We start from the raw sequence: 72,089 nt of genomic DNA on the forward strand, positions 1-72,089 counted from the left end.
ATACCCACTTTATAAGTAGGGATAGACCCAGAATTTTTACTTTATAGGGGCTTATTTATTATTAAAAAATATTTATACATATCTTATAATCACTCTTATTAAATTTATTTTATTTTATGGGGGCTTTTCTATTATTTTGGTCTATAATTATCAAATTAAAAAAAATTACATTTAATTTTTTAAAAGACAATATTTTTGTTAGTGGGGACTACAATCCCCACATTGTTACTTGTGGGTCCGTCCCTGTTTGTAAGGAGATTGTCCAATATCTCCCCACATTAGCATTAAAGATTAAAAATTAAGTCTTAATGTTTTGGGTTGAAGAAAGGAAACTATAAGACATTACTTATAAAAGTGGATAGAAAAGATAAAATATTAAAAAGAGTGTAAAATATAAAATAGCTAACTTAAATGGGTGTCCCACCTAATTTGTTTATGTTTTTATAGCATTGGATTGGACTTTTACTATTGGCTTTTTTATAATTTTTGTTGAGTCAGATTGTTTAACGGTTGTTAAAGCTTTTCTAAGCGTTCTTTTTGTCTTAATGAATTTGGTTCTTTGTTGGAGGATTGACAAATTTTGATATCTTTTTTTTGAAGCGTTCCTAATTTATGTACGTCGGTCGGCCAATAAGGTTGCTTGTGCATTAGTTCAGCATTTGTATGATTAGATAAAAATTCTTTTATAGGAACCCAAAACGTAAATTTGAAAAAAAGTTAAAAAAAAGTATATATGGGGTAATTTCCCAAAAAAGAACAGTAATAATTAAACGGTAGGGAAAAATAATGATAAATGCTAAAAAGTACTAGTTGTGTTTAGTACTCTCTTATATGTCACTATTGCTATTAGTGCAATTAAATATCGGGTCTTATATAGTTTAATGTAATAGCTTTAAGAGAGTATCGCTAGTTAATCGCAAAGTGACACATCAAGAAAGTGCTAGATCTACTAGTGCCTAATAGTAAGAGCATTGCTATTAAGCACCTGTAGTGCCTAGCACATTCTCGACATGTTGCATTATAATTGGCTAATAATATTCTTTAAAAACTATTATATTAAACTATATAGGACTCAATACTTAATTTGGCCAATAATAATACTAACACATAAAAAAAGTACTAGATACCATTGGTCCCTATAACAATTCTCTAAGGGGGCGTTTGGTATGAGGTGTTCAAAATAATTTGATTATAGGGAATATTATGAAGGAGAATATGATTATAGGGAAATGTGTAAACTGTGTTTGGCTGTGTAGGGTAATATGTAATTATATTACTGTTAATTAAATTATACTGTTTGGTTGAGTACAGGAATCTTATATATATTATTTTGAAAAATTAAAATAAAAATATTTTTTTATTATATCTATTTAATGTTAATTACATATAAAAATAAAATAATTATTTATTAAAGAAATATATTTATTAATTAATAAACATTAAATTTTATTATATTTTTTATTAATTAAAATGAACATTTCTATATATTTTATCACTATGTTATTTTTTGTTTGTTCGATATGTTATTTATGTACACCATCCGCATAAAATCTTTGTATAATAAATATATATATGTTATTGTTAATAATATAAAATAACTCAGTTAAAAAAAACTGATCTCACAGACTAAATTTATATATCATAATATTTTATTTATAATAACTGATAATATTATTGGTATTTAAATTTATTTATTAATTCAAAAATATTATTCAAATTAATATGATGGAAGGTAATAATTCAATCCTACCTTTTTTTAAGGTATGAACATTACCCTCCTCAAGGGTAGTTATATTACTAGGGGAATAACATCCCAAGGCTAAACCCTCCAAACAAACAAGGTAATGTTTCACATTACCTATTCCAAACAGCCCATAACAGTAATGCTCAAAAAAAACAAATAGTGGCAAAACAAAAATTTCGGCACACACATCAAAGTGCGCACAAAACTTTACAAATATATAAAGTATCATTTATTTAAAAACAATAAATAAATAAATCCAAAGTGTCATCTTATCACAAACACCGTTTTGAGGGAAAAAATGTTATCTACACCACGATCTGGACTTTGGTTATACATTAACCAATCATAAATGGCCAACTCATGTTCAGAGGCTTTCTCTTAAAAAATTTCCGTTGACTGACCAATAAAAATGAAAATAATCATATCCACGTGGTTATTATGGTCATTGCAGTTGGTAATCCCAATGTAACTAACTAATATTATCCTTGAATGAAAAGGGCTAAGCCTTCCTACAATCACTTGCAACGCGAGTGCGTGTGTGAGACATTGCTTCAATGCTATTTATTTTTTTTAAATGGGAAATTTGATTTTATATACTTAAAAAATTAAAAAAAATTATTATTAAACTAAAAATCTAAAAAAACTACGCTTTTTTTTTTTCAAAATTCCAACAATACCCCCCTCACAATTCACCCACTCTCTTTGCATTATATCTCTCTCTCTTTATCTCACATCCCAACCGCCCACCCTCACCACCACCTCCGGCCTCCATCCTCCGACCTCCGACCCTCACCACCACCTCTGACCACCCGCACCAACACCCTCGACCCAGCCCCACTCTCTCGGACCACCCAAAAGTCGCACTCCCTCAGCCCACTCTCTCTTCTTCTCTCTGAAATCGCAGAAAAAAAAAAAAAATTCCCCAAGTCCGATGGGTCCGATTGGTCGGACCCCATGGTCCGACCATCGGACCTGGGTCTCTCTTCCTCTCTCTGAAAACACACAAAAATAAATAAATAAAACACATAGGTTCGATGGTCGGACCATGGGGTCTGATGGGTCCGATTGGTCGGACCCCATGGTCCGACCATCGGACCTGGGGGGAATTTTTTTTTTTTCCTGCGATTTCAGAGAGAAGAAGAGAGAGTGGGCTGAGGGGGTGCGACTTTTGGGTGGTCCGAGAGAGTGGGGCTGGGTCGGGGTGTTGGTGCGGGTGGTCGTAGGTGGTGGTGAGGGTCGGAGGTCGGAGGTGGTGGTGAGGGTGGGCGGTTGGGATGTGAGATAGAGAGAGAGATGATGCAGAGAGAGAATGGGTGATTGTGAGGGGGGTATTTTTGGGGTTTTGAAAAAAAATGTCATAGTTTTTTTAGGGTTTAGAGTTTTAGTTTAATAATAAATTTTTTTAATTTTTTAAGTATATAAAATTAAAATTCCCTTTTAAATTAATGTATTATAGATCATATCAATATTATTTGGTGATTCTAAGAAGTACCTCTTAAAAAGAGTGCTTTAATGTACTTTTACTTATTTTGGCATCTAGATAAATATTTTAGTATGATTTTTTTATATTTATTTACGTTACAGTTATTTAAAATATTTTACAAAACTTTAAGAAATTCAGAATAATTTACAATATAAAAAGCAGTATTTAAACAATCTATTTCACACGCTTATAAAATAAAATAGTCACGCGTGCAATACACTTTTTGAACCTTATTTATGGCGTGTTAAATTTTTCTAAATTTCTTAAAATTTTGCAGGATGTCTTAAATAGCTATAAAGTACATGACTATGAGAAAAAAATTAGCTAAAAGATTATTCCAGATGCTAAAACAAATAAATGTGCATCAGTACATTCATTTTAAGAAAGGTACATTATAAAATTTTCCAATATCATTATACTTATTTTTCCTTTGAAAAAGAAAAAAAAATTATATTACTCATGTCACTTACATAATAAATGGTATGTGCAAATATATATATTTTACACTTTAAAATGTTAATTTATTTGCTGAGTAAAATGAAACAATAAGTTGTATTAAAAGTTTTCATTTTTATGGTAATTAATTAGGAGAGTAAAGTAAGGGTTTTTCATTCTTAAATTTATAGCTACATGAGGTTGTCTTTTTTTTAGACATAAATGCAGCTTGGTTGAGGTTATGTTTTGCTATTGTGATTTGATATTTTTTTATTACGATTAGTCTTGTCTATGTAGCACAGTTTTGAGTGTTTTAGTCTTATCTCTTCTGTGACATGATTTTATTTTATTTTGTTATTGGTTATTCTTTGTTTTTTAATGACTCGTCATCAAATGGTTATTAATGGTTGAGAATAACAAATTCTCTGCAATTGAAAAGGTAGTTAGTAGTATATATAGTTACGTACCTTGCTTAATAGTTGAGTGCTCAAGCTATGAAGTTGAATGAACCTGCTGGAACAATTTTTACTGTTGTGTCTTCTGAGCAGTAAATAAAATTGAATAAGTAAAATAATAATTAAGAGAGTTTAGCGGCCAAATTAATAATAATCAACATCCTAAAACGATATACTAATAATAATCAACATTCTAATGAAGTCATTGAAGCCATGAGGATTAAAGAGGCTCTCAGTTGGTTAAAGACCAATAATTGGCAACATGTTCAAATCGAGACGGACAGTCTTGTTTCAGTACAAGCTATTCGAAGCAACCAAGCAATAAAGTCCACTTTCGGCCTTTTAATTAAAAGACTGCCTATTTTTGTCATCTACCTTCCCAAATGTTAATTTATTTTTCATTAGACGATCAGCAAACCGAGTAGCACATTATACTGCTAGACATTCTCGGTATCAATCTAATTGTAGTATTTCTGATATTTCTATTTCTAGTGAACTCTTACATCTTTTGTATTCAGAATGCTGCTAATTTATTTCATGAAGTTGATATTTTATCTCAAAAAATTATTATTTGACTTAAGTTAGTATATTCCATTTCAATACGACACCTCTATATATATAATTCTTATGGATAGATGTATGACTTGGAATGGAAACAAGATCAAGGTTTGAGAATCAGACGGCAGAAAAGGCGAGTGGTGGAGGAGCATGGGCATTCATAAAGCATGAACATGTATACATACATACATACATTACATACATATGTGATGATCAAACTCTCCCAATACAAATCCCAACAAAGCTGACATTTTTAGTTCCAAAAACGTTGCATTTAGTACGTCACACTACCAAAGTCGGGTCGGGCACGACACCGATTCCCACGGCCGCTACAATAATAAAATCATATTCATACCTATTCCAACTACCTTATTCATTCCTTCCTTCCTTCACTCCTTTCCATTTTCCTTCCTTTCAATTTAAGCTGCAAAATACCTTCTTTTTCTTCACTTCAACAACCAGAGTTTAGAGAGAGAGAGATAGAGAATCATGGGTACCAATGCAAAGGGTCGGACTGTCATGGAAGTCGGTGATGATGGAGTGGCTTTGATCACCATCATCAATCCTCCTGTCAATTCACTATCCTTTGATGGTAATTTCTTATTCGAGATCTTATTCTAGTTTTTCTAGTTGATTTTTCACGTGCCCTTTTCGTTTTTAGCATTAATTTTGTGTATTTTGCTTGATTTTCGGAGAGAATATTGAAATTTGTTCATGGTGTTGCCGAATCTTTTTTGGGTTTCTCTACTTGAGTTGAATTCCGTGCAATCTTCAATCAATAAAAGAAAAAGAAATTTTTTTTGAGTGTTTAAATTTTTGATATGATTTTCCCAATGTGGTTTTATGTGGGAGGTACTAGAATTTTTTAAAGCAAATGAAAAATATGTTTGAGAAGAAGAAGAAGAAAGGGACAAAATATTGCAGCGTTAGATAAACTTCTTGATTGGACAACATTTTCCTTGTTTTGACTTCCTCTGTGTTCCACTTCCACAGTCAAAACTAGAATTGAACTAACCTTAGTTTAACTATGTGCTGTAGCTGATTTAATAATTTCTGACTAATAAGCTTTTATGGTATTAGGTTTTGAAATGTTTTGATATGGATCAATCGATTCCATTTCAATTACTTTCACTTGTAATTGATATAATTAAGCAAATGGCTTACAAGGAAAATTGGATTATTAAGTTAGTTGTTGGGATATTGCTTCCACGTCTCTTGTTTTAGAGTTGAGTGAAAGGTAAGGTGTTCAATGAGTCTCAAATTCAAACATGGACAAAACAAATACTGTATAAAAATCAGTGCTTTGCAATCTCTTTGGTTCAAAATTGTGGAAGAAAGATTAGTTAGCTATACAGTTGTCTCAGAAAGTGTTAAGTAGTTCTGGCAGATAAAATAAAGCTCTTTCTTTCTCTTTCAGTGCTGTTCAGCTTAAAAGAAAATTACGAGCAGGCTTTACAAAGAAATGATGTGAAAGCAATCGTAATCACTGGTTAGTTTGCTGAGCTCAATTTATTTTGGCCCCGTTTAAGTTTACATTGTTTTAGATATAATGTTAATTACACATATTACTGGTGCAGGTGCCAGGGGAAAATTTTCTGGTGGCTTTGACATCAGTGCTTTTGGTGGTCTGCAAGGGGGACAAAAGGGTCTGCTCATTTTTCATATGTTTTTATAAATTCATTTTCATGGTCTATTTGACTTAAGTTTTCTATATTTTGCAGGTCCGTTTTCGAAGCCTGGTTTTGTAGCAGTGGATATTCTGACTGATACCGTAGAAGGTACTTTATGTTATTCTATTTTCTTCTTTTTTACAATCACCTGGAAGAATTGTTATTGACGTTTCTCTTTATGTTTCAGCTGCAAGGAAACCGTCGGTTGCTGCTATTGATGGTCTTGCATTAGGTGGGGGGCTTGAGATTGCAATGGTAAGTCTGTTTTTTTTTTAATACCAAAATATTCCTTGTTTGAATGCTGGAATTGTTAATATTTCTGCATGGTTTGCCATTTCAGACATGTCATGCACGAATTTCAACTCCCACTGCACAATTAGGCTTGCCTGAACTTCAGCTTGGACTAATTCCTGGATTTGGAGGTACAGATACTGTTTTTGATTGAGGCTAACAAGTTTATTGCTATTAATAAAGTTATAAAACATAAACATTTGAACTCTACTACTAAAATGGTCTAGAAATGTCTTTGGTTCGAATACGACATGTTTAATACTGATGGTTACCGATTGGTGATAATGTTTCTGATGAAACCTGAATTAATATGCTTTCTGTTGATCAACGATTTTATTGCATGAATTAGATAGAAAGTGTTGGTATGCTGTTCTTCCTTTCTTTTTTTTTTTTTTTTTTTACTTTTTCAAATTAATGCTTGTAAAATGGCTCAGGCACACAGCGACTACCTCGACTTGTTGGTCTCACAAAGTCACTTGAAATGATGCTGGTATGCTTTTGGCCAGCGTTTTTGTTTTTGCTTGATCTAACAACTTTTCCAAGAGTCAAACTTTTCTTGTTGAGTAAATACAAATCTAATTAACACCTCCCTAATGTGTCCATTTAGACATCAAAGCCTGTTAAAGGGGAAGAAGCTTTTGATTTGGGTCTTGTTGATGCACTTGTTTCACCTGATGAGTTAGTAAGTACTGCACGTCGATGGGCCCTAGAGATTCTTGAGCGTAGAAGACCTTGGGTTGCTAGTCTTCACAAGACTAGCAAGTTGGAATCACTGGGGGAGGCAAGAGAAATACTTAAGTTTGCAAGAGCGCAGGTCCGCAAGCAGGCTCCAAATGTCAAGCACCCATTGGTTTGCATTGATGTCATAGAAGAGGGAATAGCTTCAGGTCCTAGGGCAGGACTTTGGAAGGTTGTTATCCATCTAAAAGTTATCCTACTTCTCTTCAAAATTATGGAAAATGTAATTGTGAGACATGTTTTCTAACTCTGAAATTGACAGGAAGCTGAAGCTTTTCAAGAGCTATTGCATTCTGAGACTTGTAAGAGCTTGGTTCACATCTTCTTTTCTCAACGTGGAACATCAAAGGTTTGATATCTGATTTTGAGCATTGTATTTTTTTTTAAAAGTTCATTATCTAGTCCTCTTCTGTAACAGCATTTGAACTTCACAGACAGATCTCTTGTTTTTGAATTGACTTAGATTTGTGTTCATTTAGCATTGTTTCTTCTCTGAGGAAATTTCTTTTGTGGATGGTCACTGGAGTAAGATTCTTCATAATATTGATCTGATTTTAAATTGTGGTTCTCCATGATCCTAATAAATATTGGAGGACACTGATGAAGTTTTTGTATTAGGGGAACCGGATTAGTGACTTTATTTTTGGTTCATTCTTTTTTCTGTGGAATCCTGTTTGGCTACATTGCTATAATAATATTATGTACTTAAGAAGTAGAGGATGGTGTTTAAGCTTCGTGGGTTTAAGTTTCTTAAATATTAGCTCAAACTTCTAAGCTTTGTCAAGTTACCGAATCATTATGAATCGGCACTATGTTAGTTTGAATATTCATTTCATTATTTCTTAAGTAATGATAATTACATCTCAGTGGCTTCACCTGGTCTCAAGGATATGGAAAAATGATTATTACACTTCTCTTCCGCGAACTGATAACTTCTTCACTCTTGAAGTTGCTTTTTGATCCAGTCTGATCAATTTTTTGTCATTTACAACCTTTAATAATTTGTCTGATTCTTGTAACTTTGTGACTTTGATCAGGTACCTGGGGTTACTGATCTTGGTTTGGTTCCAAGAAATGTGAAGAAGGTCGCTATAATTGGAGGAGGATTGATGGGCTCTGGGATAGCAACTGCATTGATTCTTAGCAACTATCCCGTGATCTTGAAAGAAGTAAATGAGAAGTTTTTGCAAGCTGGGATTAATAGAGTCAAAGGTAAGGCTATAATGGATTACAAATACACACATATTCATAAAGCTTCGGTGAGAATGCATTTTTGAATATGGAGAAATAGTATTAACAGAAGGCAAAATGGAAAAGAGAAATCAGCATTGTCTTTTGTGCATAGTGTTATAACTGCTAAATCACTTATACCTCTCCTATCACATGATTCAGTTAAAATAATGTATGGACTGATATTTTTGTGATGCTGGATAAAGTCATGTTTTGGTAATAATTATCTTGTAAAGCTGTAGTTAGTTTTCATCTTGTATCACTTATACCTTCTATATTATTTCCCTATTATCCAGCTAATCTTCAAAGCCGCGTCAAGAAAGGGAAAATGACACAAGAAAAGTTTGACAAAACCATATCTCTCATTAAGGGTACCCTGGGTTACGAGAGCTTTAAAGACGTGGACATGGTCATAGAGGTAAAAATATTTGGTGAATTTCTTTTCTTTCCTGTTTTATTTCCCTTTCTCTTTAAACTTTGTAATTGCACCTCATTTCAAAGCTGGACAATGAAATGTTTACATGTGTTTCTTTCATTGGTTGAAACAGGCTGTTATTGAGAATATCTCATTGAAGCAACAAATTTTTTCAGAGCTTGAAAAATATTGCCCACCACATTGCATTCTTGCTACTAACACTTCCACAATCGACTTGAACCTTATTGGAGAGAAGACGAAGTCCCAGGATCGTATTGTTGGAGCTCATTTCTTCAGGTAATGTTTACTTTTACCTTTCTTTTGCTTTAATTCGTTTTTTTTTTTCACTTAAAAAATAAGAAAAAAGAGAAAAAACTCAATCTTTGAGTTATTTACGATGCAGTCCTGCTCACATCATGCCACTTCTGGAAATTGTTCGTACGAATAAGACATCTCCTCAAGTTATAATTGACTTGTTTGATGTCGGAAAAAAGATAAAGAAAACCCCAGTAGTGGTTGGAAACTGCACAGGCTTTGCTGTCAACCGAATGTTCTTCCCTTATCCACAAGCTGCTCTCTTGCTTATTGAGCGTGGTGCAGATGCCTACCAAATTGATAAAGTAATGACCAAATTTGGAATGCCGATGGGCCCATTCAGGTTACTATTTAGTTTGGTCATCTTAAGTTTTGAGATATTTGTGATTTGTTACAATATTGTGAACATCATCATTTCTTTTGTGATGCAGGTTGCTTGATCTGGTCGGGTTTGGTGTGGCAATCGCATCTGGCACACAATACATTGAGAACTTTCCCGAGAGAACATACACGTCCTTGCTTATACCACTCATGCAGGGTGATGGAAGGCAAGGTACTAAATTTACAGAGACACCTAGTTAGCAACATATTATTATGTGGACTAACATCCTAGTTAACTTGATAGATTCTTAAGTATTTTTTTTTACTTGCTTCAGGTGAAAGTACTCAGAAAGGATTCTATACTTATGGTGACAAACGCAGAGCCAACCCAGATCCTGAATTGAAAAAGTACATTGAGAAGTTGAGGAGCATGTCTGGTGTTGATATTGACCCTAAGGTCTCTCTCTCTCAGTTTTTTTTATATTTCATCCTTCTATGCATTCAAGTTATGTTCTGCTCAATTCTCTGCCTCACTCTCTCATATTGTCGGTATTGAATCTGGCAACAGCTAGCAAAGTTATCTGAAAAGGATATCGTGGAGATGATGTTCTTTCCAGTAGTGAACGAGGCATGCCGTGTCCTTGCTGAAGGAATTGCAGTCAAGGCAGCAGACCTTGATATCGCTTCTGTCATGGGCATGGGTTTCCCTCCATACAGGTTAGTAGTACAAAGTACCTGATCAACCACACTTTGATAAAACTTCCCACACAAAAGTTAATGGTATTTCTGTTCTCTTATCAGGGGTGGTGTCATATTCTGGGCTGATTCAATTGGTTCCAAATACATATACTCAAAACTGGAGGAATGGTCAAAGATCTATGGAGGATTCTTCAAGCCTTGTGCATATTTAGCTGAAAGAGCAGCAAAGGGAGCTTCTCTGGTAAAACAACTAATACCATACTTGTTCATTATAATATACTTACAACTGTTATGTAACTCTAATTACTAGTCATTCATCAATATTTTCCATGCTTCCAAACAGTTTTGTTGACTGATCTTTACAAAGAATCTGAAATGTAACTCTTAACTACTGCCTTTCTACTTGCAGAGTGCTCCATTGGATGAAGCAAAGTCTCGGCTATAAGAGAATGTGGTCAACAATTTCATAAAGCTGATTTTGGGCTTCTTTTTATGTTAAACCAAAGCCTTATCTTTTCCTTCCTATAAGGTGAGAATAGTGGAATAAGTAGTCATGTTTAAGCTAAGTCTCTTTCTCTCTATACGAATTCTTAAAGGGATACTTGTGTTAGTATTAATGGTCTGGGGTAGTGACTTTGTAATGACTTTTATGGCTGGTCCCTTTAATGGGTTAATAAGTGTTTTTTTTTTTTTTTTAAAAAAAAGCCTTTTATTATATGTCCTATGCTATGTTAATTAATGTATGTTATAATAATAATAATTGATACATGTATATATTAGTTTTTGTTTTTGAACAGATGCATGTATATTAGTTGATATCTGTTAAAATAGATTTCAAAGAAAATTATTTTTGTAATATATTAAAATTGACCATATAATTTCTTTCAAGAAAGAAAATGGACCATGTAAATAATTATATAAAAGCCCTTCTCTTGAGACATGATAATGTGCTTATTTGACTACTTTTATGTTTTCAATTTTATTTTTAAAAATTAAAATCAATGCACTTTGTTGGGGAAAAAATGAAATGAATGATAAACGTGTGCCCTAGGGTTGCTCATAAATAATTAGGCCTGGAACCCGGTTGACCCGACTGAACCCGTACCTAAAGAACCCAGATGGCTGAAATTCACATTACAAAAAGTCTAGTTCGGGTGTCACCCAATAGTTTTTGGGTCCGGGTTCGGCTACATATTTTGATGCAATTTCGAATTCATGAATACATGTACCTAGGGCTTGTTTGGCATAACTTATACTTTTACTTTTAGACACTAGAAGAAGAGAAGTAAAAGTTTAAGCTTTTCATTTAGTGTTTGGATTTCAATTTCAAAAGAACTTATTTTCTATTTGAAGAGCTTTTATAAGTGTTTGGTAGTAGAATATAAAAGCTCTTACAAATAATATATTTATATATATCAAATTTAATAATAATAATAATAATAATATAATTTCTTTTACTTGTTTTTTAAAAAATAATCTTAAAAAATAAAATAAAAATATATAAACAAAACCAATCTTTAATTTATTACATAATTATCATTTAAAACAATTATTACATAATTTCAAAAATAACACTAATACTCATGTTTATCTCAGCATGAGTTCCGCTGCAATTTTATCACGGACAACTCCCATTTCACTCTCATCTCTTGCTAAGTTGATATTTTGTACATCATCGTCTACAAAATCATTATTTGCTTCATCATAAGACGGAAAGTCCATCTCATTAATAGTCTCCCTCCTAATAAAATTATGTAAAGCCATTGAAGCAGTAACGATAGCTACTTGTTTATCATATCCATAACTTGGCATTCGATGCAAAATTTGCCAACGTGCTTTCCATACACCAAAACAACGCTCAATAACACTACGTAATGATGAATGAGCATGGTTAAATACTTCTTTATAGCCACTAGGTTGACTACCTTGTTGAAATTGAGGAAGATGATATCTTTGCCCTTTATATGGAGCTAAATAACCTTTCATATTTGGATACCCTGCATCAACTAAATAATACTTACTTGCAATAAAATAAAATAAAAAATTATTAAATTAAGTTTCAGATCATATTCACATAATTGATAATGATTACAGCATACCATTGGGTGGTTTAGGAAAATTTAGATTTGTATTTCTTAATGCTTCAAGAAATATACGAGTATCATGTGCTGTTCCTTCCCATCCTGCCCACACAAATGTGAACAACATATCAAATCCACATACAGCCATAATATTTTGCGTAGGAAAACCCTTTCTTCCAATGTATGGAATTTGTTTATCAACGGGAAGTGAAACTCGAACATGTGTTCCATCTATAGCTCCAATACAATCCTATTATAACAATTTCAAAAAAAAAATAATAAATTTAAAGATTCATAGGTAGTAACATATATATATATATATATAAATAAATTGTGTATTCATATTTGTGACAGTCAGTAGTCCCGTGATCCGTAAGGGGAAACACCGGGTAAGCTGTGCAATCCCACACCGCCTGGGGAAGGTCAAGTGAGATGATTCTGAGACTGTGTAGGTATGAGACTACACAGTTGAAGAGGGCTTAAATGGATTGATTGGTACTACCTATATCAACAAGGTGCATCTTGTTTTTCGGTAGCCCATCTCGAAAGAACTCCACAGTTAAGCGTGCTTGGCCTGGAGCAATTTCAAGGATGGGTGACCTCCTGGGAAGTTTTCCCAAGATGCGTGTGAGTGAGGACAAAGCACGCTGGAAACACTTGTGTTGGTCTGTAGGGTCAGTCATCAATCCAGGAAGCAGCCAGAGTGGCGTACTCGTGTATAAGAGCCATTAATCTGTGGGTGTAAGGGTCCAATGGAGGCTTGAAGCGGGGACGTTACAAATGGTATCAGAGCCTTGACCCAGCCGGAAGTGTGGTCGACGAGGACGTCGGACCCCGTAAGGGGGGGTGATTGTGACAGTCAGTAGTCCCGTGATCCGTAAGGGGAAATACCGGGTAAGCTGTGCAATCCCACACCGCCTGGGGAAGGTCAAGTGGGATGATTCTGAGACTGTGTAGGTATGAGACTACACAGTTGAAGAGGGCTTAAATGGATTGATTGGTACTACCTATATCAACAAGGTGCATCTTGTTTTTCGGTAGCCCATCTCGAAAGAACTCCACAGTTAAGCGTGCTTGGCCTGGAGCAATTTCAAGGATGGGTGACCTCCTGGGAAGTTTTCCCAAGATGCGTGTGAGTGAGGACAAAGCACGCTGGAAACACTTGTGTTGGTCTGTAGGGTCAGTCATCAATCCAGGAAGCAGCCAGAGTGGCGTACTCGTGTATAAGAGCCATTAATCCGTGGGTGTAAGGATCCAATGGAGGCTTGAAGCGGGGACGTTACAATATTACCTTAAAGTAGGGCCAATATCTTGAATTATTTCGTATATAATACGAGACTTCGTCAAAATTTTCAGGTGGTTTGATTTCATCCAAAGCAAGCATACTCATTTTTTTCCAATACATTTGTAAATTGTCTACTAACAGTTTCACCTGAATGTTGAAAATGCTCTTGAATCATTCTATTACCTGCTCCATGTCCTAAAATCATCATAAACATACCAACCGACTCTTCTAGTCTCAACCCTTTACTGGACTTTAACCCATAACTTCTCAATCTATCACATAGTTTACAAAAAACATGTTTTCCATTCGAAACATCTCATGACAACGTCGATCATTTCCATTAAGTATTTCCATCATAAATTTCCAACCAGTGTGAGGTGAATTTCTACATGGCTCCTTAACCAAAAAGTTATTATGGTAATATAGTGATGTTCTTGTAACGATAATGACCAGCTCATCAATTTCCATTTCTTCAGTTATAGCTTGTTGTATACATTCTTCATTTATCTCCTCTGTATCTGAATCACTATCCATTCTGCTATAGAATAAATATGTAAATATATAATTCAAATATTTTTGAAATAAAACAAATAATATTATTCAAAGAAATCAAATAAACCAAGTTGTTTAAGAAATAAAATAAAATAAACTAAACAAACCACAATATTCAAACAAGTAAAAAGAAATAACATCTAATTTAGAAGTTCAAATCCTGTTCTTTCAGCCATTCAATTTGATATTTAGGCTCCTTCAAAGCAACAAAAATTTCCCTATTTGCTTTCTTCATGAATAAATTAGTACCAACTTTGAATAGAGGGCTCATTAGTTCACAACCTGGAAGTGTAGCTAATTTATCCATCACTTCTTGAACACTACATCCAGGAGGATCGGTACGTATGTATGAGCTCCTATTTTTTATTGCCTCACAAATTTCATCAAGTTGTTTGGACAACTTTGCTGTTGTAAAATTATTTCTTTTTCCCTTCTTAAATTGCTTCTTATTTGGGTCAAGTAAATTCTTCTCTTTTCTTATTTGTTGACACACTCTCTCATGGTCACTTTCCTCTGAATTCTCATCGATCTCTATATCATTATGATCCTCTGTGTATAAAGGAGGAAGTGAACCAGAAGTTGGTGCCCAAGCTCTAGCCCCTGTATCGGTAACATCTCTAAACAACTCATCCAGCTTGAAAGAATGTTCTAAACCTCTCACTCGAAATTTAGCAGCATCAGGATACTTCTGTTGATTGATTTATTAATCAGAAAACAAAATAATATGATTGTTATATATATATAAAAAAAATTATAATTATAAGAGGTATGTATAAAAACCTACTTGTAACTTTTCCTCCCACCATTCATTAGGAGCATCAACTGTTTGCCTTTGCATGTCCCAACCAAGTCCAGTCTCTCCTCTAAGTAATGAATCCCACAACTGCCACTCCTTTTTAACATTATCCCAATGATTTTTCATTTGTTTTCGATCATAATTTCTACCCGTCTTTAAATTAAATTTTTCAATGAAAATTTTCCAACCTAATTTGCTTAAATGTGATCCATTTCTATTGCCAGCTCTCACTTGTTCTACAACTAAATCAATCCATTTCTCATGTGTTGTTGAATCCCAAACTGCTTTTGATTTTCCTTGTGTTACCTCAGTTTCCATTCTATTTAAAATAATATGAGAAGTATAAACAAACACACAAAATAATACTATATATTATTCTATTCAAAATGGCAGCAATGACACAATAATGATTATTAATGATCAATCATTTAGAAGAAAAAAAAATTTACAATACAATGAATGTAAAATATTAAACAATCAGGGTAACAATTTTAAAAAAAAAATGTAAATATAAAATACGGCAATAATAGAGAGATTTTCATCATCATTGTTGAATAACATGTATATAAAACTTTTATCTCAATCACATTATTTTATGTACATAGCTCAATCAAATTTTATGTATAATTATCATTATGAAAGAAATGTAAGAAATTTTATCATTATGAAAGAAATATTTGAGAATTGGATTCTATGTATATAAGCTTGTTAAATTATAGTGTATATGTATTAATTTGATTACATAGTTAATTAATATAAAAAATGTATTTTATTATCTTTATTTTTTAATTGTTTTTTTTAAATTAACGTTTATAATGTTGGATTTGCAAGAGAGTGTTGGTTTGTTACATTAATTAACAAACCATGAGATTATATTGTTTTTGTTTAAAAAAAAAAAAAAATCTAACGTAACAAGAAAGAAAAAAAGAATAAAAAAATTAAAAAATCAATTATTTTCTTACTCACTCTTTAGAAAATTTTCCAAAAAATATCTTCTCTTTTTTTTGAAAAAAAAAATCTAATAATTAATAAAAAATATAAGAAAAATAACTATTAAAGAAAAGAAAAAAAATTTGATCGTTTGTTGTAATCAAGCGTAAAAGAATTTTTTGTTTTTTATTATGAATATACACAAGTTGTAAAAAGCATATATAATTTTCTGCATATATAATTTTTAGGGTAATTTTTTGTATATTTACAACTTTAAAATTTTCTGCATATATAATTTTCTTGGGATAATTTTCTACATATATAATACTAGCAACATTCTGTTTGCCAATTAAAAAGTAAGGGAAAGAATGATAGATAGAATTGGAATGCATTAACTCTTATTTTTTTTTGAAAGAAAAAAAACAACAGACTCAATATCATTCACGCATCATTCAAAATGCAGAAAAAAAATGTCAAATTGCAAAAAGTAAATTAATATATTCATGTCATATGTCTAATCGATTAACAAGAATAGAAAAATGAAAGAATACTTACCTTTAATTGTGTTGATAAAGCAATAACTTTATTTTTTTCTTTCTTCAATAAAAATGGCTGCTGTGATTTTTTTGACTGAAGACTATTAGGTTTTCATTATGAGAAGAATATGCAATAATTTTTCCGTAATATAACAATCAAGATGATTTAATTATTTTTTTTAGAAAAAAAAGGGTAAATTAGGTATTTTAAAAGATTCATTAAACTAAAAAAAATAGCTTCCCGTGTTTTTTTTAAAAGTCCTTCCTAAAAAAGTTGGTGAGTCATTGCTTCTCTAAAAAGCTCTTTTAAATCAAAAAAGCTCTTCTCATATTTTATCCAAACATATTTAAAAGTAGCTTTGAGACTTCAAAAGCTCTTCTAAAGGCATGCCAAACATGCCCAATAAGTTAGTGCTAGGACATTAATTATTACTAAGTGCTCAACTTGAAAAAAATATATATATAAAAATTTATATATTCTTACTTCCAAATCCATTATTAATAAATTAACAACATGTTGAAGTTGCTCAACTCATTAAATAATTTCAATATACATATATAAATATAAATATTTAATAATAATAATAAATGTTTTCACGAAGATCGTCATTTATTTGGTCAAAATATTGAAGATGAGCTCACCAATTTTTATTTAAGAAAGACTAGTACATAATAAATACAAAGTACTTTTCTTGCACTAATTAAAATTTTTATCTTTTAAATTATATTTTTCAAATTTTTTAACATTAAAAATTTTGAGATTGTTGAATTAAAAAATTAAAAAATATAATTTATCACATGTCGAAATTTCGAAAAATAAAAATTCTTATGAAGTTTTTCTATATTAGATATTATTTCTACAATATGTTTTTTCTATTTTATTTTTTAAGAATATTGTGTCTCTAATTAATTAGTGCTAAACGTCATTGCCTAGTTAATGGAGGCCGTTTTAGTCAAATGCCACAAAGTCTTTGGAATTATAATTTTGTCTTTACTTATAAACTTAATTATTTTCTTCAAAAAAAAAAAAAAAAAAAAAACTTAATTATCATATGGAAAGACAGCCACCCTTTCTTTTCTTTTTTACTCAATAATTTATAAATATATTTATAGAAATAAATAAAATATTTCTATATATTAATATTTCATATGGAATTATATTTATTTGTCTATAAATGGTAATAAATATTAAATATATAAGAGTAACCAGTGTTATTATGTATTGGAAGGTACCCTGAAAATAACTCATATCTGCAACACATTGATAAAGAATAAATGCACATTGAAAAAAATATAAATTATAATATGAGCACAAATATCTAATTGAATATTGATCATTAATTTATAATCTTTTTTAATAATATTACACTACAAAAAATAATTACTTTTAGTGACAACTTTTTAGTCACAACATAAATTTTTTGTAACTAAATGTGACTTTTGGTGACAACAAAAAACTACTTGTAACTAAAACTGTAACGCCCCAATATTTTGCCTTATTTTACAAAATACTATTTTTGATGCATTAATTAAAAAGATTCAAAGATGTTTGGAAATACACAGTGAGTTTTACAATAAATATGCAAAAAGGTGAATGATCATTCATATTAAAAACAAAATAAGTAGTTGAGTACAAAAAAAAAATTAAATTTGTAACATCCCACTAAGCTCAGATTACTTTACTATATAAAAAAAAAAAACAACAAAACCAAGGCTCCACTGGCATTCTAGACCGTTTGCTCGTCCATAGCCCCTCCCAGTATACATACCAGAACTGACCCAACTCATCAAACTTACATTCAATGTTTCCTGTCTATTGCCTGTAGGGGGAAAGTAAGGGGGTGAGCTAACAGCCCAGTAAGGAAATGCTTAACATACAATAGCATTCAATACACTAAACATATCTTAAAATTCACAATAATACGATTCTTTATAACATTAACTTATCCAGTCTTAACAAAATTATATGCCTTAGCTCATAATTGTAATTTAAATAACTCCAGATATGGAAAGCTATATCATATACCATATATTTGTACTAAACGAAATCATTACATATATATAGGGATCACAACCCTGACATCATACTCATAGCACAATCATAGCAATAACATATAAAAATTATTTCAATCATATCATGTCTTTACCATAACATTGGCATATCATAGCCATTACTTACATAACCTGGGCCTAGCCTGGCCCTACAATATCCTGGGCCTAATCTGCCCATATAATAACCCGGGCCTATGTAGCCCTACCATTGTTATAGGATAGGGTATCTCTATGTTAGGTTATTTTTAGTATTAATTTTAGATTAAGTTTAGTGTATTTTTAATTAATTTTTAATCGTGTTTGGAGCATTTTTACGCTTGTTATCTTTTATTTTTGCAGATTTAAAATAGAAGAAGATTAGAAAAATATCAGAGAAAAAGATGGGAATAAGATAAAAATATCATGATATTTAAAATAGAGAAAATTGTGGAAGCCGAAACTTCAAGCCTGAATTCGACGGTGTTCTGATTGGATTTTGGAAAATATCAAAACATAAAAGTTCTAGATCTCTCTTTTATCTTTCCGGAACATCTTGAATCGTCCGATTCCGAGCAATATTGAGAGAGATATGGCCAAAATACTATCAGTCAACGCAGCAGAAAAAAATATCTCGTTTGAGGTTTCCCAAAAATTTAAATCCGAATGGGAATTTAAATATTGCGGTTTTTTCCATATTTTTAGGCCTTCAATGCCTATATAAAGGGAAGAATGGAGTTGATTTCATCAAGCAATTTTAGAGAGAAAAACAGAGAGAATACAGATGCAAAGTGGAGAGATCAACTGCAATATTGGAGGCATTCTTAGAGGGTTTTCAACATTCTTCTCTTCTCTATTTTCATGTCTTTTCTTAAAGTTAATATGTGTGATTGTGCTCTCATAAACATGTGTAGCTAAACACTTTAATTAGGGTTAGATGGATATTGTTTAACATTATTTATGGTTTTAATATGATTAATTTTCCTCCTAATTTCTATGTATTTTATTTTATTTGTGCTTAATTACTTTTAATTGCCTGATCACCAATTAACTGTCTATGATTTTGATGCGAGATCTGAGAAGTGAGTGTCAAATATGCTATAGTAGAATAGAACTGAATTTCGATATAGGACGAGAGTACCTATATGGTTTAGATAGATTATAGGGTTTCTGTGTTTAATGCCTGTTGCATGTTAAATTTATCACGAGAGTAGAAAGTTTGCATGTAATTGAGGTTTATATATCTGAGAAGACTATAAATTACCTTAGTAAACCTGCTATTGCATTGGAATTAATATTAGGGAAATAATCATATTAGACCATATTCAATAGAAACAATTGAAATCGACACCCTAGTTTTTATTAACTTTAAATTTTCTTGTATAATTGTTTCTTACTAGTTTCTTATTCTTAATTCTTTCTTTATTTTTTATTTAACCAAATAGAAGTAAAAGTTTAATTTTAACGTACTTAACTACACTCCCTGTGGGATCGACCTCACTCCTAGTGAGTCTACTACTTTAAACGATACGTACACTTGCGTGTGCAAAAATATCGCAACAAGTTTTTGGCGCCGTTGCCGGGGAGTGATAGTTAATATTATTAAAAATTAAATTTTTTTCTAATTTGGTTTTTCTTTTTAGTTTTAGTATTAATTTTGTTGTTTCAAATTTTTATCTTTTTAGTACTAATTTAGTTTTATTTTATTTTACTAATGTTTTATTGATGAGCTTGACTTGCAAGGTAAATCCAGATGCTATATCTTGAGGATTTTGCCCAACAACATAATGAGTCATTCTATTCTGCTTGGAGGAGATTTAAAGAGTATGGAGAGAGATGTTATCCCACTTTCTCAAGTGGATGTTTTACGTGGCTCTTTTATAATGGACTTAATAATGAAACAAGAAGCTGGGTTGATTATGGAGCAGAGACAACCGGAGCACCTCTATTAATGAGAGGCTATGATGTAATAAATCTATTGAATAACATGGCAGATTTTGATTACGACTGGCATTGGGATCCATCACTTCAGGGTTGGAGTCACCAATACCCACCTTATTGCCCAAATTCATCCCAACAAACTGAAAAAGAGGAGCAACTACTAGCACTTTTACAATCACTTCCAGGAGAGATTAATCGCTTAACAGACATGGTGAGGTCCTTATGTGATAATTTAGTGGCTCATGATTCAGAATGTAATAACTCCAATACTGAAAGTTATGAGAGTTATTGCTACAATGAAGAAGGGTCATTAGTTGAGTACAAGGAAGATAATGAGCCTACAATTGAAGATCAAGATCCTTGTGAAGAGAAACTCATTGAATATGAAATCACAAGTGAGGGTATGAATAGCCACGTGGAGAGTGAGCAACAAGAAGAAGGTTTGTTAGATGAAAGTGTTGATACTGTGACATTGGGGGATGAGGAAGAACATGGCATCACTGATTCGACTTCATCAATGATATTGACTAATAAACCACCAATAAATCTATATATTTCATCAACACCATATTACATCCTCTGCGAGCTACGAAAGGCTTCTCCCCAAGCTCATCATCCAAAGTCTTGTGTTGTTGGTACTGACTTTGATTCAAACTCATCACTTGCCAAGCTTGAAGGCAAGTACAACAACAATTTTCAAGTTGTCTTGCATGAAGCTTATTATGGGCGTCAACCGCTTATTGATGTGGCACCCAGGTAAGTTTCCTTTCCTTTTTCTTTAATGTCACATTGGGGACAATGTGTCACTTTAGTTTGGGGGGAGCAGTGACTTAATTTTTATTTTGAGTTAATGTCACATTGGGGACAATGTGTCACTTTAGTTTGGGGGGCGTCAACCGCTTATTGATGTGGCACTCAGGTAAGTTTCCTTTCCTTTTTCTTTAATGTCACATTGGGGACAATGTGCATCTTTAGTTTGGGGGGAGAGATTTAATTCTTTTTTTTTCAGTTTTTCAGTTTATGTTTTCGTTTTTTTAGTTTAGTTTTTGTTTTTGTTAGTGTCATGTGTTGATAACTGAGCTGGAATATTGATTGACTTACTGTTATTCACTTGTGCAATGGATTGAAATCTTAACTGTGTGCTTGACTCATAACTTTTTGAATTGAATTAGATGTGTATTAGAAGGTTGTTCATTTAGATGTAAAACATTTGTTTTTGACGCATATCACTTGTGTTCTATTTGGATTGTGGAATGTTGGCTTGACATGGAATAGAATTTGTTTGACATACTCTCTTGAAGCGAAATTCTTGTTGATTTTTGTTTGGAAAGTGATTTAGGCAAGTTTTCTTTGGATCGATTGAGCCTTTCAAGCCTACCTAAAAAGTTTTATCCTACTATACCCAAAGTTGAGCCTTAGCCTATTTCCAAAAATTTTCACCACTTACCTAAGCTAACCTCATTATCCTTAACTCTTTTCACTCTAAACATACCTTATTATGCCATGAGCCTTTAAGCAAGTTTGGGGGGATAAATTGTTGTAAGTGGGGAAATAAAATGTATTAGTAAGAGATTGAAAAAAAAAATATATGATAAAGTATTGTGTGTTGTGCCTCTATTGAAAAAAAAAAAATAGAAGAAGAAGAAAAAAAGAAAATATGTGATAATGTCTTCTTGAAAATAAATATAAAAATATGAGGTAGGCACATAGAGAAAAATATGCAATCTCTTACTGTTGTCTTTGGGATATATGAAAAAGAAAAAAATAAGTGTGGGTGCTTGCTTGGTTAATTGTGCTTATGGTATAACGTAGCTTAAATGACTTGTCACCTACCCATGTACCTAAGCCACGTTGTGATAACCGAAAAAGACCTATTGATTCCAAAGAAAAAATTGTCAACATTAGTGGAGAGAGGTATGTCATCCAAACTTATTGATCATGTGTTAGTGGAATGTAGGGAAGTGTAGAATGGTTGTGATATGAATGTCAAATACTTCTAAATTGTACATCCAAGTTAGTTCTTAGAGTTATCGAGTTGAAATTCTAGTTATTGATTGCTTGAAGTTGTGCAGGTGGTAGTGGTAGTTCAATCATTGGAAGGTTTAGTTATCTATTACATTGTTTTTTTAGTTTAGTTGAGTTTTAGCTTTACTCGGGGGCGAGTAAAGATTCAGTTTGGGGGAATTTGTTAGGCTATTTTTAGCCTAAGTTTTGGGTCACATTTTATAGTTATTTTTTTTCTTTATTATTGTTTTTGGAATAGAATTACGCTTGTTTTTTTTGGTTTCAGGTTTCTACACTTGGGATGTATAAATTGGATAAATTTCGGAAAACAGTGATCTATAAAATAGAGAAAATTTTGAAAGAGAATAAAGCTGAAAGTTTAAGCCTAAATTCGACTATGTTCTGGTCATATTTTGGAAGAAGTCAAAACATAAAAGTTTTAGATCTCTTTCTTATCTTTCCAACGCATCTTGAATCAGCCCATTTGGAGTTCGTATGAGAAAGTTATGCCCATTTTACTAAAAGATGTCGAAGCTGAAAATTCCATCTCGCCGCGGCGAGAATTCCATGGCCGCGGCTAGAAAGTCTGGGCAGAAACGTAGTTTTTTGATGCACTTTTGGCCGCGGCGAGACCACTTTTGGCCGCGGCGAGCGTCCGTACGGTCAGGGGTATTTTTGTCCGACGAACCCTAAAAATTAGATATAAATAGAAAACTGCGATTGGAAGTCAAGGAGAGCGATTTGGAACCCTAAAACACAGCAGAAAGAGGCAAGAAGAGCAGAGAAAATCAAAGTGAAGATCCAGAATTCATCCACCAACAGTTCTTTTCTTTATTCCTCTTTAATTTATTTATGTTGAATATTGCTATAGGAATGGTTATGGATTTATTTCTGAACTAAATTTCCCATTTAGGGAGGATGATGATTGTTGTTTAATGTTTTGCCTAGTTAATGTTTAATTACCATTCCTTAATTCTTGTGTGTGAAATTATCTTAATTTGTTCTTAATTTCATGTTTAAGATTGATCACCTTGTGCATGCTTTATGATCTCAATTCAAAATCTGAAAAGTGAGAATTGAGAATGCTAAAATTAAGATAATCAATGTTCTATGTGAAACGAAAGTATTTGCATGACTTATGTGACGAGTAGATTATTGCTTAATGCTGATTTCATGTTAGTTTAATTAAGGAATTAATTAGATAACATGTGATTTAGAATCTAGAAGATCTGAAAGGAGCTAGGTTATTTCATAATCTGTCATTCACTGCAAGAATAGGATAGTAATTAATCATTAACGATTTGGGTAAACAACAACAGGATTCTCCTCCCTATTGTCTCATCTTGCTCAACTTTAAATTGTGTTATTAAGTTTTCTGAATTTCTTTCAAATTTTACTGTTTTTAAATCATAATTGCTTTTGATTTACCGAATAGAATCATAAGTATAATTTAGTGGTACTTAATCCAATTCCCTGTGGGATCGACCTCACCTGTGTGAGATTTACTACTTGATTGCGTATACTTGCGTAGTGTTTAAAATTATAGCACCAAGTTTTTAAAAACTTGTTGCGATATTTTTGCACACGCAAGTGTACGTATCGTTTAAAGTAGTAGACTCACTAGGAGTGAGGTCGATCCCACAGGGAGTGTAGTTAAGTACGTTAAAATTAAACTTTTACTTCTATTTGGTTAAATAAAAAATAAAGAAAGAATTAAGAATAAGAAACTAGTAAGAAACAATTATACAAGAAAATTTAAAGTTAATAAAAACTAGGGTGTCGATTTCAATTGTTTCTATTGAATATGGTCTAATATGATTATTTCCCTAATATTAATTCCAATGCAATAGCAGGTTTACTAAGGTAATTTATAGTCTTCTCAGATATATAAACCTCAATTACATGCAAACTTTCTACTCTCGTGATAAATTTAACATGCAACAGGCATTAAACACAGAAACCCTATAAGCTATCTAAACCATATAGGTACTCTCGTCCTATATCGAAATTCAGTTCTATTCTACTATAGCATATTTGACACTCACTTCTCAGATCTCGCATCAAAATCATAGACAGTTAATTGGTGATCAGGCAATTAAAAGTAATTAAGCACAAATAAAATAAAATACATAGAAATTATGAGGAAAATTAATCATATTAAAACCATAAATAATGTTAAACAATATCCATCTAACCCTAATTAAAGTGTTTAGCTACACATGTTTATGAGAGCACAATCACACATATTAACTTTAAGAAAAGACATGAAAATAGAGAAGAGAAGAATGTTGAAAACCCTCTAAGAATGCCTCCAATATTGCAGTTGATCTCTCCACTTTGCATCTGTATTCTCTCTGTTTTTCTCTCTAAAATTGCTTGATGAAATCAACTCCATTCTTCCCTTTATATAGGCATTGAAGGCCTAAAAATATGGAAAAAAACGCAATATTTAAATTCCCATTCGGATTTAAATTTTTGGGAAACCTCAAACGAGATATTTTTTTCTGCTGCGTTGACTGATAGTATTTTGGCCATATCTCTCTCAATATTGCTCGGAATCTGACGATTCAAGATGTTCCGGAAAGATAAAAGAGAGATCTAGAACTTTTATGTTTTGATATTTTCCAAAATCCAATCAGAACACCGTCGAATTCAGGCTTGAAGTTTCGGCTTCCACAATTTTCTCTATTTTAAATATCATGATATGTTTATCTTATTCCCATCTTTTTCTCTGATATTTTTCTAATCTTCTTCTATTTTAAATCTGCAAAAATAAAAGATAACAAGCGTAAAAATGCTCCAAACACGATTAAAAATTAATTAAAAATACACTAAACTTAATCTAAAATTAATACTAAAAATAACCTAACAAATTCCCCAAACTAAGCTTTTACTCGTCCTCGAGTAAAACACTAAATAAACATTAAACAAGTCAATCTCCAAAACACGAGTAATTTTCAAGTAGGTTCAATAATATGATTATGAAAAAATTCACTTATGCATATAATCCAGAATTTTAGTTCAATTACACCCTTGACAGATTTCAATTTATTTTCATTTAGCTCATGAAACCATAGAATGCAATTAACTAACAATTAAACCACTTTATGCATGCCAATTAAAATCAACAATCCACTAACCCAAAATTTCATATGCTTGTAATACTTACTATTCTCCACCAATATAGATTAATGCACAACCAAGAATCAGAAGGTCTTTCTAGGCTTGTATTGTTAGGCTTAAGTAAGGTAGTTGAAATGGTCATTTAGGCTTTCCTATACCATAAGCTTCTCAAATTATGTCACCCACAATATTTTTCACACAATCCCAATACCCTTTTTTCTAATTACATGAGAGATATATTCTTCAACAAGGGTGCAACAACTTTATATTTATCTTTTTTTTTTTTTTTCTAGATTTGACACTAGTTGTCAGATTTTTCTTTCTTTTCTCCTTTTTTTCAAGTTGTTGTCGTCAATCAATTTTTTTTTTTTTTTATATTCTCTCAATTTTCACACTTTTTCCACACACATACAACAAACTTCCCATCCAAATTCCCCCAAACTAAAGATCTACTTATGGTATGATTAGGGTCAAATTGTGGATATTCATGGGTTTATCTTCTTATGCTCAATATGTGTAAAACAAAGAATAGGTTAAGGCTCAAAAAAAGGTAACTATGATAAAAATTACAAGGATGGCTTGAAAGGTACAATCGATGCAAAAAATTGCCTAAATCACTTCCCTAATCATGCATAATTTATTATTTCGCCTCAAATAGCAAGCAAGCAAGTTCTAGAATTTTCCAAACAACTTTCCACATTCCACAATCAACATGCATAAAACAATTCAATTACTAGCAAATTACCTAATATGATTCCATGCTCAAAATTGAAATTAGTCAAGAATGTAATATCACCAAGCACACGGATTTTTCGAAAATAAGTGAACTTTTCAAATCATGCTATCTACCTACTTTTAAATTGGCTCACATTAAGAAAATTGACTCAAAACAATAAAAACTAAAAACTAAAAATTAAAAGACATAAAATTTAAAAAAAAAACTCAAAATAAAAATTAAGTCACTGCTCCCCCCAAACTAAAGTGACACATTGTCCCCAATGTGACATTAAAGAAAAAGGAAAGGAAACTTACCTGGGTGCCACATCAATAAGCGGTTGACGCCCATAATAAGCTTCATGCAAGACAACTTGAAAATTGTTGTTGTACTTGCCTTCAAGCTTGGCAAGTGATGAGTTTGAATCAAAGTCAGTACCAACAACACAAGACTTTGGATGATGAGCTTGGGGAGAAGCCTTTCGTAGCTCGCAGAGGATGTAATATGGTGTTGATGAAATATATAGATTTATTGGTGGTTTATTAGTCAATATCATTGATGAAGTCGAATCAGTGATGCCATGTTCTTCCTCATCCCCCAATGTCACAGTATCTACACTTTCATCTAACAAACCTTCTTCTTGTTGCTCACTCTCCACGTGGCTATTCATACCCTCACTTGTGATTTCATATTCAATGAGTTTCTCTTCACAAGGATCTTGATCTTCAATTGTAGGCTCATTATCTTCCTTGTACTCAACTAATGACCCTTCTTCATTGTAGCAATAACTCTCATAACTTTCAGTATTGGAGTTATTACATTCTGAATCATGAGCCACTAAATTATCACATAAGGACCTCACCATGTCTGTTAAGCGATTAATCTCTCCTGGAAGTGATTGTAAAAGTGCTAGTAGTTGCTCCTCTTTTTCAGTTTGTTGGGATGAATTTGGGCAATAAGGTGGGTATTGGTGACTCCAACCCTGAAGTGATGGATCCCAATGCCAGTCGTAATCAAAATCTGCCATGTTATTCAATAGATTTATTACATCATAGCCTCTCATTAATAGAGGTGCTCCGGTTGTCTCTGCTCCATAATCAACCCAGCTTCTTGTTTCATTATTAAGTCCATTATAAAAGAGCCACGTAAAACATCCACTTGAGAAAGTGGGATAACATCTCTCTCCATACTCTTTAAATCTCCTCCAAGCAGAATAGAATGGCTCATTATGTTGTTGGGCAAAATCCTCAAGATATAGCATCTGGATTTACCTTGCAAGTCAAGCTCATCAATAAAACATTAGTAAAATAAAATAAAACTAAATTAGTACTAAAAAGATAAAAATTTGAAACAACAAAATTAATACTAAAACTAAAAAGAAAAACCAAATTAGAAAAAAATTTAATTTTTAATAATATTAACTATCACTCCCCGGCAACGGCGCCAAAAACTTGTTGCGATATTTCATAATCTGGACAATTTAAACTTGTCACTTTAATTTCACACACAAGAATTAAGGAATGGTAATTAAACATTAACTAGGCAAAACATTAAACAACAATCATCATCCTCCCTAAATGGGAAATTTAGTTCAGAAATAAATCCATAACCATTCCTATAGCAATATTCAACATAAATAAATTAAAGAGGAATAAAGAAAAGAACTGTTGGTGGATGAATTCTGGATCTTCACTTTGATTTTCTCTGCTCTTCTTGCCTCTTTCTGCTGTGTTTTAGGGTTCCAAATCGCTCTCCTTGACTTCCAATCGCAGTTTTCTATTTATATCTAATTTTTAGGGTTCGTCGGACAAAAATACCCATGACCGTACGGACGCTCGCCGCGGCCAAAAGTGGTCTCGCCGCGGCCAAAAGTGCATCAAAAAACTACGTTTCTGCCCAGACTTTCTAGCCGCGGCCATGGAATTCTCGCCGCGGCGAGATGGAATTTTCAGCTTCGACATCTTTTAGTAAAATGGGCATAACTTTCTCATACAAACTCCAAATGGGCTGATTCAAGATGCGTTGGAAAGATAAGAAAGAGATCTAAAACTTTTATGTTTTGACTTCTTCCAAAATATGACCAGAACATAGTCGAATTTAGGCTTAAACTTTCAGCTTTATTCTCTTTCAAAATTTTCTCTATTTTATAGATCACTGTTTTCCGAAATTTATCCAATTTATACATCCCAAGTGTAGAAACCTGAAACCAAAGAAAACAAGCGTAATTCTATTCCAAAAACAATAATAAAGAAGAAAAATAACTATAAAATGTGACCCAAAACTTAGGCTAAAAATAGCCTAACACTCTATATTCAACAGTACATCACTGTATCATACCCCACCATAACAATGTCATACACGAATCAGACAAAATGCAGGATAGGGTATCTCTACATTCAACGGCCTTATCCCGTATCATACCCCACCATGGTCCCCCACTTTACCTGAGACGTTAGCATACAACATACAACATACAACATGCAACATACAAATACATCATACACCATACAACCTGAAACATACAAATACAACATACAACATATACAAGTCATACAACCATAATCTATGTATCAATTCACAAACTCATATTGTGTCCATACCACACATTCTCAGTACCATATACATATTCATAATAACAAATCATAAATCATATTTCAATACATAAAGAATTTAAATTTATGCAGATAAACACATACAAAACTATCTAATTTCCTTACCTCAAATCCCGCTGCTTAAGACTTGTTATCTCGTCACTACTACCTATAATAAGACATGGGTCAAGGCCCTAATAATAAAATTCGTACTCTTACAGTACAGCAGAAAGATCACTATTTTTGACCAACAACTACACTAATTCAGTAAAAGTTGTCTTCATAAAAATTATAGAAAATTCCATTATCTTTCCAATGATATAAAGATCATTAAAAATGAATTAAAACTGAGGGAGTTATGATTGTTTTACTGAAACTATTTCTGAGAAGGAATATAGAGTAACGAATTATACGACTTAGCAAAAATACAAACTTTTTGTATTGAAAGGTTCAGAACTAGAAGATAACATCCTCATGAAAGTTTTAGGAAATTAAATTCCCTTTCCAATGATACCAAAATCTTTGAAATTGGAATTATATTGAAAGAGATATTGCAATTTTACCAAAACAGTTTTGGAAGAACAAGATTCAAGAAACGAAGCAAATAATACAGAAGGAAAATAACTTTTCGACATAGTATAACTCCGAATTAACAAAATGTTCCTTCATGAAACTTATGGGAAATCGAATAAGCTTTGAAACCATATATAGATCATTAAAAATGGATGAGAATTGAGAGAGTTATGGTATTTTAAGTGAAAGTACTTTTTCTCGGAATATGAAAAAAAATTATTTACAACAATATCAGAAAGATGATAATTTTCGACATAGAATATCACCGAAACGGTGAATAATTTCTTCATAAGAATTTTAGATCATCGAATAAGCTTTCTAACGATACAAAAATCGCTGGAAACAGATCAATATTGAGAGATATGACTATTTTACTAAGACAATAATTTTCAGAAAAAAAATAAAAGAAAAACGAGATTTCATAGTTTAACCTAAAAGTTCACAACAATAAGTGGAAGAACTCTCTTACCTCTTGATGACTCTTCTTAATCAGTGCTAGATCTTGAAATCTCAAATTATTAGAATGGTGATGATTTATCTCAATCTTATGTTGATGAAAATCATGAGTGTTGTTTGGCGAAGAGAACGAAACAAGAAGGAAAATTATAAATATTTGATAGATAGCGAGATGAATAACTTGTAGGGTATAGGATTTTATGAGTGTCTTCTCTAAGAATTGTGTTCAGGCTAGAATTGTGTTCAGGCTGAAAGAAAGAGATTGAGATTGAGTTTTATTTTTCTCAGGGTTAGAGGCTCTGCATATTACGTATCATGTGATAGATTTAGGTTTTATAATCTAATTAAACCTATAAAAGAAAATAATAAAATAACCCCATATAATCTGATGCTAATTTAACTCTAAATAGAATAATTAAATAAAAATCTTATTTGTTAGATATAAGTTTTAAATTTGAATTTTAAAACTTAGGGTTTCTATACTAAACTTAACAGGTCGTCACTTTGTAGCTTAATTTTGACCCCAATAAAGTTAAAATTACGATAAATCTATTTCTACATAATTGATAGATCTCTGAATTATCTTTCTAACGCCACTGAAATCACCTCAATCCGAGCTCTAGAACTCCAGATATGATCATTTTAGTAAAACAGTTTTTAATCCTGCGAATTTATCCAAACCTACGAATTTTTAACATTAATTCTATAATAATGTTATTTGATATCACTTATACCATTAATTAAAATCCACTAAATAATTTATAAAACCCTAATAAACTTTCATATTGGGCTTTAATTAAATGATTACCTACCTTGTAAAAATACCATAGTATTTTACTTTCGTAGTTAATATAACTTTAACTCTCTCTAGAAAATTGGTACAATAATCTAAGTAATAATTTCAACTCACTAACAACACAAATATATAAGATAATTATCCTCACACAATTAATATCCCAAGGAGAGAAAAAAAAAATACTATTTAATTCTTGATATTACATTCTACCCTCCTTAAAAGAAATTTCGTCCTCGAAATTTAACTTACCAACACTCGGGGTGTTGAGTCTTCATGTCTTTCACCACTTACTGCATTACCTCATTATTAACCATATATATGGACCCAATAAACATGCATTTAACCTATGTCTTATCGGTCAATCCATAACACATAAAATATACACAACTTAATTAAGTATTATTATTTCTCTATACATTACTTAAATACCAAAATGTACTCCATTACAATAACGTACATATACATGCTTTAAATACATAAATTTTGCAATAACATGCTCGTAATTTTATAGAAATTTCTTCTCTTATGAACATCCTTACATGTCATTAAGAGTTAAACTATTTATTCTCTAATGAACATCCTTACATGCCATCAAGAGTAAAACTATTCATTATCTCATGAACATCCTTACATGTCACTTGAGAACACATTATATAATACAAAGATAACAAACACAAAGAGTAGGGTAAAAGATCTTATGCAAACTTCTCTTTAATTATTCCCATTCTCTCATTGAATGTTATTACAGACTAAAATCTTACTCTCTCTCTCCTTTTTATTCCACTATAAAGCTACGGTGTCATTCTTGCAGTTTCATAGTTGTTACTCATCGATAGATACTTTTTTCATGGCACTTAGAAATAAACATGGAATCTCTTTAAAAGGTCTTCTATGTATAAATATTTAACTAGCACTTAGAAATAAACATGGAATCTCTTTAAAAGGTCTTCTATGTATAAATATTTAACTATCTATCCGACTACCTTTTTGTCTAACGTTCACTTCTTAATTTCCTTTATCCATGCATTCGTTGCACTTGTCATGACTTCCCATTTTCCAAGATAATAGTCTTTGGTTCCTTTTGTTGTCTGATTTTTGTATCACTCTATTGTATTTTCTTTGCTAATTTCTCTTATGGTGCTTGGTCCTCCATTACCCCCTTCAATCAAGTTGACTTGATTATGAGATTAGCTAGTTTTCTATACTAACTTTTGTCTACTTTGGTATTATCTTGCTATAGTGGTGAAGTTTGAATCTGTAATGCCGATAGATTCTGATAGTTATGTTTAATGATTGCTTCTTCTAATATACTAGCCATTTGAGGTATCACATAACTTCATACTTATCATAGCATTGATTATTCCAGCCATATTCATGCCCTCTATATTGTAGCCTTCTTTAATTCACCAAAAAATATCTCAACTTCTTAATTGTACTTCTAAAACTTTTAAATCTCTTAAACATACATTCCAATACTGATTATTTACTTAAGACTATACCATATATGTATTAAAACATAGAAAGCACACTAATAATCCCTTTAAAAATAAGTTCAACCCTACCATGGCTTATCGTAGCCTAACTATTTATTATCTGTTGACTATTAACAATAAGTCAACCATACCAATCTCATAATGTATTTATCATCCAAGTTATCAGGGTAAGGATACTATATATATAATTGGCAAACCATGTCGAACAGACCTTACTCTGTCCATCACTATTATACCTCCTATACCCCAACTTGTATTTGATTTACTACTAGAGACTCAGTATTTATAATTCCTTAGTGAGGGATCATTAACTCTTATTTTCTAAACTACTTTTTAAAAAATAAATTTATAATTCACTTAAGCATTTTATTCCATATTTGAATGCAATCATGTTATCAATATATCCATCCCTTTCCTTATAAGTTCCTCACTTTCAATTAGATGAACTTTAGTTATTTTCCATATAATGGCTATTGTCTCTGTAACCCCCTGTCCAACAGGGATGCCACGTGTGTGCAATTTAATAAAATACTTATATAGATACTATATTATACCAAAAGTGTGGGTAATTAAATTTTTTTGTAATTAAAATCAAGCATGTATAAACTTCTTTATAGCAGAAGATAAGTAACGAGAACTATGGGGACCCCCTGTTTTCAAAATATTACAAACTAGTTTATTAGTACTTTTACATTATAAACTTTGTAATCCCAAAATACTATCAAAATGAAACATCCTGTTCACTGGGCCGAAACACTGCGGGTGATATGTACATTGCTACTACGACCCCGAACTCATGGCTGCTCAACCTTTGCTTTCCCCTTACCTGCACCATAAAGCACCTGTGAGTCACAGAGACTCAGCAAGAAAAGTAACCAAAACGTTAACTCAAAATGATTATCAATTTAATCTCATACCAATATGTTTACTCATTATACGATATCATAAAGTATTCCTTTACACATTACACATTCACATTACACAATCTTGGTACTTTATAAAGTACCCCTTTACCACTCGTTAACCACGAGCTGAATATGTCACTATCATTGCCCGATAAAGCAAACGATAAGTAAGAAACCTAACCGCGGTTTCAAGAGTAATTACTCGTAACGGTAATAACCGTTTCCAACCCTAGGTCATAACCTAGGCTCAACAAATATTTAATCAAAGTCTTGATAATAATCAAGGCCATAACCTTTCAACCATTAATATTTAACCACATACGGTGCTTACCACTTTTCTTACCTTAGTTCTGAACTCAAGCGTACTGGCCAACTCGAGTGGAAAACAAGCTAGGCGATCCTGGTCCTATGTCACGACAACCAAAACTCAATAAAAACCTTAATCAAATTTCTGATAATCAACTCTAATTCTCACAATCGAACACACCCTACTTTCCCCCGGATCAAACTAGCTTAACCGTCTCTAAAATACCCTGAATTCCACTCCGAAAGACACCCCGAATCAGATCGGACTTGAGGAGAAAAACCCAAAATCCCCCTTTCCTGGGAAAAACGGTCGGCCGTTTTTCAGGCACCCAGAAAAACGGCCTGCCTTTTTTTTCCTGGGAGCCATGGTGATTTCTGGTTTTTCACCCCAAAAACCAATCAAACCTCCACCAAACCTGCTCAAACCTTCCAAAACAGTATAATAACAAAAATATAACATACCCCAATCTTCAAATTACAATAGTTCAATCTCTAACTCAAATTCATATACTCAAGTGAAAGAAAATCAATTTCTTTAGCTTCTTCAAACACAACACAATCTCAACAGCCATGAAATCAAATAAAACATGCACAAACAAACCTAATTCAACTAAGAAATCATGCTTAGAACTCATCTAAGCCTACACCATGAACACCCATAAAGAACTAATAAAAACCTAGCTTAAAACCTAGGAAATCACCAAGAACATAAGGAGGAACTTACCTCAAGGTTCTAGGTTGGCTTGGGGGTTGAATTCAACTCTGCAATGGTGGATTTGCTGAGGAAAAGAAGTCTCCTAATGGCTGGCTCAAGCTTGCTCGAGAGAGGGAATGAGAGGAGTTGAAGATGATGAAGTTACTTAGCCTCCAAGTAACTTAAATAATAAGATTTTCTCTTCTTTTTCTTTCTTTTCTATTTCTATTTATTTATTTTTTTTTAAAAAAAAGTCTCAGCCCCTAAATAAAAAATAAAAAGGAATAAAAGTATAATTATTTAAAGAATAATTAAATTTCCCACAAAGCTAAAAAAAATCTCTAAAATAACCTAAGGGCATTTTGGTAATTTCACTAAGCCCTCAACCCGACATTCTAATAAAATTCTAACCTAATCCGGATTATTCTCAAAATAATTCTTCCATTAACGCCGTGACATTACTAATTACATCGCTAAATTTCCACAATTACCGGGCCCAAAAATAACATATTTCATTAAATAATTTCTCAACAATTTACCTAAGTAAGATCATAATCCTACTTCATTTCCCAAGTAATTACATATTTATTAAAATATGTCTATTTAAATATTATTTATTTTCTGGGATATTACAACTATCCCCCACTTATAGGAATTTCGTCCTCGAAATTTACCTGAAAAGCTCGGGATACAACTCCCGCATCTGCGACTCTAACTCCCAAGTCGCTTCTTCAACTTTGTTGTTCCGCCACAGCACTTTAACTAGCGGAATAGTCTTGTTCCGCAGCACCTTTTCTTTCCTGTCTAAGATCTGTACTGGTTGTTCTTCATATGACAGGTCGGTTTGAAGCTCAATGTCTTCATAACTTAAGATATGAGTTGTATCAGATACATATTTCCGAAGCATCGAGACATGAAACACGTTATGAACCCCAGATAAAGCAGGAGGTAGAGCCAACCGATAAGCTACCTGACCTACTTTCTCAAGAATCTCAAATGGACCAATAAATCTGGGACTCAACTTTCCTTTCTTTCCGAACCTTCGAATTCCTTTCATTGGGGATACCCGAAGGAAAACAAAATCCCCAATCTGGAATTCAACATCTCTACGCTTTAGATATGCGTAGCTTTTCTGTCTACTTTGTGAAGCAAGCATACGAGCTCGAATCTTTTCAATAGCCTCACTCGTTCTTTGGATAACCTCAAGTCCAAGATACCTACGTTCGCCAGCTTCATCCCAGTGAATAGGTGAACAACATTTCCTTCCATAAAGCATCTCATACGGAGCCATGCCAATGGTACTCTGATAACTATTGTTATAAGAAAATTCAATCAGAGGTAGGTACTTGTTCCAAGAACCTTCAAAATCCATTACACATGCTCTCAGCATATCCTCAAGTATCTGGATAGTCCTCTCAAATTGACCATCGGTTTGAGGATGAAAAGCTGTACTAAATTTTAATTTAGTACCCATTGCTTGCTGTAAGCCTCCCCAGAATTTGGATGTAAATTTTGGATCTCGATCCGAAACTATCGACTTTGGGGCACCGTGGAGCCGAACTATCTCCTTGATATACAAATCAGCATATTGATCCACTGTATACGTTATCCTTACCGGGAGAAAGTGAGCAGACTTCGTATATCGATCCACTATCACCCAAATAGAATCATAATACCCTACTGTTCTGGGCAATCCCACTACAAAATCCATGGTGATGTCTTCCTAATTCCATTCAGGAATTTTTAGAGGTTGAAGCAAACCTGCTGGCCTTTGATGTTCTGCTTTAATTTGTTGACAGGTTAAGAATTTTGACACATATTCAACAATATCCCTCTTCATACCCGACCACCAGTATAAAGCTTTCACATCATGATACATCTTGGTTGTTCCTGGGTGTAAGGAGTACGGTGCAGTATGAGATTCATCAAGAATCTCCTGTCTGATTTCTTTATCAACCGGCACACAGATTCTGTTCTTGTATCGTAAAAACCCATCAGATAAACATGAAAAGTCTTTTGCCAATCCGGCCTCTAACTTCTCCTTATGCCCCCGTAGCTCAAGATCTCCTTGTTGAGCTACTCTAATCCTTTCCAATAAATCAGACTGTATGGTGATATTAGCAAGTTTTCCAATTACAAATTCAATTCCCGCTCTCGTCATATCCTCAGCCAGCTTTGCTGAGATTTCCTTTAGTTCATAAACTTGCCCTGGTCCTTTCCGACTTAGAGCATCCGCTACCACATTTGCTTTACCAGGGTGGTAGAGAATCTTCCAGTCATAATCTTTGACCAGTTCTAACCATCGTCTTTGCCTCATATTTAAATCCTTCTGAGTGAAAAAGTACTTGAGGCTTTTGTGATCTGTATAAATTTCACACTTCTCACCGTACAGATAGTGACGCCAAACTTTTAGTGCAAAGACAACTGCTGCCAATTCAATATCATGGGTAGGATACCGTTGTTCATACTCCTTCAATTGCCTGGATGCATAAGCAATCACTTTCCCTGACTGCATAAGAACACAACCTAACCCCTGTTTGGATGCATCACAGTATATCACAAACTTTTCATCACTTTTTGGTAAGGTTAACACAGGAGCGGTAATCAACCTTTGCTTCAATTCCTGGAAACTACCTTCACACTTGTCAGTCCAAACAAACTTACAATTCTTTCGGGTCAATTCAGTTAAAGGCGTAGAAATCTTTGCAAAGCCTTCAACAAATCTTCGATAATACCCTGCTAACCCCAGGAAACTTCTAACTTCAGTTGCTGACTTAGGTCGAGGCCAATCTCGTACCGCTTCAATCTTCACTGGATCCACTAAAATACCATCTTTACTTACCAAGTGTCCCAAAAAAAACTCACCTGAGGTAACCAAAATTCACATTTCTTAAACTTGGCATACAACTTATGTTCCCTGAGACGTTGCAATACCATTCGAAGATGTCTTTCGTGAGTTTCTTCTGAGTCTGAATAAATTAGAATGTCATCAATAAAGACAATAACAAAATCATCCAGAAAGTCTTTGAACACTCGGTTCATCAGGTCCATAAATGCTGCTGGGGCAGTTGTTAATCCGAAGGACATAACCAGGAATTCGTAATGGCCATACCGGGTCCGGAAAGCTGTCTTGGGAATATCCTCCTCCCGAATCCTCAGTTGGTGATAACCAGACCGAAGATCAATCTTGGAAAAGACAGTCTTTCCCTGCAGCTGATCAAATAAATCATCTATTCTTGGCAAAGGATACTTATTCTTCACTGTCAATTTGTTTAACTCCCGGTAATCTATGCACATTCGTAAAGTTCCATCTTTCTTTTTCACGAACAAAACTGGTGCACCCCAAGGTGAAGTACTAGGTCTTGTAAATTTTAAATCCATCATCCCCTGTAATTGCACTTTTAATTCTTTCAACTCTGCAAGCGCCATCCTGTAGGGAGCTCTTGACACAGGCTCTGCTCCTGGTATTAGATCAATCTCAAAATCAATTTCACGTTTTGGCGGTAACCCCGGTAACTCTTCTGGAAAAACATCCAGAAATTCTCGAACCACTGGGACATGCTCCGGTCCCGCTTGTGGTTCCCAGGTAGTATCCACTACATTTGCTAAGAAACCAATACACCCCTCACACAACAAATCCCTTGCCTTAAGTGCTGAAATTAAGGGAATCCGAGATCCCTGCATCTTACCCACAAATACAAAAGGATCCTCACCCTCAGGCTGAAAAGTTACCATTTTTCTCTTACAATCAATGGTGGCGTTGTATTTAGCAAGCCAATCCATCCCCAAAATAACATCAAAATCCTCCAGGTTCAATTCTATCAGATCAACTGATAACTCTCTTCCTTCCACAAATACTGGAAGGGATCGAACCCACCTGCTGGAGATAACCAACTCCCCAGTAGGCAGCAAGGTTCCGAAACCACTAGAAAGCACATCACTAGGTCTATTCAACTTCTCAATTATTCTACTTGAAATATAAGAATGCGTCGCACCAGAATCAATTAGGACAGTCTATAAAGTACCAGCAACAGAAAGCTGACCTGTTACAGTAGAAGGACCAGTATTAGCCTCAGCCTAAGTCAGGGCAAACACTCGAGCAGGAGCGGGTGTACCATCCTTCTTTTGCTCTACTCGTAGCAGCTGTGGACAATTCCTCTTCATGTGACCCACCACCCAACAGTGGAAACAGGCCCTGGCCTGACACTCGCCCTGGTGGCGCCTTTTACATCTCGGACATTCAGGAAAAGTCCGCCAGTTTTCGTTCCCACCAGGAAGAAAACCTTGGTTACCCTGGAACCTTTTATTTGGGCCTGTAGCTGATGATTCACTAGGTCTTTTCTTGCGGTCACCGGGATCAGTACCCCTACCCGAACCAGCACCTGCTGTTTGCTTCTATGAATCTCTTCTGGCAATATTTTTCTTTCGTATCTGAGCTTCTGCACCCTCAGAAACTAAGGCCAACTCAACTATTTGAGCATAAGTTCGGGCAACCCCCGGTTGTTTAGAAGCAACAATCACATCCCGGGCGATGTGTTCATCCAGCCCTCGAATGAACTTTGCTTTCCTAGCAGCTTAAGTAGCCACCTCATCTGAGGCAAACTTTGCCAGTCGATCAAACTTAGTGGCATACTCCGTCACAGTCATACTACCCTGAGTTAACCGTATAAACTCTTCTGCCTTTGCTGCCCGAATAGACTCATTATAATACTTTTCATAAAATAAGGCCAGGAAGGCTTCCTAGGTCATGTTATTCAAATCATGACCGTTAGATAATCTCCCACCAAATACGGGCATCATCTCGCAACATATAAGTAGCACACCTAACCCGGTCATTATCTTCAACTCGCATAAAATCAAAAATGGATGTTATCATACTCATCCATTGCTCGGCCTTGAGTGGATCAGCACCACCCTCAAACACTGGCGGGTTTTGCTTCCGGAACCGCTCATACAAAGGTTCCAAACGGTTCCCTGCATTCGGTGGCACTACTAGAGGTGCCGAAGGATCAGGGTTAGGGTTTAAAGCAGGCTGAGCTCGCTGCCCTCTCAGTTCTCTGATATGCTCACCCTGTTGCCGAATAGTCTCTTGCATTGCAGCATATAACTCTTCCCAGTTTGGTGGTGGTAGAGGGTTCTCGCCCTCAGCAGGAGCCCCGAGCCCAGCTAGCTCGCGGGTACCCCTACCAGTCCGCCTCGGGTGCATAATCTATACACATGCGGTCACATTCCAGGTAATAACAATACTAATAAGTATTTCCATATATTATAGTCCTACCCACACCATTCCAATATCAACACAATTCAAGTAATCAGGTAATCAGAAAATTAACAAACTATCTTTTAACTAAAAGCTTACTGAACCATGAGTCGAACAAGTCCTTGCAGCCAATGTACATATCGAATCAGTCTTCAGGATCTAAAAACCTTGGCGCTCTGATACCATGTTGTAACGCCCTGTCCAACGGGGATGCCACGTGTGTGCAATTTAATAAAATACTTATATAGATACTATATTATACCAAAAGTGTGGGTAATTAAATTTTTTTTGCAATTAAAATCAAGCATGTATAAACTTCTTTATAGCAGAAGATAAGCAACGAGAACTATGGGGACCCCCTGTTTTCAAAATATTACAAACTAGTTTATTAGTACTTTTACATTATAAACTTTGTAATCCCAAAATACTATCAAAATGAAACATCCTGTTCACTGGGCCGAAACACTGCGGCTGATATGTACATTGCTACTACGACCCCGAACTCATGGCTGCTCAACCTTTGCTTTCCCCTTACCTGCACCATAAAGCACCTGTGAGTCACAGAGACTCAGCAAGAAAAGTAACCAAAACGTTAACTCAAAATGATTATCAATTTAATCTCATACCAATATGTTTACTCATTATACGATATCATAAAGTATTCCTTTACACATTACACATTCACATTACACAATCTTGGTACTTTATAAAGTACCCCTTTACCACTCGTTAACCACGAGCTGAATATGTCACTATCGTTGCCCGATAAAGCAAACGATAAGTAAGAAACCTAACCGCGGTTTCAAGAGTAATTACTCGTAACGGTAATAACCGTTTCCAACCCTAGGTCATAACCTAGGCTCAACAAATATTTAATCAAAGTCTTGATAATAATCAAGGCCATAACCTTTCAACCATTAATATTTAACCACATACGGTGCTTACCACTTTTCTTACCTTAGTTCTGAACTCAAGCGTACGGGCCAACTCGAGTGGAAAACAAGCTAGGCGATCCTGGTCCTATGTCACGACAACCAAAACTCAATAAAAACCTTAATCAAATTTCTGATAATCAACTCTAATTCTCACAATCGAACACACCCTACTTTCCCCCGGATCAAACTAGCTTAACCGTCTCTAAAATACCCTGAATTCCACTCCGAAAGACACCCCGAATCAGATCGGACTTGAGGAGAAAAACCCAAAATCCCCCTTTCCTGGGAAAAACGGTCGGCCGTTTTTCAGGCACCCAGAAAAACGGCCTGCCTTTTTTTTCCTGGCAGCCATGGTGATTTCTGGTTTTTCACCCCAAAAACCAATCAAACCTCCACCAAACCTGCTCAAACCTTCCAAAACAGTATAATAACATAAATATAACATACCCCAATCTTCAAATTACAATAGTTCAATCTCTAACTCAAATTCATATACTCAAGTGAAAGAAAATCAATTTCTTTAGCTTCTTCAAACACAACACAATCTCAACAGCCATGAAATCAAATAAAACATGCACAAACAAACCTAATTCAACTAAGAAATCATGCTTAGAACTCATCTAAGCCTACAGCCATGAACACCCATAAAGAATTAATAAAAACCTAGCTTAAAACCTAAGAAATCACCAAGAACATAAGGAGGAACTTACCTCAAGGTTCTAGGTTGGCTTGGGGGTTGAATTCAACTCTGCAATGGTGGATTTGCTGAGGAAAAGAAGTCTCCTAATGGCTGGCTCAAGCTTGCTCGAGAGAGGGAATGAGAGGAGTTGAAGATGATGAAGTTACTTAGCCTCCAAGTAACTTAAATAATAAGATTTTCTCTTCTTTTTCTTTCTTTTCTATTTCTATTTATTTATTTTTTTTTTAAAAAAAAAAGTCTCAGCCCCTAAATAAAAAATAAAAAGGAATAAAAGTATAATTATTTAAAGAATAATTAAATTACCCACAAAGCTAAAAAAAATCTCTAAAATAACCTAAGGGCATTTTGGTAATTTCACTAAGCCCTCAACCCGACATTCTAATAAAATTCTAACCTAATCCGGATTATTCTCAAAATAATTCTTCCATTAACGCCGTGACATTACTAATTACATCGCTAAATTTCCACAATTACCGGGCCCAAAAATAATGTATTTCATTAAATAATTTCTCAACAATTTACCTAAGTAAGATCATAATCCTACTTCATTTCTCAAGTAATTACATATTTATTAAAATATGTCTATTTAAATATTATTTATTTTCTGGGATATTACAGTCTCATTCCAGCTTAGATGTGTTCTTCTAGGATTCTCCATTACTAACCCTCTAGGTCGGGAAAAATATCTATATTTATAAAAATTCATTCCTCTCAATAATTTTAACTTTTGTCAGATCCATTGTCATTCTCTTCTCGAGCGATGTAAGGCGCAAAAATACCATCACTTTTAATAAAAGTTGCACTCTTTGTGAGTTTTTTTTTTTCTTAGTTGACTCTTATGATGACACTCCAACATACTTATACTATTGTCCATAAAGCAAATTGTGAGTGGATTGTAGCTTTGTTTGCTTACGATGTGCCTTGAATCCATTTACGTTTCATGAGCATTTTCTAATCCCAACACTTCTCAAAGACTCGTATGGCCCTTGTCATGCCATGAAATTCTTTAAGATACGTCACTTTGGCTTTATATGTGTCTCACTTTTCCCATGTCTCTAATATTAGGGAGTCTTTCCTAACGTTTTCTCCTTAAGCTATGCACTACCTTTCTATTGTTGTGTCGATGGGTATGTAGAATCTAAGTATGTCACTCGTGAAAGTTAATTTCTCTTCTTCCTCTTTTGAATTTGTGATCTCCTCTCTATGGCTGTTTGTTGTACCACCCACCATAAATTTGTATTCACAATGTATTAGTTGTGCAATTGTGACCTGTTCCAAGTAGTTGTCCTCTTGTTATCTCTTCTTCATGTTGTACCCAAATTGTTAGTCGTGCCTAGACCTTCTTAGTCTTTCTCCTTTGAAAATGTCACTGTCGAAACCATGCACATTTTACTCTATTGTCTCCTCCACCAAGTAGATGACCTTGAGTTTAAAGTTTACAACTTTCCTTCGGTAATCTTTTATTTGTTAATGCTCTGTTTATCTCTTAGTGTTTAAGATACCTTCATAAGCTATTACCTCAAGCAATTTTATCATGTCTCTTTCTATCTTTTTATTTTTGGATTCTATTCAGCACACTACACTCCTTTCTATATGATGGCATCGTCCTCTCCTGACTCATTTCTATAGACTTCTCTCTAAAGTCTTTGCATACACTATTCATACTTCTTACCATCTAACTTAGAAGTGTATAACTTATGGAATATCCAACAAGATAGTACTTGCTCCTTAAAGATCTATTCTTTCATCCTTCTTAATAAGTGGGTTTCGTAAAATATATTGTCCCAGTCTGGTATAACGTCTACTATTCTAAGTCATCCCTACTTCCTATATGTTGGGCTTCCATTCATAGCTAGGTGCAGAGACCGCTTCTTCAACCATTCATAGATAGGTGAAAATATATGCGTAGTTGGCTGTTGGTGTTGGGTTTTATGCCCTAAATAAAACTCATTTCATATAATCAGATTTACTTATTAATAAAGATCAGAATAACATTTCATGTTGCATGGTTCACATGATTTATTTCATGGTTCTCACCGCAACAATGTTTATCTTTTTCGTTTTGAAAACTCTTGGTGCCGTGAACCTATGTGTGCTCATATAGTTAGATCTTGTTGGGATAATAATAGTCATCTTTCTCTTCTTGAGAAGATTCAACTATGCAGTTCTCAACTAGATGATTGGGGAAAAGGTCTCACTGGTAATTTTAAGAGACGCATTGCTAAAAGTAAAGATAGACTGGCTGCCTTGAAGCACTCTGGGCTTGACAACTGTTTTCAGGATTATGCAACTGAGAAAAATAATTATTTTGAGATTCTGGCTCAGCAGGAAATTTACTGGAAGCAAAGGTCAAAGCAATACTGGTTAAATGCGGGTGATAAGAATAGTAAGTATTTTCATGCTACTGCTAGTTCCCGTAAACGAAGTAATCAAATTTATCAGTTGCAAACACCAAATGGCGATTGGTCAAATTGGGACACTGGGCTTAGTGATGTTATTTCTAATTATTTTGATGATTTGTTTACTACTAATGGTACTTTTCATAATGCTGTTGCTGATGATATAAGATGTAGCATTGATGAAAATCAAAATAATCTGCTTCTGCAGCCCATTTCCACCGATGAAGTCCGGCATGCCCTGTTCCAAATGCATCCGGATAAAGCCCCTGGGCCTGATGGCATGGGACCTGGTTTTTTCCAAAAACACTGGGACGTTGTTGGTAGTGACATTGTTAACATGGTAACTGATTTCTTTGCTTCTGGTATGATTCCTATTGGTCTGAATGTCACTAATCTTGTCTTGATCCCGAAGAAGAAGAATTTTATTTCGATGAGTGATATGCGGCCGATTGCACTGTGTAATGTGCTCTATAAAGTGCTCTCAAAAGTCCTTGCAAACCGTATGAGAAGTATAATTGATCAGATTATTTCTGTGAATCAGAGTGCTTTTATTCCTGGTCGTCTTATCTCTGATAATGTGATGATTGCTTTTGAAGTTATGCACTATTTAAAAAGGAAGACAAAGGGTAAGAAGGGGTTCATGGCACTAAAACTTGATATGAGCAAAGCTTACGACCGTGTTGAATGGAACTATCTTCAGGCTGTCATGTCTCATATGGGTTTTCATCCGAAATGGATCGATCTTGTTATGGCTTGTATATCGTCGGTCAGTTATAATGTCATTCATGGTGGACATGTCATTGGCCCCATCATTCCTTCCCGAGGTATTCGACAAGGTGACCCTCTTTCCTCTTATCTTTTCATTATGTGTGCTGAGGGTCTCACGGCACTCATTAACAAGTTTGAAGCAAATCGGCTTATCCATGGATGCAAGGTGGCGCGTGGTGCTCCTTCCATAACACACATGCTCTTTGCAGATGACAGTTATCTGTTTTGCCAGGCCACTCCGGAAGCTGCTTTGAGTGTTAATACTCTCCTTCAAACTTTCCAACAAGCTTCTGGACAACAAGTAAATTTTTCCAAGTCTTCTGTCTTCTTTAGTCCCAACACTACTGTTGAGTCTCGTGCTGGTATTTGTTCTGTTCTTCGAATGGTTGAAGCGTCAGAAGGTAGTCTTTATCTTGGTTTGCCTAACATTATTGGTCGAAACAAAAACTCTATTCTTGGCTTCTTAAAGAATAAGGTTTTGGCTCGGATCAATAGCTGGGATGGCAAATTCTTATCTCGAGCTGGCAAGGAAATCCTTCTCAAAACTGTGATTCAGTCTCTTCCTACCTATGCCATGAGCGTCTTCTTAATTCCTTTAGGCATTTGTGAGGATATAGAGAAGATTATGGCAAGTTTTTGGTGGAAAACTACATCAAGTAAGGGTCGTGGTATTACTTGGATGTCTTGGGAAAGAATGGCAAAGCCCAAGATGGAAGGAGGTATGGGTTTCCGAATTCTTCATGACTTTAATCTTGCAATGCTAGCTAAACAAGGTTGGAGACTTCTGTGTAATTCTGACTCTTTGGTGGGTAAAGTATTCAGAGCCAAATATTTTCCTACCAGTGATTATCTATCGGCCGATTTGGGAAATAATCCCAGTTTTGTATGGCGAAGTATTTGGGCTGCTCAAAGTGTGGTTCGCCTCGGGGCTGTGCGTATTATTGGAAATGGTGAAACTACCAGGATCCTCTCTACCCCTTGGCTTCCTGATAGTGGGAACAGACTTGTAACTTCAACTCATCCAGCTCTTTTGCATAACACTGTGAGTTCTCTCTTCTCATTGGAAGCACGAACTTAGGACTCTGAGGTTGTTGAGGACCTGTTCAACAACCGAGATGCCAATCTGATCTTGGGTCTTCCGTTATCTCTCAATTCTGGTTCTGATTTCTGGTCTTGGTCGGGAGACCGTTCTGGGTTGTTCTCTGTTAAAACTGCCTATGTCATGCTGCAGAAGAATAAACCCCAGCTTACTAGCGCTGATAACTCTGGGTTTTGGCGTAAGTTATGGCAATTGAAGATACCTCCCAAGGTAAAGAATCTGCTATGGCGTGCAATTACTGATTGTCTTCCCACTTGTCTTCAATTAGTAACAAAACATGTGAACATTTCTGGGCTCTGTCCTATGTGTACAAACCAAGCAGAGTCAATTGTTCATGCTCTTCTCACATGTCCTTTTGCTATGTCATGCTGGAACATTCTTGGTATCTCTTATGATACGAACCACCCCTACTCTTTTGGTGGTTAGTTTGATAAAGTACTTACGGCATCTGATGAGGATCTCCCCTCACGGGCAGCAATGCTCTGTTGGGCAATTTGGAAGGCCCGTAACCTTGTTGTATGGAAGAATAAGGCATCCTCGCAAGCTGAAGTCATTGCATCTGCACAAACAACTCTTGATCATTGGCGTAACGCTCAAGATAACCTTTCCCTATCTTCGCTATTCTTTGAGAATAGAGGAGATGGAGCTGAGCGTTGGACTAAACCTGAATCAAACAAAATCAAGTTAAATGTAGATGCGGCTCTCTTTCCATAGGATAATTCTTACGGGTTCGGGATTGTCGCCCGAAATAGCTCTGGCGGGCTCATCGAGGCTAAATCTAAGTACTTCGGCGGGGTCTATGATGCAGAAGTCGTTGAAGCAATGGGAGTCAAAGAAGCTCTGAGCTGGATAAAGAGCAACAATTGGTCTGATGTTGAGATTGAGACAGACAGTATGCTCACAGTGCAAGGCATTCGTAGTAATCACTCTGTGAATTCTATTTTTGGTTTGATTATTCATGATTGCCAAATTTTACTTTCTTCTCTCAATAATGTTAGGATTTGTTTTATTAGACGATCAGCAAACCGAGTTGCCCATGTTGTTGCAAGGCATTCTCGTTTTCTCTCTGGTCGTAGCATTTTTGAGTATAATGCTTGGGATGAGTTAATCTCCCTCTTGTATTCTGAATGCTAATTATTTCAATGAAGTTGATATTTCATTTTCAAAAAAAAAAAACTCAACCTAAACATTATAATTAGGGTTGGATAACTATACAATTAAGCTACTTATTATACATTTTATATATAGCATAGATATATATATACATGTCTAAATCATTCATCAGGATGAAATATCCAATTCTTTTAATTAGTTTTATGTATAATCAAATCATAATATGGAATTATAAAAATAAACTACTCTAATGCTAACTTAATTTTAAGAACTATAATAAGTTGAACACTACATAATTAATTAATTAGTACTTAATAGACAATAATTGTTTATACACATAAAATATATAATACATTTAAAAATGAAAGTGACACCAATGATTTAGATTTTGCAGATTATTTTTCAACAACATATTTTTTAAAATGTAAGACTTATTTTCATTTATATATATATACTAGATGAAAGTTACGTGGCATGCCACGTAAATATTAGTTTTATTTAAGTTTTAGTAATTTTTTTTTTAAGAATTCGGTAATTAATTATAAATTATTTTTTAAACGATTTGCTTTAAAAAAGTAAATTAAAATAAATAACCTATATAAAATTAAAAAATAGTAAAAAAAAAGAATGACTAACATGTTAAATTAGAAGAAAAATTATTTTTAAAGAAGAAGAATATAAAATTTGCATAAAATAATAAATAAAAAATATTCTGAAAAAGAAATTTTACAAAAATAATAAATAAATATTGTAGGAATGAAAAGTAAAATTATAAATATATAAAACATGAGAAATAATTAAAATTAAATAATTAATAAATATAAATTAAAATGTTGAATTATAAGAATAAATAATTGACTATTATTAATAATAATAATAATAAATACTTCAAGTTACCAAATTAACAGAGCACCAATTGGTAATTTTTTTTTGTCGTACGGCACCCCTACCATCTCCGGCGCGGCGGCGCTCAGACCTCCTTCAATTGGCTTTTGCAGGGAAACCCTAGAGCAAAAATGGCATTTGATGAGACCTTTCTCATTGCAAGCCAAACAAGTCCTAAAACCACATTCTCCAGCGTAACTGTAGGCCTTATGGCAACCATCACATTCATCGATGGCACCGCCATTTGACCCGAGTATCAGGGCATTGTTGGCAATATCCGAGCTTGAACTGGAGTAGTGAGTGGCTCCATGTTTTCTCACAGAAGCAATCCATCATATATAGCGTAGAAGTACCCATCTTCCATGTCAAATTAATAGATGATCTATGTTTTCGAACACTTATTGGATATCCACATCCAAATACATCATCTTCCTTTACTCCTCAAACTATATATATACATATTAGAACATGAAAAAGAAGTAGTAATTAACCATAAGTATATATAGACATGATATATAATATATGTTTATGTTATATACTTACATTCCAAATATGGCAAACTCATGAATCTGATTTTCAGGTGGATAGATGGGTTCAATCTCACGAACTATGCAACCCTAAGACTTCAAAATGTGACTAATTAATCTTTCTCAAAATTTTTGCGAATGAGAAGCTTCTTAATTAATCGTTGGAGTTGACTAATTAAACTCTTATTTTTCACTGGATCCCATGATTTTAGTAAATCGGTTAGGGCTAAAGAAATAGATTTTGTTTTTCTTTTAAGTTAACACTTCCATTAACTTCACGTAATTAACTTTTCAAAATAAAAGAATCGTTACAAATTTATAATTATTGAAATTATATTTTCTTAATTTTGTTTTTCAAAATTAATGACTATTTTTACATTGTTTAAAATTTTAAGAAACCTAGCAGACTTGATTAGTTTAATTTAAATATTTCCTAGTACAAAGGATTTTTTTTTTACTATGTAATATATATATACTGAAAAGATATCTTTATACACGTATGCTATGTTAGTTTAATTGTAGGATTTGTTGGAGAGATATGTGGGTAAGATATTTTTTTTAATTTAAAAAAAAAATTGTTTAATTTTTTGGTTTAATTATTGGGTTTATTTATTTGTTAACGTTTAACGTTAACAGTCTGTTAAGTTAATTGTTAAGGCTAAATAAAAACCAAGAATCGTTAAACCAAGAATTGCCGTTAGATAGGCACTTTTAATATATAAAGATATATATATATAAAAATAATAAATAAATCCTAGCTGAATAGATCTTTGGTGATGATCATGTGTGCACCAATTTATCCACATATATATTCAAATTTAAATGATATACATTACTCAATTACTATTTTACCCTCATTAATTTATCAAAACAAAACTACGATCATATATTATTTTAGGTATGAATTGCAAGAATGGTGTACCGAAAATCTGTCACAAAACTTTCTCAAAAAAAAAAAAAAAAAAAAAAAGAAAGAAAATCTGTCATAAAATATTCAGAATTTCTGAAATTTTAATTTTCGGTTTTTGGGTAGATTAACCAGGTTTGGGCTCGGATTGGGCCCTCCAAGAGAGTGGCATTTAGAAAAATATCATATTTTAAAGAATATGAAAATAACAACATAATAATAGGCCTAATAAACAAAAGGAGGAAAAATCTCTTCTAAATGTTTTTAGGATAAGTTGAGGAATATCTTTTTTTTATATCCATTAATTAATAAAAAAATACCCTCATATTATATTTCATTAAAATCTACCAACTTTTGTGAGTGAGTTACCTAATATACTCTCGCTTTCCACTTAAGTGTAGCATATGATTTACATTAACCTAAGGGCTATAATGGGGACATTATATATAAAAGTGAGTATATCTCTAAGAATATGAAAATAAAGGTAAAAATTAGAATTGATAAAGTAAAGTGGGTATACAATGCAATTTCCTCAATTTTTGGGGGGTTTTTATACCATATACTAAAATTTCTAATTTTTTTACTTTTTTACTGTGAGATGATATTTTTTTTCAAAATACTGTGTAAGTTTTATACTGTGTATTGTGTTAAGTTTTCACTGTTGTTCCACGATTGTTTTTTAGTTGTTCCATTTGTGGTCTTAATTATTCTGTTTTGTTGTTTTACAGTTATTTTATAAAAAGATAGTATTTTTTTTTAAAAAAAAATCGTGTGACAGTAAAATTGTAAACTTTTAACCAAAATCCAGTATTTTTGGAAAAACTCATTTTTTTAAGGAGTTCACGTTTTGCATATGCCTTCCCCATCCCATCAGTCATTTTTTACAATTCCGAAGACCACGTGTCAGCTATAAGGGTCTTATATTTCAACTTGCTTTAATTGTGTCGTTAATAGTCACCTCAAGGATTCTCATCACAGATGGCACCACACCTTTAATCTTTTTTAAGAGAGATTGTGGTGGATTTAGAACCCTTAATCCAGACAAGAAAGGATGCTTGTAAATATATCCTTATCACTACACCACATAAAACATGGTATTTTTTAATTTTTTTAAGATAATAGTATAATTATTATTTTTTTTACAAAAGATATTATTATTATTATTATTATTATTATTATTATTATTATTATTATTATTATTATTATTATCTTCCAAAAATAAAAAGATTATACGAAAAAATAAAAAATATGATATAATAAAGGCATCCAGCCTAAAAAAACAAAAAAAAAAAGGGTAAGTTGAAAAATACCACTTTTATTAATCAATTAATCAAATTTACCTCTACTTTTATATTTATTTGAAACATACCTCTTTTTATGTGTATTGTACCCAAAATACCCTGACATAAGAGAGTCACATGGGAAATATCTTGAAGTGACAGGGGCAAAATTGGTATAATGTTTAAAAAAAGAGGTAAAAATGATAGACTTTAAAAAAGAGGGTAAAAATAAAAGAGGACAATATAAAAAGGGTATAGAGTGTAATTTCCTAAAAAAAAATTAAAGTGGAAGGCCATTTGGTATTGAAGACTTTAAAACTCTTTTTCAAGTTGAAAAAGGGTCGTTAATTAAAGGCTAATTAATTTTTTCTCCTGAACTTTGACATGTAGTAAATCGTGCCCTCTGAACTTTTTAGCCGTTAAAAATTCCCCTCGAACTATTGAGATTGTTAAATTTAAGGACTTTTGTCTAATTTCATTCAATTTTACTGTTTCAATAATTGTTTATGTACTAAACCATGCTCCCCAGACTTTGATATGTATTAAACCATGCCCCTCAAACTTTGATATGTATTAAATCATGCCCCTTGAACTTTCATCCATGTTAGAATTTTTTACTAAAATTAGACAAAAATCCTTAAATTTAACAATCTCAATAGTTCAGGGAGAATTTTTAACGGTCAAAAAAAGTTCAGGGGCACAATTTAGTACATGTCAAAGTTCAAGGAGAAAAATTACTAGTTAGCCAAAAAAAATCAAAAGTTATTTGTGATAATATACATAATTATATTATAAATTAGTTATTATTGATTATTAATGGAAATGGTACAAAATGTGTTATTTTTAAGTAAAATAATTTAATATGGTGTAAAATTGTATCTCAAATTTGATGTGAATTATTGAAGTTAATGTAAAAAAAAGTAAATTTTTCACAAAATTGATTGTACAACAAAATGGTGTAACCATTAAAGATGGTGTCTTTTAAATTACAATGGTTCTTGAGACTTGTTAGTAAAATCATTATTATTTGTACTTTAAATTATATGTAATGTGAAATATGGTAATTATCTATTGAAAAAAAAAAAACATTTCACAACTTAAAATTGTAAGCAATCAAAACCAGATCATTTTACATTAAACTTTCTTAAATCGAATTGAACTCCTCTCATGCGATCATTATTTGAAATGGACTTTACAATTTAGCCCAATCACTTTTATGGGCTCCCATAATGGGCCTGATATTCAACTACGAAGGCCTTTTTTCTCTAATATCTTTCTTTCTTCAATTTACCATTTATTCATCAATTCTTTGAAAAATAATCAATTTCTTAACTGACTCCAAACAGAACAGTAAATTCCAGATAGGGAAAATGAATATCAAAATTCTTTGATTCAATCCAAAATAGGCATTTCATATTCAATGTACAAGAACTCAAGATTGAAATCTGAGCATTTCCAATAGCTTAATCCCAATTGCAAATCTCAGAAACAATAATTATAAACCCTAAAAAGATTAAAGCATTGACTGACTCACACTCATCAACCTCCGAATCCGTACAGAGTACGGCCTTGTCTCTTCAAAGCATAGACGACGTCCATGGCGGTAACAGTCTTCCGGCGAGCGTGCTCAGTGTAAGTGACGGCGTCACGGATAACGTTCTCAAGAAAGATCTTGAGTACACCGCGAGTCTCCTCGTAGATGAGACCGCTGATACGCTTAACGCCGCCACGTCTGGCCAAACGGCGAATCGCCGGCTTGGTGATTCCCTAGATGTTGTCCCTGAGAACCTTACGATGCCTCTTGGCTCCTCCCTTTCCCAAACCCTTTCCTCCTTTTCCTCTTCCTGACATTTTCGGATGATCTAACTTTCTCTCTCTAGAAACTTCAGTGTTCTTCTGTCTCTCTCTAGATAGCTAGTTGTTGACTTAGTCAGTTTGGGGAATGTTTATAAATGTGGGGAAGTTATTCGTGAACCGTTGGATCAGGTCACGATCCGCGTGTAGAGCTAGCTTGGCTTAGGAACCGTTGGATTTGTTTAATTCGGATCGGTGAAAGTTTGAAGTTTCCATAAAAATGCGCGAAAGTTTAGTGAATGAGTGACTAGACCGTATTTGTCTATGGCGGGAAATTACGTTTTATTTTTAATTATAACTTTCCAGAAATTTTATTTATATCTTAAATATTTTTTTTTTAAATATCTTATTTTAATAATTTTATTTTATATACATTTTCAGATATTTATAAAATATTCACCTATACATACCTATATAATACTATATATACCTATATAATACTGAAAAGAAATTGAGAAATTGAGAAACATAATTACGAGACGTACAATACAATGACGAAGAATCTACCACCTGGTTACGTGTTCGCACCCAGCGAAGAAGAACTGATTGTTCATTATCTTGAAAAGAAGGTTAATGGACACTCATTACCAATGCACATCAATGAAGATAATGTCTACTTGTATAATCCATGGCAACTCATACGTAAGCAACTAACTATATATCATTTATATTATTATTATACCTGGCTGGCTCTTAATTATTAACTATTTTATGCAGAAAAATATCCATTGCAGAGGTTCGATGAAGGTTGCTTATACTTATTTAGTCCGCTACATAAATTATCAGAAGGTGGAAACAAACGACCTTCTCGATCAGCTGGAGACGGACACTACAGAAGTTCGAGATGTTATCCAATAATCTCCTCTGAAGGCAACACAATTGGCTACGAAACACATCTAAAGTTTTATATGGGAAAACCATCTAATAAGGATGATGACGACAACAAAACTAATTGGCTTCTAACAGAGTATAGATTAATGAACAAACAACCAAATAACAACAACAACAACAACAACAAGACTACTCTTGATGAATGTGTTTTGTGCAAACTGTACTATAATGGAGATGGAGAAGAAAATGAAGATGAAGATGAAGATGATGAGAGTAGAAAACGAAAGAGATTTACTACATCTACAACAACAGAAGATCAAAAAGAAGAAGACAACAAGAATAATGATCCTCTGTCACAACAACAACAACAACAACTAGTACCAGCAGCAGCTCCAAATATTAATGATGATAATCAAATAGATCAACATGAATCCAATCCTCCTCCTAATCCTAATCTATCAGTAGAAGAATGGGAATCATATTTCAACATTACTCTCGATCAACATTTAGAAGAAGAAGATGAAGATGAAGATGATGATGATACACTTTTCTTTAATCAGCTGAACCAAGCAGACTATCCACCGCAACACTACTTCGATGATCCACCGTATAATCTTGCTCCACAACAGCAACAGAATCATAATGATATTGACAATCATATCCAAAATCTTCTTCAACTTCTGAATGACAACGAATGAGAACTACAACTCCAACAACATCATCATATTCTAAGTGTTTCAATTAATTTCTATTACAACCTTCACAACAACAACCAACAACAACTTCAATCAATACAACATGAACTAATAACATAATTAATTATTATAATTTTCTCATAAACACATTGTAATTTTCTTCAACTATAATTAACACATTAATCATGTAATCTTCAGTCACATTTAATACATTAATTCATGATTCAACTCATAATATATAACTACTCTCTAAATGCATTAATTCACTTGAAAAAAGCTTCAATTTCTTACAATATTAATTAATTCGGTCTTTAATTCTTTCATCTTCAATTTCTAAATTCAAAACACCGACCCAAAATTCGAAGATTATTAACAAACGAAACTATAATAATTCAATACTAAAATACATTGACTGTAATCACAACATTGAAACTATTAATTAACCACTAACACTAGAAAAGATTAAATCCATCAACCTCCGAATCCCTACAGAGTTCGTCCTTGAGTCTCACCCCTGAATGTTCTCCCTGAGAACCTTGCCATGCCTCTAGTCTTGGCTCCTCCCTTTCCTCCTTTGCCTCTTCCTCACATTTTTGCTTCCTTTCTTTCTTTCTCTGCTGCAACTTTTCTCTCCCCAGTTGTGTTATTACCACCGTTGGATTAGGTTGCCATCCGCAGCTTGCCTTTTCTCACCCTTAGATTAGATTACCTTTAATTATGAGAAAAACTGATTCAATTTAGCCAAATGTGTTTGGCTATGGCGCCAAATTTCACACTCTTTTTAAGGTCAAATTAACACTACCTAATATTCTACATCCAACTCTTCAAAATATATTTCCACCGCATCAAATAATAACTATATCCTATTATTAAAAAAAATTAATTTAAATAATTTTTAAAAATTGCTCTTAATATTCTTTTTACAGAAAAAATTAAAAAACATAGTACAAATATATATTTTATATAAAATAAATATTATTAAAATTAAGAGTCTTTAGAAATTTTTTGACAGCATAAATTTAAAATCATAACAAAAAATTGATAAAGAAATCATTGAATTTTTTATTTTAATAGTTTTTCCTTCATTTTTAAAAATAGTAGAAAAAATATTTCATTAGAACATCATTCCAATACTTTAAAATGCAACCAAAAGGAATGGAATGAAAATTGTTTTCTTTCCATTCTATTCTATTTCAATACCTCCAACCAAACGCCACCTAAAACTGGAACGATTCTCATTCCACAATATTCGGTCTTCTACTTACGTGATATATTTACACATATTGTACGTGATATACGTACAATATATCACTATAATATACGTACACTATTATAATAATAATAATAATATTTGCCCATATTATTATATAAAAAAAAATTAATAATTAATGATAAATATCAACATTATTATATCACATATATCACTATTATTATACCCACATAAATAATAATATTTATCAAAGTTAAATAATAATTAACACAATCGAATAATATCTATATATACTTATTAAGCATTAAGCACATGCCAAGAAAAGTCATTATATTTTCACAAAAAAAAAAATCTCATATAAATTTAAATCTATAAATATGTAAAATGACAAAAATACCCTCAGTGGTAAAATTTACAGAAATACCCTTTCGAGTTAACGGATATTACAGCCACCATTGCCATATACACTACATTGCGTTTCCCATGAAATATCCATTGCAATTTTTAATCCGAATTTCAGTTCACCTGCCTCAAAGTTCAATAAAAAATAACTAATAGGACTCACAAATAACCACAATAATTTGAACTCCACCATATAAGCTCAACTCAATCTAAACAAATCCACAAACTAATTTTTCAATATACTTGCATCATTTAACCTTCTCTACTAATATCAACAACAAATGTTTTAAAATCAAAAAGACTTAATCAGGTTATAATGTTAGACTTAAGTAAGGGAAGATGAAAAAATCATTTAAGCTCAACTATGTTATAAGTTTTTTTTTACATTCCAAGAACCTTAGTAGCCAATAAAAACACTTACTGCACAATTAAATTTTTAGCTCAACAACTAATATTAATATACTGTACATAATAAATTTTGTAGGATTTAAAGAAATACAAATAAGACACTGCACAATCATAATTCATAATTTTTCCTTGGGCTTTTGCTGCAGTTACTTTAAAAAAAAAATTAAGCTACTTACTTTTTCGTAATCAATAAAAGTTTGAAGTACACGTAGCTCCATTACCATCACAATATAGGGAGTGAACTACTATAAATTATAGTGTTCTCTCTTTAATTTTTATTTTTTTTAGTTGTCGCTATCGCTTATCAGACGATACGCAGTTGGCCATTTTTCAGCATCAACACTTGTGTATTTAAGTATATTATTATAAAAATTTTATAATGTACATCAAACTGTTTAAAAGGGCTAAAACACACATGGCTAATTAACAAAATGAGATTGAATTATGAAACTTGTTCTTATTGTTACCTGCGTTTTCGGATGGGTGACATGTGTATTTCCAAGGCCCAAAATCAACTCACAGGCACATTCGTCAAGCCCAAACAGAGCAATGGGTCAGCCCATAAACGGAGTCGGACTACGGCTTCGGGTTCAATCATAACCCTCTTTTGAAAGTCGAACCTTTTTGGTCCCGGAAGGAGGACTCTCGCCCAGAGAAGTAAAGGTTCAGGAAAACACAACCGGATACCCTCAGGGGTAGTCCTAGAGGAGTAGTCGAAGAGGTGTCCGGGTGCAGTACTACGTGGCACCCTTCTAACATCAGACCCCAGTCCCACAGAATCAAGGGTTTGCCTCCTATGTTAGACTTGGGAAAGGTGCACAGCACAAAAAGCAACATATCCTTCTGTCCAATGTTCATTACTCTGATATTTATTGTACACGATCGGTGGCGCATGACCTCCTGTTAACATCAAGTCGTACGAACCCGTATGAATAGAGGAAAACCCTCCAAGTTAGGCCTCACCTGCCTGGCCCAACTTGGAGGGACACTTTTAGTAATCTTTTTTCTTTTTTTGAAGAAAACACTTATAGTAATCTTTTTTTATTTTTGTTTTTTTAAGGAAACAAAGAAGCAATTTTTATAGTAATCTTGTATCATAACTAGTTTTTTTCTTATTACTTTCTATAACTTAAGACTTGTAAGTAACCCTAGCACACACAATTCTCAACTCTTTGCGAGAGAGAAAGAGAAGTGAAAAATTGTTCCTTTTTCTGTTTTCTCTGTTACCAAAGCTGAAAAATTTAATGTTAGCAAGGAAACCACCATACAATCTCTTCAACCAACTATTGGGGGCAAAATTGTGAGTTCAAAATTCACTGTATATTGTTTATTCCTTCATTCAAAGTTCAAACTTTTTATTAGTTTTGATTTTTAGAATGACTGTAAAATTTGGATTATAATATTTTTATTTCGGATCACTATATATATTATCTCTAATTTTGGAATTTTGAATTTTGAAAGTCTGTGCTATTGTTTGAATTATATTATGTTACGGATATTAAGCCTTTCACTGAAGATAGATCTGAAAGACTGAAACTTTTAGTTGTTTTGATATTTTTTTCTTCTCAAAATTACTTCTCTCAGATACATTACAAATTTCAAATTAATAAATGGCTTTGGATGGCCTCACCCATCACACTGGTAAATTACTCTTCTATTATTAATCCTAGTTTTGATCATAGATTAGATACACCATCATTATAATGATTTATCCTTATCAAGGACAAGGATTTGAATAGTTTGAGTACTGAATTTGATACTGATGCAGGAACAAATAGATTTTGCCTAATTCCAGAAGAGATTGTAGAGAGAATTTTGTTGAGAGTGGATGATGTTGATTCTGTAGTAAATTGTAGGTTAGTTTGTAAGTCTTGGTTTCATCTTATTAATGATGACCCCTTATTCGCAATGAAACACCACCATTATTATAACTTTGGTCATAATAAAAATGGTAAGAAGAAGATGGTCTCCTTTGTGTGCTTGCATGGCTTGGGGAGTAGTCCCTACCATGTCCCTAAATCAATTTTCGTTGTGTTATTGAAAAAGTGAATATTCTCCCAGAAATAAGGAAAGACTTACTAGAAGATAGGTTTGTAAATGTTTCTCATTGGACAAATCGATTTTTCTAACTTTTACGAGATGTGGGTGATGATTGTTGATGATGATGGTATTGGTATTGATTGGATGATGATGATAGGAAAGACTTATTATAACTTTTGTATTAAGATTTGATGTTTTTTTTAAGTTATGTACCTTAATTGTTCTTTCTCTACATATGCGTATCAAAGTTTGGTAATTTATTTCATTGTTGTGAAGGTCCTAGTGTTGACATTGGAAAATCATGTGCAAATGGCTTTTATTTGTTAATGAAAAACAACAGAGAGAGAGAAAGAGAAAGGGAGGTTGTTTAATCACGTCAGACTAGTCGAAACTCTATCGAGTCCATACTTGAGCTCCGAAAGCAAGTGAGAAGAAAATTATGTAAACCAATTGAGAATGTAATTATGTCTTACATGTCGTCGTATGTTAAGTTTGTTTCTTGTCGATTGTCAAAAACCCCCCCTTTGCTTTCCCAAATCTATTATCTGTTTCCTTTTTCTATTCATTGATTTCGAAACAAAATATTATCACAAGAAAATATTGGAAATGAAGGTAACTTGTCTTTCTACAAAACCAATGAAAAAAAATAGCTCTATTTCATCGAATAACTAGACAACCTCATAGCTAAATCCTTTGTCAATTTCTTCAATAGATGCAGATAGATAAAGTTGACATTATCATTCAGATTACAGTCATTTATAACAATAACAATTCAAGGCGTAAAACCATAAAAAAAAAAACAAGTAATAAGCAGATTAGATTATCAAGGAAATCGAACAACACAATCTTTCATAACAAAATCAAATGATAAAGTTACCAAAACAACATGGCATATCATCATCACATTTTCTTCCTTTATGTAGAACTAAATTGTAGCAAACTAACTAACTGTTTAAAAGGGCTAAAGTACACATGGCTAATTAACAAAATGAGATTGAATTATGAAACTCATTCTTATTGCGGTGAGCGACAACGATAGTCTTTCTCAAAAGCACAACCTCGAAGTTAGAGGTTCCGATTTTTTTTTTTTTTTAGTTTATAACTAAAACAAAACAATATTTTGGCGTCAGTGCATTACTATTTACTTCGGTTATGAATTGAAACAAAAAACTTTTAGCGTCAGTTAATGAATGAAGCAAAAATTTCAATATTTGCGTCTATGGTTATAGCGTCAGTTTAGACAATCGAAACAAATTCTTTATGTGTCACTTTAAAACTGACGCTAAATGTGAGTTTTGTAGTAGTAGTAATTTCCTCTACGACCCTCCGAACCGCCTCCACCTTCGGTAGCTCTGCCATTTTAGGTGTGTAGTTGTGGCTCAAGACTAGCACATGTGAGCATCAAAATAATGATCAAGTTCATCTGCCCCTTTCAAACTCATGTAATGTGTGAAGACAGTGGCTTACAACATAGAAAGCTTTTAGAAAGATAGGTTCAAAATTTTTCATTGGAGAAGAATGGGTTTGGTTTATTGATTTGAGAGCTCTTGAATATTTGAGGCATAATTCGTTAACATTCTAGAATATTCTCTCAATTTCAATTTCTGCAATTGTGATTGCGTCGAAAAAAGAGAAATTTTATGTTATGTTTTAGTATATTTTGAATTTAAATTTTAAAGCGTTAACTCTCCGTTAGTTTTGATTTAATTAAAACATTAAAAAAATTGTTAAATCAAGAATTAGGTTAATAGCTAAATTTTATATAAAATAGAGAATAGATTTAATTTGAATATCTTTTTAATTAATAAATACAAAAAAAAATATATATTTTTTAACTTATCACCAATTTTTATTACCATTCTTATTCCATTATTTTACTATTACTATTATCATTTATCATTACACCATCTTTTTCATGGTTATACCTTGATTTTTTTTTTTTTTTTTAAGAAAAAGTGATACTTGTGTACTTAACTATTACTTATTACCTAATACAAAAAAAAAAAAAAAATCATAGCCCTTGTTAGATTTAGTGCCCTTACTAAAACTCTATTTCAGTATAATCTTTAATTTCATTATCATCAATAAAAGAACAAAACTATTTTATTACTTATTTAGTGTAATGCTTGATTCACATGTTTATTTCATAATTATATGTTTGATATATAAATTCTATTAAATCTCTATCACATTATTTTTCATGATTATTGTGTTATCAACACAGTGGAAATTAATCATGATTATATGATTAAATTAATTTCATGATTTATCAGTATACTGGATTTACACTGATATGATAATTAACAATGTGATTTACTTACACTTGCATACGTGGAATGTCTTTTCCAAGGTATTAGCAAAGTAAGCTTGTATTGGATCTATTGGTTATACATCAGACTGGACCGATATTTATAGTGGAAAATATATCATAAACTTACCGTAATATCTTTTCTAAGTAAATATCACTTAGTTGATCCTAGATCAATGATCTCAATCTTGAGATGGTTAGGTTCTAGCCTAATTGTACTATACGGGTTCTTTGACTTGTTCGTTACCCATTTACCCGTATGACTAGCCCATACTTCATCTTAGGAACACAGTAGTGCAATTGAGTTAGCAAAACAGACCCCACCAAAGTTATCAAAGTGGGACATAATTTGTCTCCGGCAATGAAGGAGCAAATTGTATCCACAGATAAGAAGAACTAGGACATACTGGCATGGAGCCATGCAGATTTGATAGGAATCAACCCAAAAACCATCTTCCATGCCTTAAACATCGATGAAAATGCGACTCTAGTCTGCTAGAAGAAAAGATCGTTAAATTTGGTTTCAGCGGAAGCTGTAAAGAAAGAAGTCGAGAAATTAGCCTCTATAGAGTTCATTCGTGAAGCTTTATATCTTGTTTGGACAACGAATCCAGTGCTGGTCCTAAAGCCAAACAGAACATGGAGAATGTGCATTGACTTCACAGACCTAAATAAGGCCTGCTAAAGGACTGTTTCTCACTTCCACGAATTGATCAAATGGTAGATGCCACGTCGGGATAAGAGTTATTAAGCTTCTTGGATGCGTATTCCAGCTACAATCAAATCCAAAAGCATGTAGCAGACCAAGAACATAAGTTTTCAAATGTATAAAGGAGTGTACTGCTATGTGGTCATGCACTTTGGTCTTAAGAATGCCAAAGCAATGTACCAAAGACTAGTGAAAAAGATGTTCAAGGATGTCCTGTGTAAGAACATAGAGGTTTACATGGACGACATGCGCTTTTGAAATACAAAACCTCAGAAGAGCACAACAATGATTTGGAGGAAGCCTTTGCTATCACCCAAAGTATGGAATGAAGCTCAACCCTAAGAAATAAACTTTCAGAGTTTCTTAAAGGAGATTCTTGGGTTTCATAGTCAGCTCTCGGGGAATAGAAGCCAATATGGAAGAGATCAAAGCCCTTCTAGGCATTTCGTCCCCCAGAAAACACAAGGACAACCAAAGGTTAACTGAAAGGATTACAACACTCAGCAGATTCGTTTAAAAAATGACAGACAAATACATCTTGTTCTTCAATGTTTTACGTGGAAGCAAAAATTTTGAGTGGATTACAAAGTGTGAAGAGGCCTTCCAAAAGTTGAAGGAGCACCTAGCTAAAGCTCTAATTTTATCCAAGCCAGTTGAGGGAGAGTCATTGTACCTATAGCTGGCAGTGTCAGATCATGCCATAAGTGTCGCTTTAGTGGGAGAAGAAGGAAAGGTATAACTTCTGGTGTATTATGTAAGCAAGAGATTGTTGGGCGTGGAGTCTAGATATCCCATGATTGAAAAACTTTCCTATTGCTTGCTAATTGCCTCACGGAAGCTGAGACCATACTTTCAGGCCCATGCCATCAAAGTACTGACAAATCACCCTCTCCAACAAGTGTTGCGAGATCCGTAGTCATCTGGAAGACTGTTAAAATGGGCCATGGAACTTAGCCCATTTGATATTCAGTATTAGCTTAGAGTTACCATCAAAGGGTGGACCCTTGTAGTATTGTGGAATATACCAGAATGAATGATGATCCGAAAGAGCCAGTCTCGGAACGAGAAATCTGAAAAAATTTACGTTGACAAAGCATCGAATGAGAAGGGTGTCAAAATGAGGGTAATCTTAATTACTTTGCAAGGGTATCAGATCCAAAGTGCCCTTCATTTCAAATTCACAACCTCAAACAATGAAGCAAAACATTAAGCAATGATTGTCAGCCTGCACTTGGCAAAAGAAGTGGGGGCCCAAAACATCAAAGTGCATAGTGACTCCAAGTTGGTGGTAAATTATATATTCGGAGAGTACCATGCAAACGGTAAAAAGATGGTTGCATGCCTGTCTTGATCTAGAGAGCTGGTGCAAAACTTTAAGAGTTACACCATCTGCCCAGTCCTCACGGATCAAAATGCCTTCGCGGATATGTTGGCAAAGTTGGAAACAGATTCACAAATCAAGCAGTACAGAGTAGTGCCCATTGCGCACCTAGAGATTTCAAGTACCGGAGCACTGGTGGTAAATGTCATCGACCACTCCAACTTCTGGATTGGCCTAATTTATAATTTCTTAACTCTAAGGAGCTACCGGAGGATATGGCCGCCACCAGGAAAATTCAATACCAGGCTCTCAAATATGTTATTATGGATGGATGATTATATTGAAGGGGATTTTCAGTTCCATACTTGAAGTGCATTTCTAGAATAGAGATTAGCGATGAGATCCATGAAGGTTTCTGTGGAGACCATACTTCAGAACCCAACTTGTCAAAAAAAAAATCATCTGAAAAAGATATTGTTTCCCAACCATGAAAAAATATTGCATTGACTACATCTAAAAGTGTGAGCAATGCTAGCACTATGCTAAAATTCTGTGAGCTCCATCAATTGAAATCACTCTCAAGAACAGCCGTTGTCCGTTTGTTGTTTGCAGAATCAATTTGGTAGGCTCTCTTCCAACTAAAAAATTAGGAGTTAATTACACTATTGTTTTTGTTGACTACTTTGCTAAGTGGGTTGAGGCAGAACCTATGAACATGATTACCTCCAAAAAGGCATTGGATTTTGTCGTCAAGAACATAATATGGCCATACGACCTTTCGAACAAGATTTTATCAAACAATGAGAAGCAATTTGACAGTGATCACTTCACTAATTTTTGTATTAGACACGGAATCATAAAGAGCTTCTCATCTGTGGCTAGACCACATGAAAAGGGACAAGTGGAGGCCGTCAACAAAATCCTAAAGATAACGTTGAAGAATAAGCTTCAAGCATGCAAAGATCACTAGCCGGGAGAACTTCCTAGAGGTCTTTGGGCATACCAGACCACAAAGAGAGCTTCAATGTGGCATACTCTGTACTTAATGACATACGGGTGCAAAGCTGTTATCCTAGTCTAAAATATTGTACCTTCTCATAGACGGGAGACTTATGATCCTACATGGAATCACACTTTACTTCAAGAATCTTTGAATTTGATGGAAGAGCTCCGTGAGCAATCTTAAGTCCAACTTAAGATGTATCAAGGCAAAATTCCCGACATTTAAATTTGAAAGTAAAAATCTAAACATTTAAAGTTGGAAACCTCATCTTAAGGAGAGTATTTCTAGCATCTCAAGAGCCAAGAGTGGGGGTCCTTGGACCTAACTAGGAAGGACCGTATGAAATACAAAACAAGATGCATATCAGAACATACCAATTAAAAAGGCTAGACAAATCAAAAATTCTACGAGCGTGGAATGTGAACTACTTGCACTGATACTATCAGTAAACTGAGAGTGGCCCGATCGAGATTCTTTTTTTTTACGCATTATTCCTTTTCCCTTTTCATATAAGCCTCAGGGCGAAACAACTAAATGAAAGCAGAGGAATCATTCAAAGAAGGTAGTCTTTTTAAAATTTTCAATTGTGTTGTGGCAAGTTACCAAGAGTCTAAACTCTCAGCTCACTTGGGGGTGGTATATACAACTATGTACCCCTAAAAATTGTTATTTTATATTTTGCTATTTTATTTTTTGAAGTGTGAATATGCATCAGTGTGGGAGTAGAAAGTACAGCCTGAAACTCAAACCTCGAGGAACCAAGAGTAAGCCGATATCTTACCACATTTAAGATTAATAATTCACCAATCAATATTAACTAAATTTGGAAGTAGAGACACAAACTGAAATCCACAAGGTTCATGCCTTTGGAACCAAAACCTCAGAAAACCATGAGTAAGTTTTGTTATCTTACCATAACTTAAAATTAAAAACTCATTTAAGTTAATTCAAGTTAACAAAAGAAGTTCCGCCTTCTAACTTTTAGAATGAGTTGAAAAAGAATTTTTTTAGAGTAAGAAAATCAAAGTCCGAATAATCCAAGTCGTTTTAGAGCTGTAACCTCAAGGTTCTAAAAGTAAATTAGCTTTATGAAAGTTTTCCTAAGTGTATAAACACGCACTACCATTCGAAGGTGGGGGTAACAATGGTCGGGTTACTTCGGGTTGATTGGACAGGTTGATATTATTTTCAACTCGCCTAATATAAAGATTTGGCGGGTTATATTTTCGTCAAGTTTTTTAGTTTGTATATTTCAACGAGTTATATTGATTTGGTTAGGACGGGTTATTCGGGTTGGGCAGTTTACAAAATATCATGTACAACCCTACTACTGACAGCTACAGTGCGCAGAGACAACACATGCATGCCAACTGTCGGCAGCAAGTGGTCCTTGTTGTACGAAAGATCACAATCCCATGGGTTGGGCCTCAATTCGTGGCCCCTATGTCAATGTATTATACGTATTTACCACATTATTGGATTATGTTACACGCAAACCCTAACAAGTTCTGGGTATGCCCATACCCGGATCCTTGCCTATAAATACTATATTATTCTTTCATGTAAAGGATTAGAAATTCATTACTAAAATACTACTGCAAAAAGTTAGGGTTCTTAAGCTTGTTAAGAACATTGGTGTACTTCAAGGCTATTTAGCCCAATACGATTGACTCATGGACTAGGGTTCATTAATACCTAAACCACGTAAAAATCTCTATCTCTATTTCATCTACTTGATTTATTTCTTAGTTCTAATTTTATTCTATTGAGTTTCCGAAAATCTCAGTAAACAGATGATATTTGCAAGTTGGTACAAAAAATATACCCAATTTTTTTTACAGCAATTTGAATATTTTCATCATGTGCAAAAACTTCCCCATTTTATTATTTTGGCAATCATTTTTAATTTATTTCAATAGTTGGTAAAAGCTAGAAAAATAGAGATTTTTCCAATTGTGTATAAAGTGATAACTTTTATTCTTACACTTTTAATTTTTACAGCTACCAAAGTGATTTTTTTTTTGGTTATGAATATAGTCAAGATTATACTATGCAACAAGGTGGGAGATAAATTTTTACGTGTGCTAGCGTATATTGAAAGAGAAATTGCCAAAAAATTTAATATAAATTCACTTATTGATGACTTGAAGAAAAACGTTCTACATTTTAATTTTAATTATGAATTTAAAAAAAAATATTTTAAAAATATTTATCACTTAAATTTATAATATAGTTTGACCTTCTAAAACTTTTTTCGCGCTCTTAGTCATGCCACTCTCATTTTAGTTTTGTCTATATAATGATACTTGTCCTATTATATTTAACAAGATTTTTTTTTCTTTCCGCTTTTATTCCTTTATTTTACAGTGTTAAACAAAATTTAATTTTTTGTATAAATAATTATTTTTTTATATGTAGATTATAAATAATTAGATTAATTATTTATATTTGAAATTAAAAAGCTTAATTCTGAATTTAAAAGAAAAAAATCTGAAAAGTTAAAACCTATAATCACAAGTCACTACAAATAAAAAAGCCTTTACTTAAAATAAAATAAAAATAAAAAAGCCTTTACTTAAGTATCATATTTGAATTACTATGAAGAATAAAGACAAAAGGATATGTGGCCTACTAAATTAATATTGACCATAAAATATAACACGCCATTCACGCTTACAACTCAATTATTCATAAAGTTGGTGAATGCCAATGCTGATTATGACGATGACATTCAATGTCTTTTTCTTTGCTTTTTTTATATTGAAAAAGAATAATAAATATATAAAAAGGTTTTCTTCCAAAAAAAAAAATAAATAAAAAACAAGAATGGGTTCCATTCAGCTAATTTAATTAATTATACCAATGACAATCAAAAAAAGGTACAACATAAGAAGTTGAACATCTGATCAGTTTTACTTTGATTATAATCAAGCTAGCTTTATTAATTAAATGAGCTAAGAGCTCAGCTGCCTATGGTAAAAAAAAATAACCTAAGTTACTATAGCAAAATGTTCATATTATAGTTTTACAATTTCTGTAGACCATACCAAATATGGTATATATGTATATATAAAATATATACGAATAATCACATAATAAATACATAATAATAATATGCACTTAATTTAAGGAAGAAGTTTAATTATGAGAGTTACACTTATTTTTAGTCATTGGATCATTATTAGACGATCATGATTAATTTAAAAATTTATTAAAAATAATTAATAAATCACTTGTAACCTGATAATAACCTAATTTGATTCATTTTTTTAAAATAAAAAATTATGTTAATTTGTAAAAAAGTTTTATTAATTAAATATTTTAATTAAAAAAATAATTTATTTAATTCTAAATATAGAAAGTTTACCTGTTAGTAAAATGTTATAGTAAGTTATAAAAAAGTGTAACCATAATTACATTTTTATTGTAACTCTTGAATACTCACGCATAATTTAATAGTTAAATTATACTGATATTTTTTTTTTCTTTTCATCACATATATATGGTATTTGATCAAATGATCATATTGGGTATCAAATCGAGATATAAGTGTACTAACTTATACATACAAGATACGTATTTATATATAATTAAAGATATATTTTACCATACCAAATATATGTATATATATATATATATATATATATATTTTTGTTTTTAAATTAGCTCACCTACTAACTGATCTGTTGCCATCCCACACTAATAGTAATGGAAACACATTTTAGAATATTTTCTAATTTTAAGAAATGAGACAATTTTTCTTCCCATTATATATTTAATAAAGGACAAAGCATCATTATATGGGGTATCTTTTGGTTTGACAAAATATTATTAAAAAAAATGAGTACAATTTTGACACTCTTTTCCTACAAAGGTTCGTAGAAATTCATAAAGTGTAATATTGGAGATTTATGTAATGTAATTGGAATAATAAATAAGATTTGTCCTTCTCAATTATGACATTATTTTTTTCTTTTTTTGCAAATTTTTGTATAACTATAAATAATATATACGATTATATTTTGCTAAATATTTGTTAATGTTGTACTATAAGGTGATGCTAATTTATCACAATTTAAGAGTTTAGATAAAAAATAAATATACACAAATATTATAATCTAATGAGGAATTATGGAACTATGTACTATGAATTTTAAGAGCTAATTAGTACCATCTCCAACTAATGATGTAAAATTTATGCTAAATTTAGTTCAAAAAATAATTCAATATTATATTTGGCTCAAGTTTTATAATTGTGTCTCGATATATTAGGAGTAAAATTAACTTTATTTTTTATTGCAATATATATATATATAAAAAATCAACAACAACATTAGATTTTAACTGTAAATGTATTAAAATTTTATTAAATATATACACAGACCCGACCCTAGGCGTATGCGGGCTAGGCGCGTACCTAGGGCCCACTCATTTTGGGGGCCCAAATAAAAAAATATATTTTAAATAGTAGAATTTACGTGGTATATGGTTTTTTTAAACCTTTTATGATAAATATGGCATATTTAACTATGGACTCCTTTATATGGCTTTTTTCAACTTTGGCAACAGTTTATGGGATTTTAAAGCCCATACGGCTGGAACTATTTTGCCAAAAGCCCATATTGTGTGTTTTGTAGTTTCTTTAGGTTATTTTAGTCATTTTAAGTATTTAAATTTTTTGGTACAGTTTTTTTTTAAGATAACCGTTTATTAAAGAGGGGTTTTTGCATGTAATCATGGTGATTTGATGGTTGCTTCCCCATTTTAACTTCCTTTTTTTCAACTAAGACCTATAAACCCCATAAACAGCCTATTATATCACTTTATCCCTCTCATTTTTCCCTCTCTCATCTGTTCAGCTTCAGCTTTCCTTCTCTCCTCTGTTCGGCTTCATTGTTCTGGTTCTTGATTTTTTTTTTGCTTTTTGGCTACCGATTTTGGGAGGAAATCAAGAGGAAATTAGGCACATTGCGATTTTGGTTCTTCAAGGTATTGCTTCTATCTTTCCATTTTATTAATTTTCAGATGTTAGGGTTTGTTTTTTTCCATTTTCATTTATGTGTTTAATGAAGTTTTTTGGTTGTTCATGGAGTTTTTTTTTTTTTTTTTTTTTTTTTTTTTTTTTTATCTTGTTTGTTTGTTGTGTTAAACCAACATTATGGGTTAATTTGAAAATGGGTATATGTTATTATACACTGTAATTGGAATGTGATGTGGCTGTATTCTTTTTTTCGCTGATGGTTGTTCTGTTTTTGTATTCTTTCCATATTTGTTTTTGTTTTTTCTTTTTTTGTTAGAATTTAATGGTGTCTCGTATCAAATTTGATTTCCAATAATGTACGATTTTGAGCTTTTGTGATATGAGTATCTCATTGTCTTTGGTGCTCCTCTTCGTTATGTTGACTTAGATTTTTAAAATTTGATCTATTAAGTTTGTACGGTATTGAAACAAAAAAATTGGTGGGTATTTTTCCTTTTGTTTATGTTCAAAATTTCCATCCATAAAAATAATAGGATCTTGAGCAATATAGAGGTGGATGTTTAGATCTTGGAGTTGGATGTTTTCTGTAAATCATAGGCTTAGGAGTATTAGTGTTCTTTTAACTCATTGTGCATAAAAACGTAAACGGTTTCGTCAATGTTATAATGTTGAAAAGCTAGCTTTTATAATTAGTTTCAATAATCGGTTTAAATGCATAGTGCTCTTATAAGGAGAGCCGGTGTATACTTGCATTTTGTGTGCCAATTCTACATGGTTTCGAGAGACAGGTTCATCTATCTATAATACTTGTTTTCCCATTCTGCCTAATCTTCCTGCAAAAACCAGTTTCTATATGCACATAAAAATAATAGGATCTTGAGCAATATAGAGGTGGATGTTTAGATCTTGGAGTTGGATGTTTTCTGCAAATCATAGGCTCAGCAGTATTGGTGTTCTTTTAACTCATTGTGCATAAAAACGTAAATAGGTTTATCCAATGTTATAATGTTGAAAAGCTAGCTATTATAATTAGTTTCAATAACGGGTTTAAATGCTATAGTGCTCCTATAAGGAGAGCCAGTGTATACCTGCATTTTGTGTGCCAATTCTATATGGTTTCAGAGACAGGTTCATCTGTCTATAATACTTGTTTTCCCATTCTGCCTAATCTTCCTTCAAAAACCAGTTTCTATATGCACATAAAGTCAAAAGTTTTCCGAGTAGCAGGGTTATATCAAATGACACATTTATATTCGTTGAACAAATTGATTTCCTTGCATATTCATGCATCATGTCAAAGTCATATCATTCAAACGTATATGATTATATATTTAATGTTTTTCCAACAGTTTATGGCATGTAAAAAACCTAGGTTTCTTAGAGCTTGCAAGTGAATTTGTCTCTTTAATCGATCAAATAATTCTATCATATAATCGATCACAATTGGACATGTATGTACAAATAAATTTGGCTTAATTATTTCCAAAACTGTTTTGAAAATCAAGTAAAAGCAGTAGGAGAACCTGGTAGCCTTCGATTGAGAACGAGAAAAGTAATTTTCGCACTTTTTTTCTGATTTGTTTTCAAGAGTTTCAACTCTGTTAGTGTCAGTGTTAGTTTAATTTTCTTCAGAAACCAGTTTCTCTAGTTTAATTTGTGTTATTTGTGCGTTCTGTGATTTTAAAAATTGTCATTTGAAAACCTATTTCTATATGAAGATCACAGTTTCTATATCAGTTATTTTTTGGGCTTATCCTATACCTAATTTGGAATCAGTTAAAAACCAGTTTCTGAAATTGTATTTTCTATATTACTTAGAATTGATGCAGGTGTTGTTTGGGATCCTCAGGGGAATATAAGAAAAATCTAGTTAGACAATTGTGTTTTAGAGGTTCTAGATTGAAATAAACTAGCGTAATCACTAGTATCTCTTGAATGATATAAAAGGAGAAGCTTGGTTTCAAACATCAATGTAATGCACATATTTGATCATTCCTATTTTGGAAACATGTCAAAATCCAATTTTTACGGATTGATCATTGGTGGTGAGAATGCAGGGCATGCTTGGTAATGTATTTATTGTTGTGTTGCATTTGATTTCAGCCTTTACTAATTCCAACAAACTTTTTAGATCACAGTTTGTTGGTATTAGTAGTCCAGTCATTATGTAGTCTTCATACTTTTTATCCTCTTTCCATTGCCCTCCATATTTAACCACACACATTATTGAATCCATACCTGTACACAGTATTTTAAATATTGTTAGTTAAAAATTACAATGTATTAAGAAACCGGTTTTCTTATTTTTTTGTTTTGTTTTTATTTGTTTTAAAATTATATGTGTTTGTTTCCCTATATATTTCAGAAATCGGTTTCCAACATTACTTTATATTTTGTTTATGTTTAACAGATAATATCATTTTAAGAACTTTTAGTCAAAATATATATTGTTTTTAGAAACCGTTTTTTTTTTTTTGTTTTAAAATTATATGTGTTTGTTTCACTATATATTTCAGAAACCGGTTTCCAACATTACTTTATATTTGTTTATTTTTAACAGGTAATATCATTTTTGAAACTGTTTGTTAAAATTTATAATGTATTTAGAAACCGGTTTTTGTTTTTTTTTTTAAAAAAAATTATATGTGTTTGTTTCCCTATATATTTCAGAAATCGGTTTCTAACATTACTTTATATTTTGTTTATGTTTAACAGATAATATCATTTTAAGAACTTTTAGTTAAAATATATATTGTTTTTAGATACCGGTTTTATATTCATAATTTTCAGTAATCTTTTCATTTTTGATCGTGGACGTCTAAAACTGAATTTTTCATAATGTTTAATTTTCCTTTTCTTTTTTTTTTTTGTTTGTGAAACTTCATAGTCTAAATCTAGATTAAGTATGGACATTTCATTATGAAGCAATGCAAGATCATATAGTTTTGGTATGAAATTTATTTCAATCTAGTTTTTTTTTTCTTTTAAGTTTAAATTGGAATTGTACATAATTGGTGTAATTTTCTTTTGCAGTATATATATGCCTATAATATTCATAGCAGAATTTATATAAGTGTACCTGTATTTTATTTTGATCGTTGTTGACAGGGACGATCGGTGTTGGCTTGATTTTGTTGATTGAATTTTATGTGTGCAGGTTGATCGATGCTCTGCTCTGAGTTTAAGAATGCGTTTTCTGGTTTAAGGTGAGAGCTTCATTGCTTATCAGGTGCGATGTTGCAGGTTGCTTCTGTGTGTTTGGCCATGGCCATGGCTGTTTTTTAGATCAGTTTTGTTTGAATCAGAGAATAAATTTGGACAGAGAGAAGTGATGAATTGAATTAGAGAAGATGATGAAGTGAAGAGAGAATCACAGTAGAGAGAGAAGAGAGAATCGCAGTATCGCAGTAGAGAGAGAAGAGAGAATCGCAGTAGAGAGAGAGAGAGAATCGCAGGAGAGAGAAAATTGTGTACAGATTTTGTTTATATATGGTTAAAAATAGTAAATTTTATTCATTTAAAATTAGTTTCTGTTTTTAACTTATTATATGGTTTTTTTTTTAAAAAAAAAACCATATTTGTAGTTTGCTTCCTTAGTTAATGCCATATTTTGTGGCATTTAGTTTTGTTGCCATATTTATCATAAGATGGCTCATTTTTCCCATATTTTTGAAAATATCCCTTTTAAATAATATATATTTTTTTTAATAATTTTTAAAAATACCACATTATACACTACTGTTGGAGTTTAATTTTATAAATATGAGCTAAAAAATGTTTATACACCATTGGATATAGGGGTGTATGTTTGGTTGGTTTGGACGATTTATGCTACATTTTATTCAGTTTTTCGTCAAGTTTTTCAGTTTGTATTTTTCGTCGGGTTATCTCAATTTAGTTTAGGCGAGTTGTTTGGGTTGGACTTTACAAAAATTTATGTACAACCCTATTGATGTCACAATTGGGGATGATATCATATCATCTCGTGATATGGTGAAGAATTATGAGTGAACGAATCTATTAATACACGAGTCATATATCAAACACGTATGGTATATTTAGTCCTTTTGATATATTTACTTTTAGCTATCAATTTACATATTTTTGTATATTCGAATGTGTGTTTTTAAATTATTTGTGTAGGCTTTCCATCATGGAACCAGGTGGGAACAATGAGTGAAATGATTGGTTAGATTATGATGGTAATGATGGTCTATCCGTGCCAGGAGGATCTAGTGTTGATCCTGAACAACCATTCATGGAAGAAGAATGTAGTGTTGATCCTGAACAACCAA

General features: G+C 32.8%; 4 protein-coding genes, 1 long non-coding RNA gene and 1 pseudogene across 5 annotated transcripts; 2 read left to right on the forward strand and 4 right to left on the reverse strand.

The window, feature by feature from the left end:
• The first annotated feature begins 4,767 nt into the window (after window positions 1-4,767).
• LOC115722169 (glyoxysomal fatty acid beta-oxidation multifunctional protein MFP-a) lies at window positions 4,768-11,150 on the forward strand. Its single transcript, XM_030651303.2, has 18 exons — window positions 4,768-5,267; window positions 6,093-6,164; window positions 6,253-6,321; window positions 6,397-6,453; window positions 6,533-6,600; window positions 6,686-6,767; window positions 7,071-7,126; window positions 7,244-7,546; window positions 7,637-7,723; window positions 8,412-8,586; window positions 8,901-9,022; window positions 9,153-9,316; window positions 9,423-9,677; window positions 9,766-9,887; window positions 9,991-10,112; window positions 10,224-10,372; window positions 10,457-10,595; window positions 10,764-11,150. The coding sequence occupies exons 1-18, from the start codon at window positions 5,165-5,167 to the stop codon at window positions 10,797-10,799; spliced, it is 2,181 nt and encodes a 726-aa protein (XP_030507163.2). The 5' UTR covers window positions 4,768-5,164; the 3' UTR covers window positions 10,800-11,150.
• A 791-nt stretch (window positions 11,151-11,941) lies between these two features.
• LOC115723519 (uncharacterized) lies at window positions 11,942-14,254 on the reverse strand. Its single transcript, XM_061104635.1, has 4 exons — window positions 14,034-14,254; window positions 13,860-13,992; window positions 12,454-12,685; window positions 11,942-12,351 (listed from the first exon to the last, which is right to left on the reverse strand). Exons 1-4 carry the CDS (start codon window positions 14,252-14,254, stop codon window positions 11,942-11,944), a joined length of 996 nt encoding a protein of 331 aa, XP_060960618.1.
• On the reverse strand, window positions 12,975-15,462 carry LOC133031196 (L10-interacting MYB domain-containing protein-like). Its single transcript, XM_061104636.1, has 2 exons — window positions 15,045-15,462; window positions 12,975-14,960 (listed from the first exon to the last, which is right to left on the reverse strand). The coding sequence occupies exons 1-2, from the start codon at window positions 15,384-15,386 to the stop codon at window positions 14,418-14,420; spliced, it is 885 nt and encodes a 294-aa protein (XP_060960619.1). The 5' UTR covers window positions 15,387-15,462; the 3' UTR covers window positions 12,975-14,417.
• Window positions 15,463-47,227: 31,765 nt separating this feature from the next.
• On the reverse strand, window positions 47,228-48,352 carry LOC115721110 (uncharacterized). Its single transcript, XR_004012380.2, has 2 exons — window positions 47,862-48,352; window positions 47,228-47,764 (listed from the first exon to the last, which is right to left on the reverse strand). It is a non-coding gene; the product is annotated as an uncharacterized LOC115721110 (long non-coding RNA).
• A 3,042-nt stretch (window positions 48,353-51,394) lies between these two features.
• On the reverse strand, window positions 51,395-51,956 carry LOC115721939 (histone H4-like; annotated as a pseudogene).
• A 344-nt stretch (window positions 51,957-52,300) lies between these two features.
• On the forward strand, window positions 52,301-53,609 carry LOC115721938 (NAC domain-containing protein 41). The gene is made up of 2 exons (XM_030651044.2): window positions 52,301-52,528; window positions 52,604-53,609. Exons 1-2 carry the CDS (start codon window positions 52,378-52,380, stop codon window positions 53,413-53,415), a joined length of 963 nt encoding a protein of 320 aa, XP_030506904.2. The 5' UTR covers window positions 52,301-52,377; the 3' UTR covers window positions 53,416-53,609.
• Window positions 53,610-72,089: the final 18,480 nt, after the last annotated feature.

This window comes from Cannabis sativa, chromosome 9 (genome assembly GCF_029168945.1).
Source record: "Cannabis sativa cultivar Pink pepper isolate KNU-18-1 chromosome 9, ASM2916894v1, whole genome shotgun sequence".
In the NCBI taxonomy this organism is placed as follows: Eukaryota; Viridiplantae; Streptophyta; class Magnoliopsida; order Rosales; family Cannabaceae; genus Cannabis; species Cannabis sativa.

Bases quoted from the DNA above. Each gene is read 5' to 3' on its own strand.
- LOC115722169 (XM_030651303.2), top strand. From the start codon at position 5,165: ATGGGTACCAATGCAAAGGGTCGGACTGTCATGGAAGTCGGTGATGAT. The intron at 6,322-6,396 runs GTCTGCTCATTT...TATATTTTGCAG, and splicing joins TCTGCAAGGGGGACAAAAGG to GTCCGTTTTCGAAGCCTGGT. The intron at 7,724-8,411 runs GTTTGATATCTG...GACTTTGATCAG, and splicing joins CTCAACGTGGAACATCAAAG to GTACCTGGGGTTACTGATCT.
- LOC115723519 (XM_061104635.1), bottom strand. From the start codon at position 14,254: ATGGATAGTGATTCAGATACAGAGGAGATAAATGAAGAATGTATACAA. The intron at 13,993-14,033 runs GTTTCGAATGGA...ACTATGTGATAG, and splicing joins GATCGACGTTGTCATGAGAT to ATTGAGAAGTTATGGGTTAA. The intron at 12,686-13,859 runs GTTAGTAGACAA...TTGTTATAATAG, and splicing joins TTCAACATTCAGGTGAAACT to GATTGTATTGGAGCTATAGA.
- LOC133031196 (XM_061104636.1), bottom strand. From the start codon at position 15,386: ATGGAAACTGAGGTAACACAAGGAAAATCAAAAGCAGTTTGGGATTCA. The intron at 14,961-15,044 runs ACATACCTCTTA...ATCAATCAACAG, and splicing joins AGTTACAAGTAGGTTTTTAT to AAGTATCCTGATGCTGCTAA.
- LOC115721938 (XM_030651044.2), top strand. From the start codon at position 52,378: ATGACGAAGAATCTACCACCTGGTTACGTGTTCGCACCCAGCGAAGAA. The intron at 52,529-52,603 runs GTAAGCAACTAA...TATTTTATGCAG, and splicing joins TAATCCATGGCAACTCATAC to AAAAATATCCATTGCAGAGG.